Here is a 72,089-nt window from a genome sequence, read left to right on the forward strand (position 1 = left end):
ATCACCAGCCCCGGATGATCCAGAGCCTAGCTATGAGCAGAAATTAGAATTAAAGCCCCTCCCTCCACACCTAAAGTATGCTTACCTTGAGGATAAGCAGAAGTTCCCAATTATCATTGCAAGGGAACTCACCTCTCAACAAGAAGAGCAACTGCTCAGTGTGCTGAGAAAACATAAGAAAGCAATTGGATGGAGCTTGGCAAATATAGTAGGCATCAACCCTCAAGTTTGTGAGCACATAATATTCTTAAAAGAGGGAGCAAAGCCTGTCTGTCAACCTCAAAAAAGATTGAATCCTACCATCTTAGAAGTTGTCAAGAAAGAAGTGACCAGACTACTTGAAGCAGATATCATTTACCCCATCTCAGACAGTGAATGGGTCAGTCCAGTACAAGTGGTGCCCAAGAAGTCTGGAGTCACAACAATAAGAAATGAGTATGGAGAGCTCCTAACAACTAGAGTGCAGAATTCATGGAGAGTTTGCATTGACTATAGGCGTCTCAACCAAGCCACTCGCAAGGATCATTACCCTTTGCCATTCATTGATCAAATGCTTGATTGCCTGTCAGGTAAATCTCATTATTGTTTTTTAGATGGTTATACAGGCTATTTTCAAATTCATATAGCCCCTGAAGATCAGGAAAAGACTACCTTTACATGTCCCTTTGGAACGTATGCTTATAAGAGAATGCCCTTTGGCTTATGCAATGCACCAGCTACTTTCCAAAGGTGCATGATGAGTCTTTTCTCTGATCTCATTGAGAACTGTATGGAGGTTTTATGAATGATTTTAGCGTATATGGTGATTCATTTAGCCTTTGCTTGGATAGTTTATCTAGAGTGTTAGACAGATGTGTTAGTTCAAACCTTGTATTAAATTTTGAAAAATGTCACTTTATGGTAAAACAAGGAATTGTATTAGGACATGTTGTGTCTAATACTGGCATTTCTGTAGATCCAGCAAAGGTGGATGTTATTTCTAGTTTACCTTACCCCTCCTCCGTGAGGGAAGTCTGTTCGTTCCTTGGCCACGCAGGTTTTTACAGGAGATTCATTAAGGACTTCAGTAAGGTAGCATTGCCTTTATCCAGATTGCTGTAGAAAGATATTGAGTTCGAGTTCAGTGAGGACTGTAGGCAAGCGTTTGATAAGTTGAAGATCGCCCAGACTCAAGCCCCAATTGTGAGAGGACCAGACTGGAGCCAGCCATTTGAAATTATGTGTGATGCTTCCATCCATGCAGTAGGAGCGGCACTGGCTCAGTGCGAAGGTAAGGATCCTTTTGTAATTACTTATAAATCTAAGACTTTAGATGCTGCTCAGTCTAATTATACTACTACTGAAAAAGAGCTTCTAGCTATTGTTTTTGCTCTGGATAAATTTCGAGCCTATTTACTTGGTACAAAGGTACTAGTGTACTCAGATCATGCAGCTCTAAAATATTATTTAGCCAAAAAGAGTCCAAACCAAGGCTAATACGTTGGATACTGCTGCTGCAAGAATTTGACTTAGAAATTAAGGATAGGAGTGGTAACCAGAATTTAGTGGCAGACCACTTGAGTCGCCTTGAGCACATTAAGGATAACTCCACTCCTATAAATAATAATTTTTCATTTGATAGCTTACATGCAGTATCTGAAGTAGTTCCTTGGTATGCACCTGTAGCTAATTATCTAGTTAGCCATATTTTTCCTCCAAATTTTACTAAGCATCAAAGAGACAAGCTAAAAAGCGAGTCCAAATATTATATATGGGATGATCCATATTTAAGGAGGTATGGTGTTGACCAGGTAATTAGACTGTGTGTGCCTCAATCAGAATTCCAGTCCATTTTAGAGGCCTGCCACTCATCTGAGAGTGGAGGACATTTTGGCACTCAAAGAACAGCTCAAAAAATTCTAGATTGTGGATTCTGGTGGCGTACTCTTTTTAAAGACGCTGCTGAATTTTGTAAATCTTGTTTCCCTTGCCAAAGGTTTGGTAATATATCCAAGAAGGATGAGATGCCTCAACAGATTATGCTTTTCTGTGAAATTTTTTATGTTTGGGGCATTGACTTCATGGGTCCATTTCCAAATTCTAATGGTTACTTTTATATATTGTTAGCCGTAGATTATGTTTCTAAATGGGTGGAAGCAATTCCTACCCGTACTGATGATGCTAACACTGTTGTTTCCTTTATTAGAAACCATATTATTTGTCGCTTTGGATCACCACGAGCAATCGTGAGCGATCAAGGCACTCACTTTTGTAACAGGAGACTAACAGGATTACTGAAGAAGCATGGGATAATTCACAAAGTAGCAACATCTTACCATCCCCAGACCAATGGGCAAGCAGAAGTCTCTAACAGAGAAATAAAGCGTATTCTGGAAAAGATAGTAAAACCTCATAGGAAGGACTGGAGTGCCAGGCTACAAGAAGCACTCTGGGCATATAGAACAGCGTACAAAACACCCATTAGGATGAGCCCCTTCCGCTTAGTATACGGAAAGGCTTGCCACCTTCCAGTAGAAGTGGAACACAAGGCTTTCTAGGCTGTGAGGGAGTGCAACATGAATTTTGAGGAAGCTGGTGCTGAAAGGAAGCTGTAACTAGCAGAACTGGAGAATCTTCGCCTAGAAGCATATGACAACTCCAGGAGATACAAAGAAAAGATAAAGGCTGTCCATGACAAACACATAAAAAGGAGAGAATTTAGACCAGGGGAGTTAGTTCTTCTTTATAACTCCAGACTGAGGCTTATGCCAGGTAAACTGAGATCAAGATGGGAAGGTCCATACAAAGTAGAAAAGGCAGAGCCATACGGAGTTTTCCACCTGCGTCATCCTTCTAGCTCCAAATTTCTAAAAGTTAATGGACATCGCCTGAAGCTTTATCATGGTGAGAAGATGAAGAATAACAAAGAACTAGAGGTTTTCCTCTTGGAAGACCCACCACCAAAAGCAGAATGAGCCTAACGAGCATCCAACTTAAGGACGTAAAAGCAAAGTGCTAGGTGGGAGACAACCCACCATGGTATGATCATTCAGTTTCAGTCTTAGTTTTATTTTACTCTATTCTATTTTTATTTTTGTTAATGACTCTTCTCATAATCTCTGCATATAACTGTATATAGCCTACATTTGCATTTGTATATTGCATATTAAAAAAAAACGCACGTGACGCATCCGCGTCATAGGTGCATTAAGAAGAAAAGATAATTGAACAGAAAGTCACGCGACAGCGTGGCTGGAGGCGTGCCTTAGGCACAAACATGCCCACGCGACCGCATCGCTGATGTGGCCGCGTCATTTTGGAAAATAGCCTCCCACGCATCCGCGTCACCCACGCGAACGTGTTCCCCTAAAAATTGACGTAAAAGAGGTGTATGGCAGCAAGTTATGATGGAGCTGGACTGGAATGATGCTGGAAGCACTAGCCCTATCACGCGACCGCGTACCCCACGCGGCCGCGTAGTCCTCAAAATATGGCTATTCACGCGATCGCGTCACCCACACGAACGCGTCACCCTAAATTTTGGCAAAATGAGTTTGAAACAGAGAGTCGCGCGAACGCGAGGCTGCTCTCGCGCCACTTGCACAAATCAAGTCACGCGACCGCGTGACCCACGCGTCCACATCACATGCGGCGCACAGATTATCCAGATCAGCCAAATATCATATCTTTTCTTCCCCAAATCCTAATTTTTCTTTTTCCCTTCTTATTTCTTTCTTCTACCTTCCTCCTTCTCTACTCATTCTCACTTTTTACTTTCTCCTCCTTTATTTTTCACATCCATTATCAAGGTTCTTTTCTTTCTTTCTTTACTTTTTATTTTTTCCTTTATTATTTTTGTTTATGTTTTTTTTTCTTTTCACTTTTATTATCTATATTTTCTTTTCTTTCTTTTTATTCCTTTAATTGGTGTTAGATATTTAACTAGGTGATTCTTTTCTTCTATATTTTGCTTGTGAGTTATTATGAATTTTTTTGACAATTAATATTATTCCTTAAAGGGTTGCTTGCATGTTCAAATTACTTCTTTCAATAACATATTCACCATGCATGCATGCTATATGTTTGTGAAAAAACCCGTATAGCATTGTGCATTATTTTAAATTATTCTATTCTACTACTTTAATGTCTGTTTTTCACAAAACTCCTTTTATATTTTATTAATTACGTATAATTGTCAATACAAACAGATTATTAGTTTGAAAGGCTTGGTAATCTAACTTGGACATTGAATGCTTGGTCTATGCTACTCATGCCTTTGCCAGCATGCCAATAAACATTTTGCATTTAATTGCCATCACATGCACTTGCTTTATCACCTTTGATGAACTTTTTACATGCAGTCTAGACTATGTGTTAACGACATCCTTCTTTCCCGTGTATTGATTATCACCCTTAATGTTTGCTCCCTTGCTCGAACCCTTAGCTTTACATATTACTTTCTTTTTCCTTTTTCAGGATGGCCACTAACAAAGGTAAAAAGAAAGCTACTCCTAAACCACCAGCAAGGAGAGGAACAAAAAGAACATTAATGGTAGAGCCATCTTCAACAGTGGTAAAACCCTCAACAAAACGAATCAAGAGGATCATTAAGGTCGATGAAAAAGAAAAAGCCTTTCCAGCAAAGAACACTGCACGGTTCACTAACCGCTACTGTAAGCAAATGTTCCCCATCCTGGCAACAAAGAACTACAACAATGAGCACCTTCTCATCATCCCAACCAAGATTGCTGAAATTGTTAAGCCCCACATTGAGCAAAGATAATGGGGATTCCTACGGAGACAGCCACGGCAGGTTAATCTATCATGGGTTGTTGAATTCTACTCCAATTTTCACATACCAACCATACAGTCTGTTTATGTCCGTCAGAAGTAAGTCCCCATAACTGAAGAGGCCATTCAACAAGCTTTAAATCTTCCCCCTGCTCCAGAAGGATTGGACGCATTTCAAGAAACCTCATTCAAGTGCCAGACATACCAATTTGACTGGGACGCCGTTCTCTGAGTTATTGCACAACCTGGCAGCATATGGATCTACGGATACCATCGTTCCCGAATTAAGGGCATATTGGCTTCAGCACTCACCTTGGAAGCTCGAGTATGGGCACAGATCATGTCCCATTACGTCTTTCCGAGCACTCACGAGTCCTCCTTCACTACAGACATGGCTATTTTACTCTGGTGTATCCTTACAGACCAGCACCTCAATTTACCAAGACACATTCGGCATGCTATGGGACAAGTACAGATTGCGGGCAACTTACCTTTTCCCTCCTTAGTTTCAGGTCTAGTCTCAGCAGCTGGAGTCTCCTATAGAGCTGGGGACACCAAGGCCATGATTCCACGAGATGATCAATACGTCCCTAACGGGAAGTATATCAGACCTCCAGTAGCCACTATCAACCGGAGCACAGAACCAGCAGAAGATATTCCCTCTTCTTCCACATCACAAGTACCTTCAACAAACCAACTGCTCCATCAGATACTCGAGAGGCTAGATCAGCTTGACCAGAAAGGAAAGCAAAGAGAGCACCGTAATAAGCGCAGATTTACATACCTCAAGGAGCTACTTGTTGGTTCCCACCCACCTAGAGAACACTCAGACACCCCGGACTCTACCTCATTTACCAGCAAAGGGAGCCATGACGGTCCCGATGGTGGAGATGCTGCTACCAGCCCCCCTTTGTTCCTGACAGTTGGAACCGAGGATGGTGCAAAGCTTTAAGTGTGGGGAGGTCGGTCAGTACCTGACTTCCGGAGGTAATTTCTTTTTCCTTAAACACCAACAAAATAGGATATTTAGTTAATTTTTCTTTTATTTAGAATAGGATAAATTGCATAGTAATAATTAGTTGCATGCATGTTCTATTTAATTGAAAAATAATAAGTTTCTTTTTAAGACCCTATTTTTGAAAAATTTCACTAATTTAAATAAAAACTTGTGTTAAATTTGTTTGAAGTTGTAATTGGAACATAGTTTAAAAAGCTAAGAACACACAACCCGTGAGATTTTGAGCCTAATTACATGGTTACATTATTTAACCATAAATATTTTATTCTTGTGTGTTTGCTTCTCTATGATTGTAATCTTTATTTTGTTCCATCCTATATGTCCGATGTTTAGTGTGTTATATGCATGCATATGATTGAGGCCATTACTTGTTTAGCTCACTTATGCCAAATAAGCCTACCCTTTAAATCACCCTTGTCAGCCACTTTGAGCCTTTTAAATCCCATTTGTTCTATATTTTACCACATCACTAGCCTTAAGCAGAAAAACAATTAAACACCCCAATTTGAATCTTTGGTTAGCTTAAGATAGAGATTGTGTGTTAATTAAGCATGGGAAAATTGTGGGGACATGGGTTAATAAAGGAATATGTTATGTTCTTACCTTAATAAAATAATAGAAATTTGAGTACCTACTCATGTAAAACAGAAAAATTAAAAATCCATGTGCATTGGTATGTTATTTATATTTTTATTTAAAAAAATCCAAAAATATTCAATAAATATTTAAATAAATAAGGGGACAAAATTACCCCAATTCTAAGTTAAGTAAAGCTCCAATGCATATGCGATAAGAAAATTAAGAGAAAAAGTTAATACATGAGTATGGAATGTGAAAGTGGGAAATTATGGGTAGCTAGGCATGAATTAGAATTAAATAGAGTATGTGTATGTTAGGTGAAAGCTTAGGTTAGTCAAAGATTCATATTCTAGCTCACTTAGCCATATATATACCCTCACCTTTGCCTTGGCCCCATTACAACCTTTAAAAGACTTCATGATGTTTGCATTAATACATTAAATATTGTTGATTGGTTAGGTGAAGAACAAAGTTTAGAAAGCATGATTAGAGAAAAGTAGAGTGATTACCCTATACACTTGAGAGACTAGAGTGCATATACACCATCAGTGAGGGTTCAATGCTTAACTCTATGTTCCCTGCTTTCATGAGCTGTCTTCTTACAATGTTACATGTTCTTACTGTATAATTTGAATTAGCGGAATTTGATTTATGTTTGTCTTGAAGAGCTTATTTATTTTTAACCAAGTAGACAAGAATCATATAGTTGCATTCACATGTATAGGTTGCATTGCATTCCATGAGTCTTACATTTCCCTACTCATTTATTTTATCTCCTTAAGCTAAACATGAGGACATGCTAATGTTTAAGTGTGGGGAGGTTGATAAACCATTATTTTATGATTTATATTGTGTTTAATTGAGTGGTTTTATCAAGTCTTTACCTACTTATTCATATAGATTGCATGAATTTTATAATTCCTTCCTAGTATTATTTATGGTTGAAAACTTGCTTCCCAGAAACCTTTAATTAGTACATTTTAACTCTCTTTTATACCATTCGATGCCATGATCCGTGTGTTAAGTGTTTCAGGCTTCACAGGGCAGGAATGGCTTGGAGAATGAAGAGGAAGCTTGCAAAAATGGAAGGAACACAAGAAACTAAGGAGATGACTAGCGAACACTGACGCGATCGCATGGCTCACGCGAGCGCGCGAAATGAAGAAATCGCAGTGACGTGAACGCGTGCGTGACGCTAACGTGCGACAAGGAAAAACGCTGAATGATGCGAACGCGTGGACGACGCGAACGCGTGACAAGAAAAATCGCTGAATGACGCGAACGCGTGGATGACGCGTACGCGTGATCTGCGCGATCTGCAAACATAACAGAATATGCTGGGGGCGATTTCGGGCCGCGTTGTGACCCAGTTTTCGGCCCAGAAACACAGACTAAAGCTAGGGAACATGCAGAGACTTAATATGGATCCACACACATTCAGATACATCGATATTAGGATTACTTTTAGTTTTAGATCTGAATCTAGATTAGCTTTACATTGATAGTTTATGCTTTCGCTTTGGATTTTGGATACTGAAGAGTCATTACCTCCGTGAAGATATCACTTTAGTTTATTTCCTTATTCCTTTACTCTTTTTAGTTGATCATTGACCCTATTCAAATAAGTATGTTGCATTTTGAATTTATTAATATATAGAGTTACTTTTATTTTTAATTAATTTTAAATCTCTATTTTATTTCATTTAATTTTGTCTTCTTATATTTTTATGAGTATTAATTCCATGTCAATGGAGTAGTTTTACTACTTGACATGGGCGTTGATTAAGAGGAGACACTTGAGTTGGAATACTCAAGTGCTTAGTTAAATTAAACATTGTTGGCTAATTCTATATCTACTAATGCTAGACCTTCCCAAGGAAAAGGGCTAGGATCTGCGGATAAGAATCAATCCAATCACTTGACTTTCCTTTACTCAGTAAGAGTTAACTAAGTGAAAACAACAACCGCTTTACATTACACTTGAGAAGATTCCAACAAGGATAGAACTTCCAATTAATCATTCCCCCAGTCAAGCCCCTTTAATATCAATAATTGTTCTTAGTTTATTTTTATTGCTTTAATTTACAATTATTTTTACTCATTATCAAAACTAAACTTTTCTGGAAAACTTCTAGTTAATAAAATAGCACTCTTTCCTGCAATTCGTTGGGAGACGACCTGGGACTCATACTCCCAGTATTTTTAATTCTAAAATTTGTGACAACCCTTTTCAAATTGGTGAGGCAGACTTTAGCTGGTTAAGGGCTATACTTGCAACGCATCTCTCATATTAAGATTCTCTTAATTAGTCTAACTTCTGCCACGCATCAGGCTTGTTAGCATTCCGTCTTCTAGTTGGTTTCCTGCAATGAATCAAAAGAAGACAGTGATCGGAATGGAATATGCTCAACACCTCCTGTAGGCTTTTGGAAAAAGAAGACACGAATCCTAATTAAAAAGAGCTCTATTAATCTTTTTAGCAATGTCCCTGTTTCAAAAAATCCTTCTATACCAAGTAAACTCTTTGACGGAAGCACCTATATCAACCAAGCCACATCTATCCAAAGTGTCAGCAAAAACATTAGCTCTCATCTCATTAAAAGTCCCTCCTCTGACTTCCCCAATGGTGCATAAATTCCCACACTTTTGTACAGCTATACCAGCAAGTGCACTGGGTCATCCAAGTAATACCTGAGTGAGTCAGGGTCGATCCCACGAGGATTGTCGTTTAAAGCAAGCTATGGTTATCTTCCAGGTCTTAGTCAGGCGAATTAGAAGGTTGTTGGATATGGAGTTGTATTAGGAATATATTGTATATATTAAAATCAGTAATAGGAATAGGGTTATTAGAACTCAGAAGTTGTGTAAACTATGAAAAGAGAATGATTAAGGTTTGGAGTTGCTTAGTCTTTCTGAATTAACTCTAGTATCACTGTCTTCTCTGCTTGTGAGTGATCTCTTCTATGGCAGGCTGTATGTGATGAACGCCATAGGCCATGGTTATTGATCTCCTCTACTATAGATTGAACGCCATTGGCCGTGGTTATCCAATCTGATGAAGGGTGAAGCTCTAGCAGTTCATTCTCTTGGCGATCCTACTCAAAACGCCACAGACAAGGTCGAATATTCCAGATCAGAAGATGCTACTTCTTTGGATTCTAGCCTATACCACGGAGATCCTAATCTTCTCAGAAATTAGCTGAACTGGTGTCTCGAGAAGTCCCCAACAAAGTCGTGGATTAGCCGTCCGAGAGATGTATAAACATAGCTGTTGGTTCGTGCTTTCCAATCACGTATTCACATGAACCCAGTTAGACATCTTAGTATGATGAACAGAGCTGATTATCACTGATCATCCTATTCATCATGTTGAAGAACGAATATACATCTTAGAAATAATCAAACACGGATCAAAGAAGAAACAATAATACTTTTATTAATTCATAGGACTTAGCAGGGCTCCTCCCCTCAACCTAGGAGGTTTAGAAACTCATACTAATGGGGAAAACAAAGTAATACACAAAAATATGCTGAATGGTGGTAAAACGTCTATGAATAACATGAATCTAATCCCTTAAATACTAAACAAATGACTAGTAAAGGTAAAACAGTCTTTTTAGTGCTAAAATCCACTTCTGGGGCACACTTGGTGAGTGTTTGGGCTGAGCTTTGATGAGATCCACGTGCTATGAGGCCTCTAAGATACAATAAATTTCTAAGTTACCAATGAAGCTTAGTTACAATTAGATGAGCGGGACTTGGTAGCTTTTTGCTTCTGAATAGTTTTGGCACCTCACTATCCATTGAAACTTCAGAAATGCTGGTCTCTTTAGGAACTTAGAATCCAGATGATATTATTGACTCTCCTAGTTCCGTTCTTTTTTTTCTTGAACACAACTTTTTAGAGTCTTGGCTGTGACCCTAAGCACCTTGTTTTCCAGTATTACCACCGGATACAATAATGCCACATACACTTTAACTGGGTGAACCTTTTCAGATTGTGACTCAGCTTTGCTAGAGTTCCCAGATAGAGGTGTCCAAAGTTTTTAAGCACATTCTTTTTGCTTTGGATCATGACTTTAAACGCTCAGTCTCAAGCTTTTCACTTGACACCTTCACGCCACAAGCACATGGTTAGGGATAGCTTGATTGAACCGCTTGAGCCAGGAATTTATTCTTTTAGGCCCTCCTATCCATTATTGCTCCAAGCATTGGATCCTTTTACCCTTGCCTTTTGGTTTAAAGGGTTATTGACTTTTTCAATCTGCCCTTCTTTTCTTGCATTTTTGGGCAGTAATGGATTTTTCTGCTTTTTCTTTTTTTTCTTTTTTGCCATTTTCTTTCATTTTCGCATGCATATATTATTTTTTTTCTTTTGCAACATGCTTTTTCTTTTTCTTTTTGCTACTTTTTCTTGCTTCAAGTATCAATTTTCAGATTATCAATAATACTTTTCCTTTTTTCTTATTCTTTCAAGAGCCAACATTCTAAAATTCTAACTTCAAATATGCACTGTTTAATCATACATTCAGAAAACAAAAGCAATACCACCATATCAACATAATTAAACTATTCTTATTTTAAACTTGAAATTCATGCATCTTTCAATTCTTTTCAAATAAAATTTTTCTTTTAAGCAAGGTGAGAGATAGATGGAATATTTTATATCCTTAAGACATAGATGCAAATGATCATGCAACAAGAAAAAGAGAACAGATAATGCAACATAACAGAAAACAGAAAAAATACACAAGAAAAAGAGATAAAGAGAATGAATCCACCTTTAATGGTGGTGACTAGTACTCCTCCTTGAGGATCCAATGTGGTGCTTGATCTCTTCAATGTCACTTCTTTGTCTCTGTTGTTATTCCCTCATGGCTCTTTGCAGGAGTGGTAAAAGTCAAAAAGCAAAGCTTTTGCAATACCAAACTTAGGAGTTTTGCTCGTCCTCGAGCAAATATGATAGGCGGGGAGTCTGTGGGACCCACTGGTCCTGAAAGGTTAGGGAATTCAGATTTCATGCCCTCTACATTGGCGTTTGAACACCCAAGGTCTGCTCCTTGGCTAGCATTCAACGCCAGCAACACTCCATCCGGAGTGTTCTATTTTCACTGCTTGACATTTCTGTCTCTGTTTTGATTGATGCACATGATCATGAGCCTACAAAAAAATAAATTAAAGAAAAATAAAAAATAATTAATTAAGGTTGGGTTGCCTCCCAACAAGTGCTTCTTTAATGTCATTAACTTGACGGACAACTCCTTTCAAGGAGGAAGATAGTCATAGAGGAATAATTCCTTACTCCTTACTAGGAGCTTCCTTCCTGTGCTCTCATGGAATAGCATAATACGCTTAAGAGACAGGATCTTGTTCACTACCTGAGGCAGGGTTGGGCTTGCAGCAATATGCTGGTGTCCCCTTTTGTCACTTCCCTGTTACATGGTAAATACCAAGATGAGATAAGTGAACATTACCATTTTCCATGGTGAAAAGCCTTCAGTAAGGATATTTTTGTTTTTCCAGCCCCTAGGTATCTTTCTTTTGGGGCCTTCCTCCTTTGTGGATAGTGTACATCCAACACCAAACTTACGTTTGATCTTAGGAGGGGTGGAATTGGTTTTATCCAATGGAGGAGACTTGGAAGCTGAATCCTTTATGTAAGTGCCTCCCTTGTCAAGGGGTAATGGAGGGTCAAGAACCTTGAACACCATCCAATCCTTATGCAAGGTATTCCTTGTTTCTTGTGCCTCTTAGTTTCCCAACTTCTCCATTACAAAGAGTGGCATAAGGTTTATACTTGACCCTAGGTCACACAGAGCCTTCTCAAAGGTCATGGTGCCTATGGTGCAAGGAATCAGGAAGCGTCCAGGATTTGGAAGCTTCTGAGGTAGCTTTTGCTGAACCAAAGCATGGAGTTCTTTGGAAAGCAATGGAGGTTCTTCCTCCAAAGGCTTTGTACCAAATAGCTTGGCATTCAACTTCGTGATAGCTCCTAGGTACCGAGCAACTTACTCTTTCCTAGTGTCTTCATCCTCATCAGAGGATGAGTGTTCATCAGAACTCATGCACTGCAAAAGTGCATGCAAAGGAACCTCTATGGTCTCTATATGAGCCTTAGATTCCTTTAGTTCTTGGATAAGGGTTTCTTAAGTGGGAATTGAGCACTCAGAGGGTGTGCCTTGACTGGCATTCAATGCCAACTCTGATGGCTCTTTGGGCGTTGAACGCCCATGCTGTGCACCCTTACTGGCGTTAAATGCCAGTTCCTCTATCCTTTTGGGCGTTGAATGCCCAGCAGGGGTATCCTGGCTGGCGCTCAACACCAGCTTCCCTGTCTGGTTGGGCGTTGAACGCCTAGTGAGGGGTTCTTCAGTGGCATTCAACGCCAGAGTTCCTATCTGTTTGGGTATTCAACGCCCAGCCAGTGCTCCATGGCTAGCGTTCAACGTCAACTCTGCTGCTAGGATGGGCGTTGAATGCCCAGTGAGGGCTTCCTCAATGGCGTTCAGTGCCAGGATTGCTGTCTGGTTGGGCGTTGAACGCCCAGTGAGATCTTTCTCACTAGCGTTCAATACCTTCCCAGTCTCTCCAGATTCGGCCTTTGCCTCAGTGGAAGGTATTATATTTAAACTTAAGCCAAGATAATACAGGGCTTTGTCAAAAATGATTTTTCCAGTAGTCCATAGGATCTGAAAGCTCTCTGGATCTGGCATCTTCTTTAGCAGCTCATGCTGAATTAGGATACTGTACTTCTCAGTAAGTATCTCTATTTTATCTCCCCATTAGGTCCTTCTATTCAAAAAGAATGTCTTTTAAACAGGCCGTATAGGGGTCCTTTTTCTCAATACCCTTGCAACAGAGACATTGACTTGTAGCTCTTTAAGGGCTGCTGGAAAGTGAGCCAACTGCTCATCTGCCGGTTTTTTCTGCATGCCTAGAAAATGTGGCTCTTGAGGTTATTTCACCTCTGAAAGGGTGAGCTCTGTGGTAATCACAGGCTCCTTTTGCATGCCCAGAGAAGAATCAACTTTAGGTTCCTTCTCTTCTGTAGAGGCATGCTCAATGGCAGTCTCAGGAGCCTTCTGGTCCGTAATTGCCTTAAGTCCCTCAGTATCATGCTCCTGAGGTTCAGCCTCTTTGGTACTAATGAGGGCTAGACACTCTTTTGTAGGATTCACTTCTGTGTCTCTGAGAAGAATGTTATGGTGTCTCTGTAATTTCTGAGGAAGGTTCCTTTGAATGATTGCATTGTACTCCTTAGTAAGAGCTACTGTCTCTATGACGATAGGACTTTTGCTAGTAAAGAAATTCATAAAATTGATCACGTTGTAAGTATAGTTTCTAAATCAACAAAGAATGCTTTCATACAAAAGTTTTAGTTGTCACTAAAGCTAACCCAATAAAATTTATAACCGAAGTATTTAAACCTCGGGTCGTCTCTCAAGGAATTGCAGGGAGGTGTAGTTATTATTGGTTATGAATTTTCTGAGAAATTTTAAGAGTTGAATAACAGAAAAGTAAAGGATTGTGAATTAAGGCAACATAAATTAAAAGAGATTTATATAATTAAATAAAAAGCCTTGACCGGGAGAAGATTAATTGGAAGTTCTATCCTTGTTGGATTTTCTCAAGTCTAGTATCAAAAGGTTGTTGTTTTCACTTAGTTAACCCTTACTAAATAAAGGAAAGTCAAGTGATTGAGCTAACTCTTATTCGCAAATCCTAGTCCTCTCCCTTGGGAAGGTCTAGCATTAGTAAATAGAGAATTAGCCAACAACTTCCAATTTAACTAATCACTTAAGCATTCCAACTCAAGTGACTCCTTTTAATCAACCCCCAAGTCAAGTTGGGAGTCTACTCTATCAACATGCATACCATCTTCGTTGTTGGGAGATTGGAATAGAAAAGAGACATGATAATGGAAATAAAATTGAAAGCAATTAAATAAATAATAAAATTGAGAAGAAACAAATTAAATTAGAAGAGAAATTAAATTAAAAGAACATTGAACCTGGAATTGGGAAGAAGCAATCCTAAAATTAAGAGAAATCCTAAATCCTAAATCCTAAAACCTAGAGAGAGGAGAGAACCATATCATTTTTGACAATAAGATTTTCTGATGGTAAAGAATTTCATAAAAGTAATCACGTTGTAGGTATAGTTTCTAAACCAACAGAGAATCCTTTCGTACAAAAGTTTGCTTGTCACAAGTAACAAAACCCCTAAAAAGTAATAAGCGAAGTATTTAAACCTCGCGTCGTCTCTCAAGGAATTGCAGGGAGGTATGATTTATTATTGGTTATGAGAAAAAGTGTATTTTTGGGGGTTTTTGAATTAAAGAACAAGTAAATTAAATGACAAGAAAAATAAATTAATAATTAAGAAAACTCTTGGCAAGGTATGGGAACTGAAAATCCCATCCTAGTTATCCTTATCAGGTGTGATGAGAATTGTTTATTGCTCCCACTTAGTTAACCCTTACTAAATAAAAGAAAGTCAAGTGGACTAATCAACTTGATTCCTCAAGTCCTAGTCAACTCCTATGGAAAGACTAGCTTTAGAGGGATCCAAATCAATCAGCAAATTCCAATTTTCAATCAACAGCTGAGTTTGATAACTCAAGTGTCACCAATTACTCAACCAAAGCCAAAAGGGGAAAAATCCAAATTATTTATATTATAAATAAAAGAAAACAATCATAAATCTGAATTACCTCAAATTGCATTAAATACAGAAATCAATTCTAACATGAAGTTCATAAATAAAATTGGGAAAATAAACAAACTAAAGCAATAGAATAAATAAAAGTAGAAGAGACAATAAATTAAAGGAACATTAAACCTGGAGTTGAGAAGAAGCAATCCTAAAATTAAGAGAAATCCTAAATCCTAAGAGAGAGGAGAGAGCCCCTCTTTCTAGAAAACTACATCTAAAACCTAAAATTGTGAATTATGGAGTTGTCTCCATGAATGGATGGATTCCTCCACTTTATAGCCTCTAATCTGTGTTTTCTGGGCCAAAAACTGGGTCAAAAACAGCCCAGAAATCGCCCCCAGTGATTTCTGATACGTCCAGCACGCGGTACTATCACGCGTATGCGTCGTCCACGCGTACGCGTGGATTGATTTTTCTCCAGGTCACGCGTGCGCGTGATCCACGCGTGCGCGTCGCCTATCTTCGGGGCAGTGATAAAGCATTATTTTATGATTTATATTGTGTTTAATTGTGTGGTTTTATCAAATCTTTACCCACTTATTCATATTATTAGCATGTATTTACAATTCCTTCCCAAAATCACTCCAGGTTGAAAACTTGCTTCCTAGAGACCTTTAATTATGTATTTTAATTCTCCTTTATCCCATTCGATGCCGTGATCCGTGTGTTAAGTGTTTCAGGCTTCATAGGGCATGAATGTCTTGGAAATTGGAGAGGAGGCTTGCAAAAATGAAAGGAACACAAGAAATTAAGGAGATGACCAGCGAGCAATGACGCGAGCGCATGGCCCACGTGAACGCGCGAAATGGAGAATTCGCAGTGACGCGAACGCGTGCCTGACGCAAACGCATGGATTGGAGCCTGCACGAGTGATGCGAATGCGTGACAAGGAAAATCACTGACTGACGCGAATGCGTGGACGACGCGTACGCGTAACCTGCGCGATCTGCAAAAATAACAAAATACGCTGGGGGCAATTTCGGGCCACTTTTTGACCCAGTTTTTGGCCCAGAAACACAGACTAAACCTAGGAAACATGCAGAAACTCAACACGCATCCATAGACATTCAGATTCATCACATTAGGATTACTTCAGTTTTAGATCTGAATCTAGATTAGTGTTACATTGATAGTTTATGTTTTTGCTTGGATTTTTGGATGCTGAAAGTCATTACCTCCGTTGAAGACATTACTATAGTTTGTTTCCTTATTCCCTTACTTTTAATTAGTTACTCATTGACTCTGTTCAGATAATTATGTTGCGTTTTGAATCTATTAAGATATGAAGTTATTTTTATTCAATTAATTTTAATTCTCTATTTTATTTTATTTAATTATGCCTTCTCATATTTTTATGATTATTAATTTCATGTCAATGGAGTAGAATCTCTACTTGACATGGGGGTTGATTAAGAGGCGATACTTGAGTAAGAATGCTCAAGTGCTTGGTTAAACTGGACGTTGTTAGCTAACTTCATACTCACTAACACTAGACCTCCCCAAGGGAGAGGACTAGGATTTGAGGGTAAGAGTTAGTTCAATCACCATACTTTCCCTTATTTAGTAAGGGGTAATCGAGTGAGAACAACAACCTTTTTACACCACACTTGAGAAGATCCCAACAAGGATAGAAGTTCCACTTAATTATTCCCCCAGTCAAGGCCTTTTATTTAGAATACCAATAATCATTCTCAGTTTAATTTTATTGTTTTAATTTTTAAGCATTTTAATTACTCATTATCAAAACTCAATTTTTCTGAAAACCCCTGGTTAATAAAATAGAACTCTTTCCTGCAACTCGTTAGGAGACGACCTGGGACTCATACTCCTAGTATTTTATTTCTAAAATTTGTGACAACCCCTTTTTTAAATTGGTGAGGTAGATCTTAGCCGGTTAAGAGCTATACGTGCAATGCTGTCTCTTAATTGAATTCTCTAAATTGGTTAACTTCTGCCACGCATCAATTTTTGGCGCCGTTGCCGGGGAGTTGCAATAGTGTGCTAAATTATTAATTAGTGTATATATTTTATTTTTATTTGCATATTTTATTATTTTTTTTATTTCTGTTACCATGAGTTACATGTCTTTCTCATTGAATGACGTGTTTATTGCCTGATCCGAGTTTAGTCCCATTTGATCCTGAAATTGAAGGAACTCTTTCGCATATTAGACGAACTCGACGTCGACTAGCCTCTGAGGGCGGTGAAGTGATTATTATCAATTCACCAGTTTCATCTGAGGGCAAATGTAAACCGCCATCTGAGAGTGAGGCAAGCTCATTTACTACTGATCTAGTTGATTTACGTGCAGGAAATATGGCAGCACCTAGGATGATTACTCTCCAGGAGGCAGGAGCCCCAGATTTTACACTGCAGCCGTATCAAGTGCATCACCCGACTACAGCTGCAGATTTTGAACTAAAAACCGCACTGATCAACTTGATGCCCAAGTTTCATGGCTTACCTGCTCAAGAGCCTATCAAGCACCTTAGGGATTTCCAGACAGCCTGTTCTACTGTTAGGCGTCATGGTGCAGATGAAACTTCTATTCTGTTAACCGCTTTTCCATTTTCTCTTGAGGGAAAGACGAGGGAGTGGTACTACTCCCAACCTAAAGCAACTGTTACCAACTGGGATACACTCAGGAGAGAATTTTGGGAAAAATACTTCCCAGCTGAAGTCACAGATAGACTGAGAAAAGAGATCTCCTGCATTGTTCAAGGTGAATCAGAGACTCTCTATGAATATTGGGAGCGCTTCAACAATCTCCTGGACGCATGTCCCCATCACATGATTGGTAAACTAGTATTGATCAGCTACTTCACTCAAGGCATGAACCCCCAGGATAAGACTACACTGGAAGGTGCCAGTAATGGTTCTCTGAAAAAGTATAAAACCGCAGATGAAGCATGGCAACTGATCAGCGACTTAGCTGAGTCCACTAGGAATCACAGACAGAGGCGCAACCCCAAAGCTGTTGCAGAGGTTTCCTCTAGCAAAGAAACTACTGCTCTGACACAGAGTATATGTGAAATGACCAACCTACTTAAACAGATGCAGTTGAACCAACAACAAGCACATCAAGCTCAGCCTTCACCACAACAAAGCCAACAGTTAGTTCCACAAAGAGTATGCGGGATCTGTGCTGATTATAGTCATTATACTGATGAATGCCCACAGCTCCAGGAAGACAACACTGTTGAAGAAAAGAGAATTAGACAGAGAATCACGCGAAAGCGTGATTGGAGGCGTGCCTTAGGCACAAATATGCCAACGCGTCCGCGTCAACGACGCGGCCGCGTCATTTGGAAAATAAGCCTCCCACGAGTTCGCGTCACCCACGCGAATGCGTGACCCTAAAAATCGACGTAAAGGGGGTGTATGGCAGCAAGTTGCGATGGAGTGGGGCTAGAGTGATGTTAGAAGCACCAGCCCTGTCACGTGACCGCGTGCCCCACGCGGCCGCCTCGTCCTCTAAACATGGCTATTCACACGACCACGTCAACCACGCGATCGCGTCACCCTAAGTTTTGGCAAAATGAGTTTAACACAGAGAGTTGCGCGAACGCGTCACTGCCCTCGCGCCAATCGCACAATTCAGGTCACGCGATCGCGTCACCCTAAGTTTTGGCAAAATGAGTTTAACACAGAGAGTTGCGCGAACGCGTCGCTGCCCTCGCTCCAATCGCACAATTCAGGTCACGCGACCGCGTGACCCACGCGTCCGCGTCACATGCGTCGCACAGAATATCTAGATCAGCCAAAATATCTTATCTTTTCTTCCCCAAATCCTAATTTTTCTTATCCCTTCTTACTTCTTTCTTCTCCCTTCTTCCTTCTTACTCTTTCTCATTTTTTTTACTCTCCCCCTTTTTTCTGTCTTTTTCACCACCATTATCAAGGTTTTTATTTTCTTCTTCCTTCTTTACTTTTTCATTATTATTCTTAATTTTTTTATGTTTTATACTTCTTTTTTCTTTTTACTTTCTTTATCTATATTTTCTTTTTCTTTTTCCTTCTTTCTTTTTTTTTTATTCCTTTTAATTGGTGTTGAAAATCTATTTAGGTCTTTATTTTCTATATTTTGCTTGTGGATTATCATGGACTTGTTTGACAATTATATATTACTTTTCAAAAAGGGTCGCTTGCATGACTAAATTTACTACTTCCAATAACGTATTCAACATGCATGCCAAGTGTTTGCGAAAACGCCTGTATGGCATTACACATTATTTTTACTCATTCTACACTACTACTTTAATGCCTGTTTTTCACAAAACCCCTTTTATATTTTATTAATTTCATATAATTGTCAATACAAATAGATTTCCAGTTTGAAAGACTTGGTAATCTAACTTGGACATTGAATGCTTGATCTGTGCTACTCATGCCTTTGCCGGCATGCCAATAAACATCCCGCATTCAATTGCCATCACATGCACTCATTATATTACATTTGATGAACTTTTCACATGTAGTTTAGACCATGTGTTAACGACATCCTTCTTCACCGTGCATTGATTATCAACCATTTTGTTCACTCCCTTGCTCGAACCCTTCGCTTTACATCTCACTTTCTCTTTCCTTTTTCAGGATGGCCACCAAGAAAGGTAAAGAGAAAGCTACTCCCAAACCACCAGCAAGGAGAGTGGTATGCGAAATTGTTACTCTGAGGTTGTAAAATTTGTTGTTCGTTCTCTCCCTGGCAATGGCGCCAATAACTGGTGCACCATACCATGGTCCAAACATAACTTCACAACTTCGCACAACTAACCAGCAAGTGCACTGGGTCATCCAAGTAATAAAATCTTACGTGAGTAAGGGTCGATCCCACGGAGATTGTTGGTATAAAGCAAGCTATGGTCATCTTGTTAATCTCAGTTAGGCGGATATCAAATGGTTATGGAGTTTTCGAATAATAATAATAAATAAACAGAAAATAAAGATAGAAATACTTATGTAATTCATTGGTGAGAATTTCAGATAAGCGTATAGAAATGCTTTCATTCCTCTGAATCTCTGCTTTCCCGCTGTCTTTATCCAATCAGTCTTACTCCTTTCCATGGCAAGCTTTCTGTAAGGGCATCACCGTTGTCAATGGCTACATCCCATCCTCTCTGTGAAAATGGTCCAAATGCTCTGTCACGGCATGGCTAATCATCTGGAGGTTCTCGATCATACTGGAATAGGATTTACTATCCTTTTGCGTCTGTCACTACGCCCAGCACTCGCGAGTTTGAAGTTCGACACAGCCATCCCTTACCAGATCCTACTCGGAATACCACAGACAAGGTTTAGACTTTTCGGATCTCAGGAATGGCCATCCATGGGTTCTAACTTATACCATGAAGATACTAATAACTCAGACTCGGTCCCCTGTATTAAATATCTAAGAGATACTCATTCTAGCTTGGTTGCATGTAGAACGGAAGTGTTTGTCAGGCACGCGTTCATAAGTGAGAATGATGATGAGCGTCACATAATCATCACATTCATCATGTTCTTGGGTGCGAATGGATATCTTAGAAGCAGAATAAGTTGAATTGAATAGAAAATAGTAGTACTTTGCATTAAATCATGAGAAACAGCAGAGCTCCACACCTTAATCTATGGAGTGCAGAAACTCTACCGTTTGAAAATACATAAGTGATAATGGTCTAGGCATGGCCAAATGGCCAGCCCCCATGAAAGTCTACGATAGCATAAAACTGATCAAAAGGTCCTTTATACAATAGTAACAAGTCCTATTTATACTAAACTAGTTACTAGGGTTTACAGAAGTAAGTAATTCATGCATAAATCCACTTCCGGGGCCCACTTGGTGTGTGCTTGGGCTGAGCTTGAAGTTTACACGTGGAGAGGTCATTCTTGGAGTTGAATGCCAGTTTGTAACGTGTTTCTGGCGTTCAACTCTGGTTTGTGACGTGTTTCTGGCGTTTCACTCCAGACTGCAGCGTAGAACTGGCGTTCAACGCCCTTTTGCGTCATCTAAAATCGGCCAAAGTATGGACTATTATATATTGCTGGAAAGCCCTAGATATCTAATTTCCAACAGAATTAGAAGCGCTCTATTTTGAGTTCTGTAGCTCTAGAAAATCCACTTTGAGTGCAGGGAGGTCAGAATCCAACAACATCAGCAGTCCTTCTTCTACCTCTGAATCTGATTTTTGCTCAAGTCCCTCAATTTCAGCCAGAAAATACCTGAAATCATAGAAAAACACACAAAATCATAGTAAAGTCCAGAAATGTGAATTTAACATAAAAACTAATGAAAACATCCCTAAAAGTAACTAGATCCTAATAAAAACATACTAAAAATAATGCCAAAAAGCGTATAAATTATCCGCTCATCACAACACCAAACTTAAATTGTTGCTTGTCCCCAAGCAACTGAAAATCAAATAGGATAAAAAGAAGAGAATATACTATAAATTCCAAAATATCAATGAAACATAGCTCCAATCAGATGAGCGGGACTTGTAACTTTTTGCCTCTTGAATAGTTTTGGCATCTCACTTTATCCATTGAGGTTCAGAATGATTGGCATCTATAGGAACTCAGAGTTCAGATAGTGTTATTGATTCTCCTAGTTCAGTATGTTGATTCTTGAACACAGCTACTTTATGAGTCTTGGCCGTGGCCCTAAGCACTTTGTTTTTCAGTATTACCACCGGATACATAAATGCCACAGACACATAACTGGGTGAACCTTTTCAGATTGTGACTTAGCTTTGCTAAAGTCCCCAATTAGAGGTGTCCAGGGTTCTTAAGCACACTCTTCTTTTGCTTTGGACCTTGACTTTAACCGCTCAGTCTCAAGTTTTCACTTGACACCTTCATGCCACAAGCACATGGTTAGGGACAGCTTGGTTTAGCCGCTTAGGCCAGGATTTTATTCCTTTAGGCCCTCCTATCCACTGATGCTCAAAGCCTTGGGATCCTTTTTATTTACCCTTGCCTTTTGGTTTTAAGGGTTATTGGCTTTTTTCTCTTGCCTTTTGGTTTTAAGAGCTTTTGGCTTTTTCTGCTTGCTTTTTCTCTTTTTTTTTTCGCCATTTTTTTTTCTTCTGCAAGCTTTTATATTCACTGCTTTTTCTTGCTTCAAGAATCATTTTTATGATTTTTCAGATTATCAAATAACATGTCTCCTGTTCATCATTCTTTCAAGAGCCAACATATTTAACATTCTAAAACATCAACTTCAGAAGACATATGCACTGTTCAAGCATTCATTCAGAAAACAAAAAGTATTGTCTCCACATCAAAATAATTAAACTAAGTTCAAGGATAAATTCAAAACTCATGTACTTCTTGTTCTTTTGAATTAAAACATTTTTCATTTAAGAGAGGTGATGGATTCATATTCACTACTTTAAGGCATAGACACTTAGACACTAATGATCATGTAATGAAGACACAAACATAGATAAACATTTAATATAAGAAAATGAAAAACAGAAAGTTTAAGAACAAGGAATGAGTCCACCTTAGTGATGGTGACGTTTTCTCCTTGAGGAACCAATGATGTCCTTGAGCTCTTCTATGTCTCTTCCTTGTCTTTGTTGCTCCTCCCTCATAGCTCTTTGATCTTCTCTAATTTCATGGAGGATGATGGAGTGCTCTTGATGTTCCACCCTTAGTTGTCCCATGTTGGAATTTAGTTCTCCTAGGGAGGTGTTGATTTGCTCCCAAAAATTTTGTGGAGGAAAGTGCATCCCTTGAGGTATCTCAGGGATTTCTTGATGATGAGCTTCCTCACGTGTTTCTTGAGCTCCATGAGTGGGCTCTCTTGTTTGCTCCATCCTTTTCTTAGTGATGGGCTTCTCTTCCTCAATGGGAATGTCTCCTTCTATGAAAGCTCCAGCTGAGTAACATAGATGGCAAATAAGATGAGGGAAAGCTAGCCTTGCCAAGGGGGAGGGCTTTTCGGCTATTTTGTAGAGTTCAAGGGAGATGACTTCATGAACTTCTACTTCCTCTCCAATCATGATGCTATGAATCATGATGGCTCGATCCACAATAACTTCAGATCGGTTGCTAGTGGGAATGATGGAGCGTTGGATGAACTCCAACCATCCTCTAGCCACAGGCTTGAGGTCCAGTCTTCTAAGTTGAACCGGTTTGCCTTTTGAGTCAATCTTCCATTAAGCTCCTTCCACACATATGTCCATGAGGACTTGGTCCAACCTTTGATCAAAGTTGACCCTTCTAGTGTAGGGGCGTGCATCTCCTTGCATCATAGGCAAGTTAAACGCCAACCTCACATTTTTCAGACTAAAATCTAAGTATTTCCCCCGAACCATGGTGAGATAATTCTTTGGGTTCGGGTTCTTACTTTGATCATGGTTCCTGGTGATCCATGCATTAGCATAGAACTCTTGAACCATTAGAATTCCGACTTGTTGGATGGGTTTTGTTAGAACTTCCCAACCTCTTCTTTGGATTTCATGTCGGATTTCTGGATACTCATTTCTCTTGAGTTTGAAAGGGACCTCGGGGATCACCTTCTTCTTGGCCACAACATCATAGAAGTGGTCTTGATGGGCTTTGGAGATGAATCTTTCCATCTCCCATGACTCGGAGGTGGAAGCTTTTGTCTTCCCTTTCCCTTTTCTAGAGGATTCTCCGGTCTTAGGTGCCATCAATGGTAATGAAAAAACAAAAAGCTTTATGCTTTTACCACACCAAACTTAGAATATTGCTCGCCCTGGAGCAAGAAAAGAAAGAATAGATGAAGAAGAAGAAGAAATGGAGGAGAGGGAGAGAGAGATGTGTTTTGGCCAAGAAGAGGAGGAGGGGGTTGTGTTGTGTGAAATTAAAGAAGAATGGAGGGGTTTATATAGTGAAGGGAGAGGGGTTAGGTTCGGCCATTTAGGGTGGGTTTGGGTGGGAAAGTGATTTTGGATTTTGAAGGTAGGTGGGGTGTATGAAATAGGTTTATGGGGAAGAGTGGGTGGATGTGAGTGGTGAATAGGTAATAGGGAAGAGAGCTTGAGGTGATTGGTGAAGGGTTTTGGGAAAGGGTGTTTATTGGGAAGAGAGGATGAACATTGAGAAGAGGGAAGAGTATGAGTGGAGGTAGGTGGGGATCCTGTGGGGTCCACAGATCCTGAGGTGTCAAGGAATTGCATCCCTGCACCAATTAGGCATGTAAAATGCCTTTGTATGCAATTCTGGCGTTTAAACGCCGAATTGATGCTTGTTCTAGGCGTTCAGCTCCCAGATGCAGCATGTTTCTGGCGTTGAACGCCAGTTCTATGCTTGATTCTGGCGTTCAGTGCCAGCTTTCCTCAGTGTGCATTCCTGGTGTCTGAACGCCAAGATGCTGCTTGTTTTGGGCGTTCAACGCCAGATCTATGCTCTGTTCTGGCGTTGAACGCCAGCCAGATGCTCCTTACTGGCGTTTAAACGCCAGTAAGTCCTTCCTCCAGGGTGTGATTTTTCTTCTGCTGTTTTTTATTCTGTTTTTGATTTTTCTATTTATTTTGCGACTCCACATGATCATGAGCCTAATAAAACATGAAAGAACAACAAAAATAAAAATAAAATTAGATAAATAAAAATTAGGTTGCCTCCCAACAAGCGCTTCTTTAATGTCAACAGCTTGACAGTGGGCTCTCATGGAGCCTCATAGATGTTCAGAGTATTGTTGAGACTCCCCAACACCAAACTTAGAGTTTGGATATGGGAGTTTAACACCAAACTTAGAGTTTGGTTGTGGCCTCCCAACACCAAACTTAGAGTTTGGCTGTGGGGGCTCTGGTTGACTCTGTTTTGAGAGAAGCTTACTGTGCCTCTTTTCCATATTTACAGAAGGATGTCCTTGAGTTTTAAACTCAAGGGAGTCCTCATTCAATTGAAGGACTAGTTCATCTCTGTTAACATCAATCACAACTCTTGCTGTGGCTAGGAAGGGTCTTCCAAGGATGATGGATTCATCCTTATCCTCCCCAGTATCTAGGATTATGAAATCAGCAGGGATGTAAAGGCCTTCAACCTTTACTAATATGTCCTCTACTTGTCCATAAGCCTGTTTTCTGGAATTGTCTGCCATCTCTAATGAGATTTTAGCAGCTTGTACCTCAAAGATTCCCAATTTCTCCATTACAGAGAGTGGCATGAGTTTATTCCTGACCCAAGGTCACATAGAGCCTTCTAAAAGGTCATGGTGTCTATGGTACAAGGTATTAGGAACTTTCCAAGATCCTATTTCTTCTGAGGCAATCTCAGTTGATCCAATGCATTTAGTTCATTGGTGAACAGGGGAGGTTCATCTCCCCAAGTCTTACTACCAAATAAATTGGCATTCAGCTTCATGATTGCACCAAGGAACTTGGCAACTTGCTCTTCAGTAACATCCTCATTCTCTTCAGAAGAAGAATACTCATCAGAGCTCATGAAGGGCGTAAGGAGGTTCAATGGAATCTCTATGGTCTCTAGATGAGTCTCAAATTCCTTTGGTTCCTCAGAGGGAAACTCCTTATTGATCACTGGACATCCCAGGAGGTCTTCCTCCTTGGGATTCACATCCTCCCCTTCCTCCTTGGATTCGGCCATGATGGTTATATCAATGGCCTTGCACTCTCCTTTTGGATTTTCTTCTGTATTGCTTGGGAGAGCACTAGGAGGGGTTTCAGTGATCTTCTTACTCAGCTGGCCCACTTGTGCCTCCAAATTTCTAATGGAGGACCTTGTTTCATTCATGAAACTCAGAGTGGCCTTAGATAGATCAGAGACTAAGTTTTCTAAATTAGAGGTATTTTGCTCAAAGTTCTCTGTCTGTTGCTGAGTGGATGATGAAAAAGGCTTGCTATTGCTAAACCTGTTTCTTCCACCATTATTAAAGCCTTGTTGAGGCTTTTGTTGATCCTTCCATGAGAGATTTGGGTGATTTCTCCATGAGAGATTATAGGTGTTTCCATATGGTTCACCCATGTAATTCACCTCTGCTATTGCAGGGTTCTCAGGATCATAAGCTTCTTCTTCAGAAGATGCCTCTTGAGTACTGTTGGATGCAGCTTGCATTCCATTCAGACTCTGAGAAATCATATTGACTTGCTGAGTCAATATTTTATTCTGGGCCAATATGGCATTCAGAGTATCAATTTCAAGAACTCCCTTCTTCTGAGGCGTCCTATTACTCACAGGATTCCTCTCAGAAGTGTACATGAACTGGTTATTAGCAACCATGTCAATGAGTTCTTGAGCTTCTGCAGGCATTTTTTTTAGGTGAATGGATCCACCTGCAGAAGTATCCAATGACATCTTAGCTAATTCAGACAGACCATCATAGAATATATCCAGGATGGTCCATTCTGAAAGCATGTCAGAAGGACACTTTTTGGTCAGTTGCTTGTATCTCTCCCAAGCTTCATAGAGGGATTCACCTTCTTTCTGTCTAAAGGTTTGAACGTCCACTCTAAGCTTACTCAGCTTTTGAGGAGGAAAAAACTTGGCTAAGAAAGCTTTGACCAGCTTATCCCAAGAGTTCAGGCTATCCTTAGGTTGAGAGTCCAACCATATTCTAGCTCTGTCTCTTACAGCAAAAGGGAAAAGCATGAGCCTATAGACTTCAGGATCTACTCCATTAGTCTTAACAATATCACATATCTGCAAGAATTCAGTTAAGAACTGAAAAGGATCTTCAGATGGAAGTCCATGAAACTTGCAGTTTTGTTGCATCAGAGAAACTAATTGAAGTTTCAGCTCAAAGTTGTTTGCTCCAATGGTAGGGATGGAGATGCTTTTTCCATGTAAATTGGAATTAGGTGCATTAAAGTCACCAAGCATCCTCCTTGCATTATTATTATTTTCGGCTGCCATCTCCTCTTCTTGTTCAAAAATTCTTGTAAGGTTGTCTCTGGATTGTTGTATTTTAACTTCTCTTAGTTTCCTTTTCAGAGTCCTTTCAGGTTCAGGATCTGCTTCAACAAGAATGTTCTTGTCCTTGCTCCTGCTCATATGACAAAGAAGGGAATAACAAAGAAAATATGGAATCCTCTATGTCACAGTATAGAGATTCCTTTGGGTGAGTAGAAGAAAAGAAGAATAAGAATGTAGAAGAGAAGAATTCGAACTCAGAGGAGAAGAAGGGGTTCGAATTTTTTTGGTGAAGAGAAGTGTTTGTAGATGAATAAATAAATAGAAGGAGATGAGGGAGAGGAAATTTTGAAAATTGATTTTGAAAAATAGTTAATGATTTTCGAAAATTAAAGGAAAATTGAAATTAAAATTAAAATTTAAACAATTAATTAATTAAAAAGAATTTTTGAAAAAGAGGGAGGTATTTTCGAAAATTAGAGAGGGGTAGTTAGTTAGGTAGTTTTGAAAGAGATAAGAAACAAACAAAAAGTTAATTAGTTAGTTGAAACAAATTCGAAAATCAATTTTGAAAAGATAGAAGATAAGAAGTTAGAAAAGATATTTTAAAATCAAATTTTTGAAAAAGATATGTTTTAAAAAGATATGAAAAAAAGATAAGGTAAAAAGATATTTTTGAAAAGATATGATTGAAATTAGTTTTGAAAAAGATTTGATTTTTAAATTCACAATTAATGACTTGATTCACAAGAAATCACAAGATATGATTCTAGAACTTAAAGTTTGAATCTTTCTTAACAAGTAAGTAACAAACTTGAAATTTTTGAATCAAAACATTAATTGTTGATGATATTTTCAAAAATATGATATAAAATTAAGAAAAATATTTTTGAAAAATATTTTTAGAATTTTCGAAAAATAAGAAAAATGAAAAAGATTTGATTTTTGAAAATGATTTTGAAAAAGATAAGATTTTTAAATTGAAAATTTGATTTGACTCATAAGAAACAACTGAATTTTAAAAATTTTTGAAAAAATCAATCCAGATTTTCGAAATTTATGAGAGAGAAAAAAAAGAAAAGATATATTTTTTTTATTTTTGAATTTTTAATGAAGAAAGAGAAAAACATAAAAATGACTCAATGCATGAGAATTTTTAGATCAAAACAATGAATGCATGCAAGAACACTATGAATGTCAAGATGAACACCAAGAACACTTTGAAGATCAAGATGAACATCAAGACTTATTTTTGAAAATTTTTCAGGAAAAGAAAATATGCAAGACACCAAACTTAGAAATTTTTCATGTCTAGACACTATGAATGCAAGAATGCATATGAAAAACAAGAAAAGACACAAAATACGAAAATATGAAGATCAAACAAGAAGACTGGCCAAGAACAACTTGAAGATCATGAAGAACACTATGAATGCATGAATTTTCGAAAATGCATAAATTTTTTAGAAAAAAAATGCAATTGACACCAAACTTAAAAATTGACTCAAGACTCAAACAAGAAACACAAAATATTTTTTATTTTTATCATTTTATAAATTTTTTTTATTTTTTTCGAAAATTAATGTGAAAAAGAAAAATAAAGATTCCAAAATTTTTTAATATGAATTCCAGGAATCTTGCACTCTTAGTCTAAAGCTCCAATCTGAGGGTTAGACATGGCTTAATAGCCAGCCAAGCTTTAGAAGATACAAATCAGGCATACAACAGCTGAAACTTCATCCAACTTCATATACTTATAAGTGGAAGCCTCAGTCTAAAAGAATTAGACATGGCTTTACAGCCAGCCAGGCTTCTACATGCTTCATGAAACACTAGAATTCATTCTTAAAAAATTTGAATAATTTTCGAAAACAAAAGGAAAAAAAAATTTTTTTGAAAGATTTTTGATGAAATATTTTTGAAAATAAAACAAAAAGAAAATTCCCTAATCTGAGCAACAAGATGAACCGTCAGTTGTCCAAACTCGAACAATCCCCGGCAACGGCGCCAAAAACTTGGTATGCGAAATTGTTACTCTGAGGTTGTAAAATTTGTTGTTCGTTCTCTCCCTGGCAATGGCGCCAATAACTGGTGCACCATACCATGGTCCAAACATAACTTCACAACTTCGCACAACTAACCAGCAAGTGCACTGGGTCGTCCAAGTAATAAAACCTTACGTCAGTAAGGGTCGATCCCACGGAGATTGTTGGTATGAAGCAAGCTATGGTCATCTTGTTAATCTCAGTCAGGCGGATATCAAATGGTTATGGAGTTTTCGAATAATAATAATAAATAAACAGAAAATAAAGATAGAAATACTTATGTAATTCATTGGTGAGAATTTCAGATAAGCGTATAGAGATGCTTTCATTCCTCTGAATCTCTACTTTCCCGCTGTCTTTCAATCAGTCTTACTCCTTTCCATGGCAAGCTTTCTGTAAGGGCATCACCGTTGTCAATGGCTACATCCCATCCTCTCTGTGAAAATGGTCCAAATGCTCTGTCATGGCATGGCTAATCATCTGGAGGTTCTCGACCATACTGGAATAGGATTTACTATCCTTTTGCGTCTGTCACTACGCCCAGCACTCGCGAGTTTGAAGTTCGTCACAGCCATCCCTTCCCAGATCCTACTCGGAATACCACAGACAAGGTTTAGACTTTCCGGATCTCAGGAATGGCCATCCATGAGTTCTAACTTATACCACGAAGATACTAATAACTCGGACTTGGTCCCCTGTATTAGATATCTAAGAGATACTCATTCTAGCTTGGTTGCATGTAGAACGGAAGTATTTGTCAGGCACGCGTTCATAAGTGAGAATGATGATGAGCGTCACATAATCATCACATTCATCATGTTCTTGGGTGCGAATGGATATCTTAGAAGCGGAATAAGTTGAATTGAATAGAAAATAGTAGTACTTTGCATTAAATCATGAGGAACAGCAGAGCTCCACACCTTAATCTATGGAGTGCAGAAACTCTACCGTTTGAAAATACATAAGTGATAATGGTCCAGGCATGGCCAAATGGCCAGCCCCCATGAAAGTCTACGATAGCATAAAACTGATCAAAAGGTCCTTTATACAATAGTAAAAAGTCCTATTTATACTAAACTAGTTACTAGGGTTTACAGAAGTAAGTAATTGATGCATAAATCCACTTCTGGGGCCCACTTGGTGTGTGCTTGGGCTGAGCTTGAAGTTTACACGTGGAGAGGTCATTCTTGGAGTTGAACGCCAGTTTGTATCGTGTTTCTGGCGTTCAACTCTAGTTTGTGACGTGTTTCTGGCGTTTAACTCCAGACTGCAGCGTAGAACTGGCGTTCAATGCCCTTTTGCGTCATCTAAACTCGGCCAAAGTATGGACCATTATATATTGCTGGAAAGCCCTGGATGCATACTTTCCAACGCAATTAGAAGCGCGCCATTTTGAGTTCTGTAGCTCCAGAAAATCCACTTTGAGTGTAGGGAGGTCAGAATCCAACAGCATCAGCAGTCCTTCTTCTACCTCTGAATCTGATTTTTGCTCAAGTCCCTCAATTTCATCCAGAAAATACCTGAAATCACCGAAAAACACACAAACTCATAGTAAAGTCCAGAAATGTGAATTTAACATAAAAACTAATGAAAACATCCCTAAAAGTAACTAGATCATACTAAAAACATACTAAAAACAATGCCAAAAAGCGTATAAATTATCCGCTCATCAGAGAGGTACAAAAAGAGCATTAGTGGCAGAGCCATCTTCAACAGTAGTAAAGCTCTCAACAAAAAGAATCAAGAGGATCATCAAGGTTGACAAAAAAGAAAAAGCCTTCCCAGCAAAGGACACTGCGCGGTTTCCTAACCGCTACTGTGAGCAGATGTTCCCCATCCTGGCAGAGAGGAATTACAACAATGAATACCTTCTCATCATCCCGACTCGTATTGCTGAATTTGTTGAGCCGCAAATTGAACGATGACAATGGGGATTCCTACGGAGACAACTACGGTAGGTTAATCTCTCATGGGTAGTAGAATTCTACTCCAACTTTCACATGCCGACCATGCAGTCTATCTATGTCCGTCAGAAGTAACTCCCCATAACTGAAGAGGCCATTCAACAAGCTTTAGATCTTCCCCCTGATCCATAAGGATTGGATGCATTCCAAGAAGCCTCACTCAAGTGCCAGACATACCATTTTAACTGGGACGCCGTTCTCAGAGTTATCGCACAACCTGGCAGCAGATGGATCTACGGGTACCATCGATCCCGACCAAAAGGGAAATCGGCTTCAGCACTTACCTTGGAGGCTCGTGTATGGGCACATATTATGTCTCATTACTTCTTTTTAAGCACTCACGAGTCTTTCTTCACTGCAGACATGGCTGTTTTACTTTGGTGTATTCTTACAGACCAGCACCTAAACTTACCAAGACACATCCAGAATGTAATGGGACACGAACAAATTGCGGGCAACCTACCTTTTCCTGCCTTGATTTCAGATCTCGTCTCGGCAGCTAGAGTCTCTTACAGAGTTGGGGACACCAAAACCTTCCTTCCACGGGATGATCAGTACGTCCCTAATGGAAAATATATCAGACCACCAGCAGCCACTACAAGCCAGCCTATAGAACCGGCTGAAGACATTCCTCCTTCAACACCAGAAGCACCTACAACAAACCAACTGCTCCATCAGATACTTGAAAGGTTGGATCGGCAGGAACACAAAGCAAAGCTAAGAGAGCGCCGTAACAAGCGCCGATTCACATACCTCAAGGAGCTACTTATGGGAAACTACAAAGACCCAGACACCTCGGAGTCCACTTTATTTACCATCACAGGGAGCCATGACGATCCCGATGGTGGTGATGCTACTACCAGCCCCCTTTGTTCCTGACAAATGGCACCGAGGACGGTGCAAAGCCTTAAGTGTGGGGAGGTCGGTCAGTACCTGACTTTTGGAGGTAATTTCTTTTCCTTAAACACCAGTAAAATAGGATATTTAGTTAATTTTTCTAATGTAGGATAGGATAAATTTCATAGTAATAATTAGTTGCATGCATGTTCTACTTGATTGAAAATAATAAGTTTCTCCTAAGACCCTACTTTTTGAAAAATTTCACTAATTTAAATCAAAACCTTTGTGTAACCTTGCTTGAAGTTGTATTTGGAACATAGTTTAAAAAGCTAAGAACACACAACCTGTGAGATTTGAGCTTAATTACATGGTTACATTATTTAACCATAAATATTTTATTCTTATGTGTTTACTTCTCTATGATTGTAATCTTATTTTGTTTCATCCTATATATCCAATATTTAATATGTTATATGCATGCATATGATTGAGGCCATTACTTGTTTAGCTCACTCATCCCAAATAAGCCTACCCTTTAAATTACTTTTGTCAGCCACTTTGAGCCTTTTTATCCCATTTGTTCTATATTTTACCACATTACTAGCCTTAAGCAGAAAAACAATTAAATATCCCAATTGAATCTTTGGTTAGCTTAAGATAGAAATTGTGTGTTGATTAAGTATGGGAAAATTGTGGGAACAAGGGTTAATAAGGGAATATGTCACGATAAATTAATGGGAATTTGGGTACCTACTCCTGTGAGACTAGAAAAATTAAAAAAATCCATGTGCATTGATAAATTATGTTTATTTTTTTTAATTTAAAAAAAATCAATAAATAAGTAAATAAATAAGGGGACAAAATTACCCCAATGTTAAGTTAATGAAAAATCAATGCATATGTGATAAAATTTAAAGAAAAGTTGATATATGAGTATGTGATGCAAAAGTGAAAATTTTGGGTAGCTAGGCATGATTCTAAAGTTATATAGAGTATATGTATGTTAGGTGAAAGCTTAGGTTAATTAAAGATTCAATTTATAAAGCTCACTTAGCCATATATATATATATATATATATACCCTCACCCTTACCTTAGCCCCATTACAACTTTGAAAAAGACCTCATGATGTCTATATTGGTGTATTAAATATTGTTGATTGGTTAGGTGAAGAACAAATTTTAGAAAGCATGACTAGAGAAGAGTAGAATGATTACCCTATACACTTGAGAGAATAGAGTGCACATACACCATCAGTGAGGGTTCAGTGCTTAATTCTATGTTCCCTGCTTTCATGAGCTGTCTTCTTACAATGTTACCTGTATTTACTATATGAATTGAGTTAGTGAAATCTAATTTATATTTGTCTTGAAGAGCTTATTTACTTTTAACCAAGTAGACAAGAAACATATAGTTGTACATGAGTTTTACATGTCCTACTCATTTACTTTATCTCCTTCAACTAAGCATGAGAACATGCTAATGTTGAAGTGTGGGGAGGTTGATAAACTATTATTTTATGATTTATATTATGTTTAATTGTGTGGTTTTATCAAATCTTTACCCACTTATTCATATGATTAGCATGTATTTATAATTCCTTCCCAAAATCACTCCAGGATGAAAACTTGCTTCCTAGAGACCTTTAATTATGTATTTTAATTCTCCTTTATCCCATTCGATGCCGTAATCCGTGTGTTAAGTGTTTCAGGCTTCATAGGGCATGAATGACTTGGAAATTGGAGAGGAGGCTTGCAAAAATGGAAGGAACACAAGAAATTAAGGAGATGACCAGTGAGCAATGATGCGAGCGCATGGCCCACGCGAACGCGCAAAATGGAGAATTCGCAGAGACACGGATGCGTGCCTGACGCAAACGCGTGGATTGGAGTCTGCACGAGTGACGCAAACGCGTGACAAGAAAAATCGCTAACTGACGTGAACGCATGGACGACGCGTACACGTGACCTGCGCGATCTGCAAAAATAATAGAATATGCTGGGGGCAATTTTGGGCCGCTTTTTGATCCAGTTTTTGGCCCAGAAACACAGACTAAACCTAGGGAACATGCAGAAACTCAACACGCATGCACAGACATTCAGATTCATCACATTAGGATTACTTTAGTTTTAGATCTGAATCTAGATTAGTGTTACATTGATAGTTTATGTTTTTGCTTGGATTTTTGGATGCTGAAAGTCATTACCTTCGTTGAAGACATTACTTTAGTTTGTTTCCTTATTTCCTTACTTTTAATTAGTTACTCATTGAATCTGTTCAGATAATTATGTTGCGTTTTGAATCTATTAATATATGAAGTTATTTTTATTCAATTAATTTTAATTCTCTATTTTATTTTATTTAATTATGCCTTCTCATATTTTTATGATTATTAATTTCATGTCAATGGAGTAGAATCTCTACTTGACATGGGGGTTGATTAAGAGGCGATACTTGAGTAGGAATGCTCAAGTGCTTGGTTAAACTGGACGTTGTTAGCTAACTTCATACTCACTAACACTAGACCTCCCCAAGGGAGAGGATTAGGATCTGAGGGTAAGAGTTAGTTCAATCACCATACTTTCCCTTATTTAGTAAGGGGTAATCGAGTGAGAACAATAACCTTTTTACACCACACTTGAGAAGATCCCAACAAGGATAGAAGTTTCATTTAATTATTCCCCCAGTCAAGGCCTTTTATTTAGAATACCAATAATCATTCTCAGTTTAATTTTATTATTTTAATTTTTAAGCATTTTAATTACTCATTATCAAAACTCAATTTTTCTGAAAACTCCTGGTTAATAAAATAGCACTCTTTCCTGCAACTCATTGGGAGACGACCTGGGACTCATACTCCCAGTATTTTATTTCTAAAATTTGTGACAACCCCTTTTTTAAATTGGTGAGGGAGATCTTAGCCGGTTAAGAGCTATACGTGCAATGCTGTCTCTTAATTGAATTCTCTAAATTGATTAACTTCTGCCACGCATCAGACAGCTATGGTAAATTATATATTGTTGCGAAGCTCCGGATGTTAGCTTCCCAACACAATTGGAACCGCCTCATTTGGACCTCTGTAGCTCAAGTTATGACCGTTTGGGTGTGAAGAGGTCAGGTTGGACAGCTTTAGCAGTTCCTTCAGTTTCTTGTATTCCTTCCAGTTTTGCATGCTTCCTTTCCATCCTCCAAGCCATTCCTGCCCTGTAATCTATGAAATCACTTAACGCACATATCACGGCATCGAATGGTAATAAGAGAGGATTAATATTAGCAAATATAAGGCCAAAAAAGCATGTTTTCAATCATAGCACAAAATCAGGAAGGAAAACGTAAAACATGCGAATTGTATGAATAAGTGTGAGAATAATGGATAAAATCCAGAAGCACAGGATAAACCCTAAAAATGGGGTTTATCAACCTCCCCACACTTAAACATTAGCATGTCCTCATGCTAAGCTCAAGAGAAACTATAAGAGTGAAGAGGAATGGTAGAAAGTATGAAATGCAACCTATGTATATGAATGCAACTATATGCAAAAATATTTTTGCCTACTTGGTTAAAAGTAAATAAGCTCTTCAAGAAGAAATATGAACTAGATCTCACTAATTCAAATCATAAAATAAGGTACAAGTAAACTTGCAAAAGAAAATAGCTCGTGAAAGCCAGGAACAAAGAATCGAGCATCGAACTCTCACTGGAAGTGTATACACTCTAATCACTCATGTGTTTAAGGTTCGATTCTCTCAATTCTCTACTAACCTTGCTTTCTAAGACTTGCTCTTTTTCTACCAATCGACAAAAATTTGATGCATAAATACACATATCAAGAGGTCTTTTAAGGGTTGTAATGGGGTTAGGGTCAAGGTAGGATTGTATTTGGTCAAGTGGACTAAAATCTTAATCCTTAATTAGCCTAAACTTTCCACCTAACTTAGACAATCCATGTAATCATAATACAATATCTAACTATCTATTAACCATGTTTTCCACATATTCATACATCCTAATTTCGAGTACAGTACATATGCATTGCTATCACCATTTACTTTGGGGCATTTTGTCCCCTTTTATTATTTGCTCTTTTTCTTTTCTTTTCTCCTTTATTTATTTTTTTTTTGTTTATATATGCCTATTTTTTTTCTTTTGTTTTTTGAAATGCATATGATTAAATTATTGAATGCATGAACATGTCCGAAACATTTCTTTCACATTTTCATAAAGATATATAACACCCAATTCTTAAACCAAATGTTTCCAAACCCAACTTCTCCACACTTAAATCATGAACACTCTCACTAGTCTAAGCTAACCAAGGATTCAAATTAAAGACATTATTATTTTTTGCTTAGAGTTAATGATGTACTAAATAAAGAACAAATGGGGTAAAATAGGCTCAAATTGGTTTGCAAGGGATAATGAAGGGTTAAGGCCATATGGGTATGTAAGCTCAATCAAACAAGGCCTCAATCATATAAGTGAATGCATACATCAAACAATGGAAATATAAAATTAAGCAAGACAAAGATCACAATTTTAGAGAGAAAAACACACACCAAAAATAAAATATTGGTTGATAAAATGTAACCAATTCAAATAAGCTCAAGAATCTCACAGGTTTTGTGTGTTCGAGCTCTAAACCATGTTCCAGTATAAAATTTCTTCAAGCAAGTTTAATAAAAAGTTTTAATTTAAACTAGTGAAATACTCTAAAAAGTTTCTTGAAAAGGAAAATATTACTTCAACCAAGTAGTGGTAAAATATGCACAAAATCAAACAATCATGCAATCAAACAAGCAAATGTAACAATGAACTAACAAAGAAAATAAAACATTGGTGTTGAGAAGAAAATAACTAACCCACGGAAGTCGGTATCGACCTCCCCACACTTAAAGATTGCACCGTCCTCGGTGCATGCTAAGATGTGCAAGTGGACGGGCTGCTACAACTGATGCTTTTCTCCAAAGATTGTGCAAATGGACTTGTCTGTCACCCCACGTAAAAGTTTTCTGTTTCCCTTCCTCGGTGGCCATCCTGAAAGAAAAGGAAAAAGAAGAAAAGTAGCCCAAAAATAAAGATAGGAAACAAATAAAATATAATTGGGTTAATGCCAAATAATAAGGGTCTCAGTTACATGGTAGCTACAACATGCAAGTGAGAAAACAGTAAAGAAAATGGCGTATCAATAGTGCAAACATTGCAACAAAGGGGAAGAGTGTGGGTAATGAAAGATAGTGTAAGTTCATGTCAATGCAAAAGGAACACATGTATCATAAAAATTGGTATTTGACAAATAAATAATATCACCCAATCAATGTAAAACAAGTCACGAAGCACCAGAATAATACCAGAAAAGATACGACAGTTGAATAAGACATTTAACACCAACGGAGAAATAATAAACTTAGAAAAGAAAATAAAAATATGCACAAAATTAAAATGTAATGAATGAAAGTATGTAAATGCAATAGGAAAAATAGAATGGAAGAGAATAAGGACGAGAAGTAATGAAGAAGAAGAAAGTAAGAAATAATTAGGATTGAAAAGAATTAGGATTTGAGGGGTGGATGATTTGAAATCAAGCGCTGAGGCGTTTTAGTTGTGCGTTGTGTGCGACGCGTACGCGTGCATCACGCGTACGCGTGGATCGCATTAACTTCAGGCGATGCGTACGTGTCTGGGACACGTTTGCGTGCCTCTGGGTGTGCGAATCGCGCGAGACCAACCCCGTGCACGCACAACTCTCTGTTCATCTCGCACAATGGCCAAAATTGCTTGCGACGCGTGCGCGTCAGGTACTTGCACGCGTGGATGACCATATGGTGAAAGTGACGCGTACGCGTTAGGGATGCGTACATACGCGTGGGTGAATTTGTGCTTTTAACACGATACCATCGCCAGGCCATCGCAACTCTCTGCCAAACACATATTTACGCCGAATTTAAGGGTGACGCGCACGCGTCAGGGACGCTTGCGCGTCATCCACCAAAATTTTTTTTTATATATTATATAGAATGCAGAATTCAAAATGTAGACTATATGTAATACTAATGAGAAGAGTCACTAAAATAAAACTAAGGAGAGAAAAGAAAGAACGATCATACCATGGTGGGTTGTCTCCCACCTAGCACTTTTAGTTAAAGTCCTTAAGTTGGACATTTGGTTAGCTCCTTGTCATGGAGGCTTGTGCTTGAACTCATCCTGAAACTGCCACCAATGCTTGGACTTCTAATAATCTTCATCATTTTCAAGTGAATTTGCCAATCCTTGAGGGAGTTCTTCACAAGCTTTGAGCTCCCATAGTTGATCCCCGTGTATGCCCGGATCCCAAATCTTGTTTCTGCACCCGTCTTCAAGTGGAACATGATGATTCCATCCGGGTGGTAAGCAATCCGAATTCTCACTAAGGCATCCAAACAGCTTCCTAGACCCATTCATTCGAGCTCTACACCAACCCATGCACTTCAACTTGGAGTATACAACCATATTGAACCTTGTATGACAACTCCAACCACTAACCATCTTCCTCTTATGCTTAATGCCACAAAGAGCTCTAAGCTGACCATCTGTTTCAAGTAGCCCATATTCAAGTGGGAAAGCAAAGGTTAAGGATAAGTATTTTACCCACTTGAATGTTGTATTGGATGGTAATGATGGCTTTGGGAAAGAGGTCTCCAACAGCTTTGGTAAGGTGATTTCAAGCTCCATTCCCTTGTGCTCTCCCTTGACAACTTCCACCTCTTTGCAGGCCTCTTCAATTTCAACCTCTTCCTCTTGGTAGCCTTCTTCCAATTCATTCTCTTCTTTATTGCTTACCAAGGGTATGGGAGGTTGTACATCTTCTTCTTTAATCTCCATCTCTTGATCAACCTCCTCAATGTCTTCAACCATGATATGCCTTGGAGGTTGTACACCCTCCTTGACTTCAGCATCAGACATCTTGGAAGGAGGTTCTATGACTGGACTTTCCCATGGAGGTTCCGCATCTCCTAAATCTTCAACCACTTCCTCTTCTTCAGTGATTTTGGCTTTCTCCACTTGCTCTAGTACAAAATCCAGCTCCTCCTTGTTAACCTCCACCTCTTGACAACTTCCTTCAAGGGTCTCTCCTACCTCCCCCTTTAGGGCCTCCTCTAGCTTCTTATGAAGTATGAATTCGCGAAGATGATTCCTTCTTTCTTATTCTATGTCAATAGCATAACAGGAATCATCTTGCTCTTGGATTGATGGATGTGGGTGCTCTACCATGGAGGGTGGTGATGTGCGAAAACTTGAGGGTTGAATATTGGAGGTAGAGGGTTGGTTCATGCGGGATATAAGATTTTGGAGTGTAGAGGTGAGACCAATGATATTAGAGATGAGTGTGTTGTTATCCAATGAAGGTTGGGATGGATAGGAGGGTTCATTTGTTCGGAGAAAGGGCTCATGATACGGAGGTGGTTCTTCTTGATAAGGATATGGAGATGGTGAATATTGAGGTGGTGGTTCTGGGTGTGGTTTATATGGTGGTTGGTGTGGTGGATAAGGATTAGGGTCATATGGAGGTGAATGGTGTATAGGGGCTTGTAAGTATGGTGGTTCAAAGGTATGTTGGGGAGGTGGTTCATAAGCATATGGTGGGGCTTGTTGGTAACTACAAGGGGGTCCACCATATTCATCATCCTGGTACGCTCCCTGGAATGGCTCTTGACCATAGTAATTTGGTGGAGGTGGTTTGTCACGAAAGGGTCCACCATAACTATTGTCTTGGTATGCATCACAGAATGGTTGTTGGTGATAGCGCATTGGAGGGGGTTGTTGCCAGGAGGGTTGATCAAATCCTTGTGGTTCCTCCTATCTTTGATTCTTCCAACCTTGATGCTTGTTCTCATTGTAGCTTCCATTCCTTACAACAACATTGGAACCAAACTTGAAACCAGACGGGTGAGAATTCATAGTAGCTAAAGAAAATTAATGAAAATAAACTCCTAAAACTGGAAACACTAACAGAGAAATAAAAAAGCAAACATTTACAATAACCAATAATAAGGCCCACGTTTGCAATTCCCCGGCAACGGCGCCATTTTTGACGATAGGATTTTCTGATGGTAAAGAATTTCATAAAAGTAATCACGTTGTAGGTATAGCTTCTAAACCAATAGAGAATCCTTTCGTACAAAAGTTTGGTTGTCATAAGTAACAAAACTCCTAAAAAGTAATAACCGAAGTATTTAAACCTCGGGTCGTCTCTCAAGGAATTGCAGGGAGGTATGATTTATTATTGGTTATGAGAAAAAAGTGTATTTTTGGGGGTTTTTGAATTAAAGAACAAGTAAATTAAATGACAAGAAAAATAAATTAATAATTAAGAAAACTCTTGGCAAGGTATGAGAACTGGAAATTCCATCCTAGTTATCCTTATCAGGTGTGATGAGAATTGTTTATTGCTCCCACTTAGTTAACCCTTACTAAATAAAGGAAAGTCAAGTGGACTAATCAACTTGATTCCTCAAGTCCTAGTTAACTCCTATGGAAAGACTAGCTTTAGAGGGATCCAAATCAATCAGCAAATTCCAATTTTCAATCAACAGCTGAGTTTGATAACTCAAGTGTCACCAATTACTCAACCAAAGCCAAAAGGGGAAAAATCTAAACTATTTATATCATAAATAAAAGAAAACAATCATAAATCTGAATTACCTCAAATTTCATTAAATAAAGAAATCAATTCTAAAATGAAGTTCATAAACCAAACTGGGAAAATAAACAAACTAAAGCAATAGAATAAATAAAAGTAGAAGAGACAATAAATTAAAGGAACATTAAACCTGGAGTTGAGAAGAAGCAATCCTAAATTCTAAATCCTAAGAGAGAGGAGAGAGCCCCTCTCTCTAGAAAACTACATCTAAAACCTAAAATTGTGAATTATGGAGTTGTCTCCATGAATGGATGGATTCCCCCACTTTATAGCCTCTAATATGTATTTTCTGGGTCAAAAACTGGGTCAAAAACAGCTCAGAAATCGCCTCCAGTTATTTCTGATACGTCCAGCATGGGGCACTGTCACGTGTACGCGTCGTCCACGCGTACGCGTGCATTGATTTTTCTGCAGGTCACGCGTGCGCGTGATCCACGCGTGCGCATCGCCTATCTTTGGGGCAGCTATGACAAATTATATATCGTTGTGAAGCCCCAGATGTTAGCTTTCCAACAAAACTAAAACTTCCTCATTTGGACCTCTGTAGCTCAAGTTATGATCGTTTGAGTGTGAAAAGGTCAGGCTGGACAGCTTTAGCAATTCCTTCAGTTTCTTGTATTCCTTCCAGTTTTGCATGCTTCCTTTCCATCCAGTTTTGCATGCTTCCTTTCCATCCTCCAAGCCATTCCTACCCTGTAATCCCTAAAATCACTTAACGCACATATCACGGCATCGAATGGTAATAAGAGAGGATTAATATTAGCAAATATAAGGCCAAAGAAGCATGTTTTTAATCATAGCATAAAATCAGGAAGGAAAACGTAAAACATGCGAATTGTATGAATAAGTGTGAGAATAATGGATAAAATCCACTAGATTAAGCATAGGATAAACCCTAAAAATGGGGTTTATCACTGTACTTCCCTCAAATCATTCTTATGACTCAAAATGTCCTTCATGAACTTAGCATAAGAAGGTATTTGTTCAAGAGCCTCTGCAAAAGGGATCTTGATCTCTAATGTTCTGAGATAATCCGCAAAGCAAAAAAATGTTTATGTTTTTCCTCTTGACAGAGTCTCTGAGGAAATGGCATCTTAGCCTTATACTCATCAATCTTGGTTGATAAAGGCTGAGTGCCGTGTGTGTTGGAAGGGGGGTTACTAGCTTGCTTAGGAGGGTTGTTATCAGTGAGTGACTGTCCTCCGTTGCATGGCCGTTTAATGCCCAAGCTGCTGCCCCCTTCCTGGTGTTTGACGCCAGGGGCATCATCCCCTTGTGGGCGTTCAACGACAAGGGTGCTACCTCCTTGGGCGTTTGAATGCCCAGTCTCAACCCTTTCCTAGCGTTCAACACCAAGAGTGATACCTCCCTGAGCGTTTGAACGCCCAGAGTTATCTTGTGCAGAGACCTGGGTTCCCTTCTTATTGTACTGAAGTTAGGTGTTTAAGGATTTTCCACTCCTCAGTTGAATAGACTGGCATTCTTCTGTTATCTGCTTAGATAACTTCTGCCTTGTTTGACTCAGCTGTGCTTCTACATTTCAGTTTGAAGCCTGAGTTTCTCGCAGAGCCTCTTGCAGTTCTAGCAGTTGCTGAGCAAGGGCGTGCAGTTGTTGAGTCAATGGGCCATCCTGTTCTGGAAGGTTAGGTTCAGTATATACTGCCTTGGCCTCTCCTTTTATAGGAGTCTCAACAGATGAGCACAGATGCTAATTGATGGCAACTGTCTCAATAAGCTCTTGTGCTTCTTGAATGGTCTTTCTCATGTGTAAAGAACCACTTGCAGAGTGGTCCAAAGACATTCTAGCTATGCCTGAAAGCCCATAGTAGAAGATGTCTAATTGTACCCACTTTGAAAATATTTCAGTGGGACATTTTCTTAGCATCCTCCTATACCTCTCCCAGACATCATAAAGAGATTCATTATCTCCTTGTTTGAAGTCTTGGATGTCCAGCCTCAGCTAGGTCATCTTTCTTGGAGGGAAGTATTGATTTAAAAACTTGTCCACTAACTGTTTCCATGTTTTCAAGCTAGCTTAAGGCTGGTTATCCAACCACCTTTTTACTTGATCCTTTACAGCAAAAGGAAAAAGCAATAATCTGTAGACACCTTTTTCCTTTGCTTCTCTCTTGATATTCTTGCATCTCGGCCATGACCTTGTCAAACGCCCGATGCAGAATTCCGGTCAGCTCCTGGGACTCAGATGCAAATTCTCATATATTGTGCGACCGAAACACCAATTCGTCGAATCTCTTACTTCTTGGCTCCAATAGATGCTCATCTTGACTACTTTTGATGTGTGTGTGCCTCCTTTTAATGTTCTTGCACCAGCGTTCCAGTATGTATTTCGGTGCCACGTTATCCACTTGCTCGAAGCTTAGGACGCTCAGGGAATGGCAGCACAATATGCCCCTTGACTCGAACAGCAAGCACTGGCACTTTACCTCTCGTCATACTACATCGTAGGTGATAAAAAACTTGTCGAATGTGGAGTTGGAAACTTTCTCTATGACTTTGTATGTTGTGAAACCTAGGGTGGAATGCATTATTCTTGTGATGTAGTTCACTTTACCTCTGAATTGGGCTTGAACTTCCCTGAACTTCTCGTGGGTATACACGTGTTGAAACTGCGCCTCTATTGCTGATTTTGTTGCACACAATATCGCGGTGTAAAAATCTCCAACATCGAATTCTCTCTCTCTTTGCTCTCTTCTTGCTAGGCAATTGTTGTATTGCTTCACGAATTGTCTCAGGGAGCTGTTGCGTGTGATGAACTTGTTGAAAAATGCATGCATGCTCTCGCTCCTTTGTGTGCTTCTCTTCCCGACCCAGAAGTGGTGATCAAGGTAAACTGGAATCCATATATGCCGATCCTTGTACATCTCTGCAGAATAAACTAAACCAATACGGTGCGGTGAACCGAAACCAGTGCATTATTTGAAAAAAAAAAGGTATGGGTATGAAAATAATTCGAATTGAAACCTCAGTTACCTGAGAGCCACTTGTTGCCTCCGAGACCGTACTTTGTCAAGAAATCATTCTAGTTTCTGTCAAATGTGTCTTTCGTGTACAAGTCCAAACAACATGGCTCATCTCTTATTCAATTTCTTTATGTCACTTATAGCCGTTTAATTTTTTTGGGATCTTCTTCATGATGTGCCAGATGCACCACCGGTGAATTGTTGCTGGCATGCATAGGTCAATTGCCCTTTGAATCGATGCGCATTGGTCGGTAAGAATTTCTTTTGGTGCCTGATGAGCGGATAATTTATACGCTTTTTGGCATTGTTTTTAGTATGTTTTTAGTAGAATCTAGTTACTTTTAGGGATGTTTTCATTAGTTTTTATGTTAAATTCACATTTCTAGACTTTACTATGAGTTTGTGTGTTTTTTTGTGATTTCAGGTATTTTCTGGCTGAAATTGAGGGACTTGAGCAAAAATCAGATTCAGAGGTTGAAGAAGGACTGCTGATACTGTTGGATTCTGACCTCCCTGCACTCAAAATAGATTTTCTGGAGCTACAGAACTCAAACCGGCGCGCTTCCAATTGCGTTGGAAAGTAGACATCCAGGGCTTTCCAGAAATATATAATAGTCTATACTTTGCCCAAGTTTAGATGACGCAAACTGGCGTTCAACGCCAGCTCTCTGCCCAATTCTGGCGTCCAGCGCCAGAAACAAGTTGCAAAGTGGAGTTCAACGCCCAAACTGGCACAAAAGCTGGCGTTCAACTCCAAGAATGACCTCTCTATGTGTAGACTTCAAGCTCTGCCCAAGCACATACCAAGTGGGCCCCGGAAGTGGATTTATGCATCAATTACTTACTTCTGTAAACCATAGTAGCTAGTTTATTATAAATAGGACCTTTTACTATTGTATTAGACATCTTTGGAATCATCTTTGGATTATCTTTTGATCTATTGATCACGTTTGGGGGCTGGCCATTCGGCCATGCCTGGACCTTCATTACTTATGTATTTTCAACGGTAGAGTTTCTGCACTCCATAGATTAAGGTGTGGAGCTCTGCTGTTCCTCAAAGATTAATGCAAAGTACTACTGTTTTCTATTCAATTAATCTTATTTCGCTTCTAAGATATTCATTCGCACTTCAACCTGAATGTGATGAACGTGACAATCATCATCATTCCCTATGAACGCGTGCCTGACAACCACTTCCGTTCTACATTAGATTGAATGAGTATCTCTTAGATCTCTTAATCAGAATCTTCGTGGTATAAGCTAGATTGATGGCGGCATTCATGAGAGTCCGGAAAGTGTAAACCTTGTCCGTGGTATTCCGAGTAGGACTCTGGGATTGAATGACTGTGACGAACTCCAAACTCGCGAGTGCTGGGTGTAGTGACAGACACAAAAGGATAGTAAATTCTATTCCAGTATGATCGAGAACCTCCAAGATGATTAGCCATGCAGTGACAGCGCATCGGACTATTTTCACAGAGAGGAATAGGATGCAACCAACGACAAGGGTGATGCCTCCAGACGATTAGCCGTGCTGTGACAGAGCATTTGGACCATTTTCCCGAGAGGATTGAAAGTAGCCATTGGCACCGGTGACATCCTTACATAAAGCCAGCCATAGAAAGGAGTAAGACGGATTGGATGAAGACAGCAGGAAAGCAGAGGTTCAGAGGAATGAATGCATCTCCATACGCTTATCTGAAATTCTCACCAATGATTTACATAAGTATTTCTATCCTTATTTTAGTATTAATTTCGAAAACTCCATAACTATTTTATATCCGCCTGACTGAGATTTACAAGGTGACCATAGCTTGCTTCATACCAACAATCTCCGTGGGATCGACCCTTACTCACGTAAGGTTTATTACTTGGACGACCCAGTGCACTTGCTGGTTAGTTATGCGAAGTTGTGAAGATATGTTTAGACCATGGTTCTGTGCATCCGTTTTTGGTGCCATCACCAGGGAATAAATTTCGAACAATAATTCACAACCTGAGTAACAATTTCGCATACCAAGTTTTTGGCGCCGTTGCCGGGGATTGTTCGAGTTTGGACAACTGACGGTTCATCATGTTGCTCAGATTGGGTAACTTTCTTTTCATTTTCTTTTCAAAAATTTTTCAAAAATTTTTCAAAAAAATCTTTCGAAAATTTCTCCTTTGTTTTCGAAAAAAAAAACTTTTTAAAATAAAAATGTTTTCAAAAATATATTTTTCTTCAGAATTTTTAAGAATGAATTCTAGAGTTTCATGAAGCATGTTGAAGCAAGCTGGCTATAAAACCATGTCTAAATTCTTTTGGACAGAGGTTTTGGCTTAAAATTGAATGAATTACACTCATATTTTTACTAAAGCTTGGCTGGCTATTAAGCCATGCCTGACCTTTTGATTGGAGCTTTAGACTAAAGAGCATAAGATTCCTGGAATTCATATTAAAAATTTTAGAATCCTTATTTTTGTTTTTCAAATAATTTTCGAAAAAAATACAAAAAAAATTAGAAAATCATAAAAATCAAAAATATTTTTTGTGTTTCTTGTTTGAGTCTTGAGTCATGTTATAAGTTTGGTGTCAATTGCATGTTCATCTTGCATTTTTCGAAAAAATTCATGCATTCATAGTGTTCTTCATGATCTTCAAGTTGTTCTTGGTAAGTCTTCTTGTTTGATCTTTGCATTTGCATGTTTTGTGTCTTTTCTTGTTTTTCATATGCATTCCTGAATTCTTTAAGTCTAAGCATTAAAGAATTCTAAGTTTGGTGTCTTGCATGTTTTCTTTGCATTAAAAATTTTTCAAAAATGTGTTCTTGATGTTCATCATGATCTTCATAGTGTTCTTGGTGTTCATCTTGACATTCATAGCATTCTTGCATGCATTCATTGTTTTGATCCATAACTTTCATGCATTGCATCATTTTTCTTGTTTTTCTCTCTCATCATAAAAATTCAAAAATCAAAAAAATATCTTTCCCTTTTTCTCTCTTAAAATTTCGAAAATTAGATTTGACTTTTTTAAAAAATTTTAAAATCTAGTTGTTTTTATGAGTCAAATCAAATTTTCAATTTAAAAAAATCTTATCTTTTTCAAAATCTTTTTCAAAAATCAAATCTTTTTTCAATTTTTTTTAGTTATTTTCGAAAATTTCAAAAATAATTTTCAAAAATCTTTTTCTTAATTTTACATCATATTTTTGAAAATAACATCATCAATTAATGTTTTGATTCAAAAATTTCAAGTTTGTTACTTGTTAAGAAATATTCAAACTTTAAGTTCTAGAATCATATCTTGTGATTTCTTGTGAATCAAGTCATTAATTGAGATTTTAAAAATCAAATCTTTTTCAAAAACTAATTTCTATCATATCTTTTCAAAAATATCTTCTTATCTTACCTTTTTCAAAAAAGTGATTGCAAAATATCTTTTCTAACTTCCTAATTTCTTCTCTTTTCAAAATTTGTTTCAACTAACTAACTAACTTTTTGTTTGTTTCTTACCTTTTTCAAAACTACCTAACTAACTCTCTCTCTCTAATTTTTGAAAAAAAAAAATCTTCCCTCTTTTTCAAAATTTCTTTTTAATTAGACTAATTATTTTATTTTTTATTTGAATTTTCAAAAAACTACTAACCTTTTTCAAAAACTATTTTCGAAAATCACTAACTCTTTTTCAAAAATTATTTTCGAAAATTCTCTCCTCCTCTCATCCCCTTCTATTTATTTATTCATCTACTAAAACTTCACTTCATCTCACATCTCTGCTCCTATCATCACCTTTGTGTTTGGATTCTTCATTCTTCTTCACCCCTATTCCTTTTCTTCTTCTACTAACAATAAGGAACCTCTTTACTGTGACATAGAGGATTCCTCTTATTTTCTTTTTCTCTTCTCTTTCTTATGAGCAGGGACAAAAAAAAGGCATTCTTGTTGAAGCTGATCCAGAACCTGAAAGGACTCTAAAGAGAAAACTAAGAGAAGCTAAATTACAACAATCCAGAGACAACCTTATTGAAAATTTCGAACAAGTAAAGGAGAAGGCAGCCGAACCCAACAACAATAATGCAAGGAGAATGCTTGGTGACTTTACTGCACCTAATTCCAATTTACATGGAAGAAGCATCTCCATTCCTACCATTGGAGAAAATAATTTTGAGCTGAAACCTCAGCTAGTTTCTCTGATGCAGCAGAACTGCAAGTTTCATGGACTTCCATCTAAAGATCCTTTTCAGTTCTTAACTGAATTCTTGCAGATCTGTGATACTGTTAAGACTAATGGAGTAGATCCTGAAGTCTACAGGCTCATGCTTTTCCCTTTTGCTGTAAGAGACAGAGCTAGAATATGGTTGGACTTTCAACCCAAAGACAGCCTGAACTCTTGGGATAAGCTGGTTACGGCTTTCTTAGCCAAGTTCTTTCCTCCTCAAAAGCCGAGCAAGCTTAGAGATGATGTTCAAACCTTCAGACAGAAAGAAGGTGAATCCCTCTATGAAGCGTGGGAAAGATACAAGCAGCTGACCAAAAAGTGTCCTTCTGACATGCTTTCAGAATGGACCATCCTGGATATATTCTATGATGGTTTATCTGAGCTATCAAAGATGTCATTGGATACTTCTGCAAGTGGATCCATTCACCTAAAGAAAACGCCTGCAGAAGCTCAAGAACTCATTGACATGGTTGCTAATAACCAGTTTATGTACACTTCTAAGAGGAATCCTGTGAGTAATAAGACACCTATGAAGAAGGAAGTTCTTGAAATTGATACTCTGAATGCCATATTGGCTCAGAATAAAATATTGACTCAGCAAATCAATATGATTTCTCAGAGTCTAAATGGAATGCAAGCTGCATCCAACAGTACTCAAGAGGCATCTTCTGAGGAAGAAGCTTATGATCCTGAGAACCCTGCAATAGCAGAGTTAAAATACATGGGTGAACCATATGGAAACACCTACAATCCATCATGGAGAAATCACCCAAATCTCTCATGGAAGGATCAAAAGCCTCAACAAGGCTTTAATAATGGTGGAAGAAACAGGTTTAGCAATAGCAAGCCTTTTCCATCATCCACTCAGCAACAGACACAGAATTCTGAGCAGAATCCATCTAGCTTAGCAAATTTAGTCTCTGATCTATCTAAGGCCACTGTGAGTTTCATGAATGAAACAAGGTCTTCCATTAGAAATTTGGAAGCACAAGTGGGCCAACTGAGTAAAAGGATCACTGAAATCCCTCCTAGTACTCTCCCAAGCAATACAGAAGAGAATCCAAAAGGAGAGTGCAAGGCCATTGAATTAATTACCATGGTCGAACCCACAAGAGAGGAGAAGGACGTGAATCCCAAGGAGGAAGACCTCCTGGGACGTCCAGTGATCAATAAGGAGCTTCCCTCTGAGGAACCTAAGGAATCTGAGACTCATCTAGAGACCATAGAGATTCCATTGAACCTCCTTATGCCATTCATGAGCTCTGATGAATATTCCTCTTCTGAAGAGAATGAGGATGTTACTGAAAAGCAAGCTGCTAAGTTCCTTGGTGCAATCATGAAGCTAAATGCCAAATTATTTGGTATTGAAACTTGGGAAGATGAACCTCCCTTGTTCACCAATGAACTAAGTGATCTGGATCAACTGACATTGCCTCAGAAGAGACAGGATCCTGGAAAGTTCATAATACCTTGTACCATAGGCACCATGATCTTTAAGGCTCTGTGTGACCTTGGTTCAGGAATAAACCTCATGCCCCTCTCTGTAATAGAGAAACTGAGAATCTATGGGATGCAAGCTGCTAAAATCTCATTAGAGATGGCAGACAATTCAAGAAAACAGGCTTATGGACAAGTAGAGGACGTGTTAGTGAAGGTTGAAGGCCTTTACATCCCTACTGATTTCATAGTCTTGGATACTGGAAAGGAAGAGGATGAATCCATCATCCTAGGAAGACCTTTCCTAGCCACAGCAAGAGCTGTGATTGATGTGGACAGAGGAGAATTGATCCTTCAAATAAATGAGGACAACCTTGTGTTTACAACTCAAGGATCTCTCTCTGCATCCATGGAGAGGAAGCAGAAAAAGCTTCTCTCAAAGCAGAGTCAACCAAAGCCCCCACAGTTAAACTCTAAGTTTGGTGTTGGAAGGCCACAACCAAACTCTAAGTTTGGTGTCAAACCCCTATATCCAAACTCTAAGTTTGGTATTGGGAGGTCTCAACAAAGCTCTGCACTTCTATGAGGCTCCATGAGAGCCCACTGTCAAGCTATTGACATTAAAGAAGCGCTTGTTGGGAGGCAACCCAATGTTTATTTATCTAATTTTATTTTTGTTTTTCATGTTTTCTTAGGTTCATGATCATGTGGAGTCACAAAATAAACGAAAAATTTAGAAACAGAATCAAAAACAGCGGAAGAAAAATCACACCCTGGAGGAAGCACCTGTCTGGCGTTCAACACCAGAACAGAGCATGGTTCTGGCGCTAAACGCCCAAAATGGGCAATATCTGGGTGCTGAACGCCCAAAATGGGTAGCATCTGGGCGCTGAACGCCAGAATTGCACCCTGGAGAAGAGCTGGCGCTGAACGCCCAGAACAAGCATGGTTCTGGCGTTCAACGCCAGAAATGGGCAACAAATGGGCGTTGAACGCCCAAAATGGGCAGCAACCTGGCGCTGAACGCCCAGAGTTGTGTGCAAGGGCATTTTACATGCCTAATTTGGTGCAAGGTTGTAAATCCTTGAACACCTCAGGATCTGTGGACCCCACAGGATCATCTCAGGATCTGTGCAGGATCATCTCAGGATCTGTGGACCTCACAGGATCCCCACCTACCTCCACTCACTCTCTTCTCTCTTCTCAATCATCCTCTATTCCCAATAAACACTCTTCCCCAAAACCCTTCACCTATCACCTCCATCTCTCTTCCCTATTAACCCTTCACCACTCACATCCACCCACTCTTCCCCATAAACCTACCCAATAAACTCCACCTACCTTCAAAATTCAAATCAATTTCCCACCCAAACCCACCCATATGGCCGAACCTTAACTCCCCCTCCCTTCCCTATATAAAGCCTTCCATTCTTCCTCATTTTCACACAACACAACCCTCTCTTCTCTTCTTGGCCGAAACACACCTCCCCCCTCTTCTCCATCTTTTCTTCTTCTTCTTCATCTAATTCTTTATTTTCTTGCTCGAGGGCGAGCAATATTCTAAGTTTGGTGTGGTAAAAGCATAAGCTTTTTGTTTTTCCATTACCATTGATGGCACCTAAGACCGGAGAATCCTCTAGAAAAGGGAAAGGGAAAACAAAAACTTCCACCTCCGAGTCATGGGAGATGGAAAAATTCATCTCCAAAGCTCATCAAGACCACTTCTATGATGTTGTGGCCAAGAAGAAGGTAATCCCCGAGGTCCCTTTCAAACTCAAAAGAAATGAGTATCCGGAGATCCGACATGAAATTCAAAGAAGAGGTTGGGAAGTTCTAACAAATCCCATCCAACAAGTCGGCATCCTAATGGTTCAAGAGTTCTATGCCAATGCATGGATCACCAAGAACCATGATCAAAGTAAGAACCCGGATCCAAAGAACTATGTTACAATGGTTCGGGGGAAATACTTGGATTTTAGTCCGGAAAATGTGAGGTTGGCGTTTAACTTGCCTATGATGCAAGGAGATGAACGCCCCTACACTAGAAGGGTCAACTTTAATCAAAGGTTGGACTAAGTCCTCATGGACATATGTGTGGAAGGAGCTCAATGGAAGATTGACTCCAAAGGCAAGCCGGTTCAACTAAGAAGATTGGACCTCAAGCCTGTGGCTAGAGGATGGTTGGAGTTCATCCAACGCTCCATTATCCCCACTAGCAACCGATCTGAAGTTACTGTGGATCGGGCCATCATGATCCATAGCATCATGATTGGAGAAGAAGTAGAGGTTCATGAAGTCATCTCCCTTGAACTCTACAAAATAGCCGAAAAGCCCTCTCCGGGGGCAAGGCTAGCTTTTCCTCATCTTATCTGCCATCTATGTTACTCAGCTGGAGCTTCCATAGAAGGAGACATTCCCATTGAGGAAGAAAAGCCCATCACTAAGAAAAAGATGGAGCAAGCAAGAGAGCCCATTCATGGAGCTCAAGAGGCACAGGAAGCTCATCACCATGAGATCCTGGAGATGCCTCAAATGCATTTTCCTCCACAAAACTATTGGGAGCAATTCAACACCTCCCTAGAAGAATTAAGTTCCAACATGGGACAATTAAGGGTGGAACATCAAGAGCACTCCATCATCCTTCATGAAATTAGAGAAGATCAAAAAGCAATGAGGGAGGAGCAACAAAGACAAGGAAGAGACATAGAAGAGCTCAAGGACATCATTGGTTCCTCAAGAAGGAAACGCCACCATCACTAAGGTAGACTCATTCCTTGTTCTTACTTTCTCTGTTTTTTGTTTTCTCTATGTTAAGTGCTTATCTATGTTTGTGTCTTCATTACATGATCATTAGTAGTTAGTAACTTTGTCTTAAAGTTATGAATATCCTATGAATCCATCACCTCTCTTAAATGAAAAATGTTTTAATTCAAAAGAACAAGAAGTACATGAGTTTTGAATTTATCCTTGAACTTAGTTTAATTATATTGATGTGGTGACAATGCTTCTTGTTTTCTGAATGTATGCTTGAACAATACATATGTCTTTTGAAGTTGTTGTTTAAGAATGTTAAATATGTTGGCTCTTGAAAGAATGATGACTAGGAAACATGTTATTTGATAATCTGAAAAATCATAAAAATGATTCTTGAAGCAAGAAAAAGCAGCAAAGAACAAAGCTTGCAGAAAAAAAAAAGGGGCGAAAAAAATAGAAAGAAAGAGAAAAAGCCAAAAGCTCTTAAAACCAAGAGGCAAGCGCAAAAAGCCAATAACCCTTAAAACCAAAAGGCAAGGGCAAAGAAAAAGGATCCCAAGGCTTTGAGCATCAGTGGATAGGAGGGCCTAAAGGAATAAAATCCTGGCCTAAGCGGCTAAACCAAGCTGTCCCTAACCATGTGCTTGTGGCGTGTAGGTGTCAAGTGAAAACTTGAGACTGAGCGGTTAAAGTCAAGGTCCAAAGCAAAAAAAAAGAGTGTGCTTAAGAACCCTGGACACCTCTAATTGGGGACTTTAGCAAAGCTGAGTCACAATCTGAAAAGGTTCACCCAATTATGTGTCTGTGGCATTTATGTATCCGGTGGTAATACTGGAAAACAAAGTGCTTAGGGCCACAGCCAAGACTCATAAAGAAGCTGTGTTCAAGAATCATCATACTGAACTAGGAGAGTCAATAACACTATCTAAACTCTGAGTTCCTATAGATGCCAATCATTCTGAACCTCCATGGATAAAGTGAGATGCCAAAACTATTCAAGAGGCAAAAAGCTACAAGTCCCGCTCATCTGATTGGAGCTATGTTTCATTGATAGTTTGGAATTTATAGTATATTCTCTTCTTTTTATCCTATTTTATTTTCAGTTGCTTGGGGACAAGCAACAATTTAAGTTTGGTGTTGTGATGAGCGGATAATTTATACACTTTTTGGCATTATTTTTAGTATGTTTTTAGTAGAATCTAGTTACTTTTAGGGATGTTTTCATTAGTTTTTATGTTAAATTCACATTTCTGGACTTTACTATGAGTTTGTGTGTTTTTCTGTGATTTCAGGTATTTTCTGGCTGAAATTGAGGGACTTGAGCAAAAATCAGATTCAGAGGTTGAAGAAGGACTGCTGATGCTGTTGGATTCTGACCTCCCTGCACTCAAAATAGATTTTCTGGAGCTACAAAACTCAAAATAGTGCGCTTCCAATTGTGTTGGAAAGTAGACATCCAGGGCTTTCCAGCAATATATAATAGTCTATACTTTGCCCAAGTTTAGATGACGCAAACTGACGTTCAACGCCAGATCTCTGCCCAATTCTGGCGTCCAGCGCCAGAAACAAGTTGCAAAGTGGAGTTCAACACCCAAACTGGCACAAAAGCTGGCGTTCAACTCCAAGAATGACCTCTCCACGTGTAGACTTCAAGCTCAGCCCAAGCACACACCAAGTGGGCCCCGGAAGTGGATTTATGCATCAATTACTTACTTCTGTAAACCCTAGTAGCTAGTTTATTATAAATGGGACCTTTTACTATTGTATTAGACATCTTTGGAATCATCTTTGGATTATCTTTTGATCTATTGATCACGTTTGGGGGCTGGCCATTCGGCCATGCCTGGACCTTCATTACTTATGTATTTTCAACGGTAGAGTTTCTGCACTCCATAGATTAAGGTGTGGAGCTCTGCTGTTCCTCAAAGATTAATGCAAAGTACTACTGTTTTCTATTCAATTCATCTTATTTCGCTTCTAAGATATTCATTCGCACTTCAACCTGAATGTGATGAACGTGACAATCATCATCATTCCCTATGAACGCGTGCCTGACAACCACTTCCGTTCTACATTAGATTGAATGAGTATCTCTTAGATCTCTTAATCAGAATCTTCGTGGTATAAGCTAGATTGATGGCGGCATTCATGAGAGTCTGGAAAGTCTAAACCTTGTCCGTGGTATTCCGAGTAGGACTCTGGGATTGAATGACTGTGACGAACTCCAAACTCGCGAGTGCTGGGCGTAGTGACAGACGCAAAAGGATAGTAAATTCTATTCCAGTATGATCGAGAACCTCCAAGATGATTAGCCATGCAGTGATAGCGCATCGGACCATTTTCACATAGAGGAATAGGATGCAACCAACGACAAGGGTGATGCCTCCAGACGATTAGCCGTGCTGTGACAGAGCATTTGGACCATTTTTCCGAGAGGATTGAAAGTAGCCATTGGCACCGGTGACATCCTTACATAAAGCCAGCCATAGAAAGGAGTAAGACGGATTGGATGAAGACAGCAGGAAAGCAGAGGTTCAGAGGAATGAATGCATCTCCATACGCTTATCTGAAATTCTCACCAATGATTTACATAAGTATTTCTATCCTTATTTTAGTATTAATTTCGAAAACTCCATAACTATTTTATATCCGCCTGACTGAGATTTACAAGGTGACCATAGCTTGCTTCATACCAACAATCTCCGTGGGATCGACCCTTACTCACGTAAGGTTTATTACTTGGACGACCCAGTGCACTTGCTAGTTAGTTATGCGAAGTTGTGAAGATATGTTTAGACCATGGTTCTGTGCATCCGTTTTTGGTGCCATCGCCAGGGAATAAATTTCGAACAGTAATTCACAACCTGAGTAACAATTTCGCATACCAGTGCCTTCCCTCCCATGCAACGGAGCCAACACTCAAATAGCCATTTGAATGATTGGATGTCCTCATTTTTCATTTTCACGAATCCGAGAAGTGTCGACTGACCGTGGTGATTCACGCCCACAAAAGAACCTAAAACCAGATTTTACCTGCATAAATAAATGTACCCAGACTGTGATGAACCGAACTTTGTAAATTCACTTAACCTAAAATTCTATGTGACTGAACCAAATATCTGTTTGTGTTGTAGGTGGTAACAAATAAAACCACGTCTCCGAAATACTCACATGCAGCCCTGCTTCTTGCGTCGACCCAGAATGCATGTTCGATGTAGTGATCGCCTTCAAGGTTGAGCTCAAAGAAGAAATTTTTGTTCTTCTCTTTCATTCTTAGTAGGTACTTTCCAAATTCTTTGGCATCATCTTATTCGGAAACATTCCGTACTACCCTTGTGATGTAATTCCTGATGTCTTTTTCTATAAAATTTAGTTCACGGTGGCTGCCAGCTGCTGCCACAAATGATTGGTAAGTTTTGCTCGGTCTGATTCCGGCTTCCTTGTTGGTTTCAATGGTGCAACGCACAAACATGCTTAGCTCCATGTGTTGTTTGAGCATCTCTGTTCGGTCTAGACAGCAGGGATGTGAATGATTCAAAACAACTTTGGAAATTGTCCAAAGACCGATGGTGCACGAAATTGTGATTACACTTTTCACAATTCCACACAACTAACCAGCAAGTGCACTGGGTCGTCCAAGTAATACCTTACGTGAGTAAGGGTCGATCCCAAAGAGATTGTCGGCTTGAAGCAAGCTATGGTTATTTTGTAAATCTTAGTCAAGAGATTAATGATAAGAGTGATTATATTTATGAAAAATAAATAACATAAAATAAATAGTACTTGTGATTCAGTAATGAGAAACAGGCTGAGGTTCCGGAGATGCTCTGTCATCTGAATCTCTGCTTTCCTACTGTCTTCTTCTCCAAACACGCATGGCTTCCTTCCATAGTAGGCTGTATGATCCTCTCAGATGAAAAATACCAAGCGCTGTCATCGCACGGCTAATCATCTGTCGGTTCTCACTAGTGTCGGAATAGGACCATTATCCTTTTGCACACTGTCACTGCGCCCAACATTCGCGAGTTTGAAGCTCGTCACAGTCATCCCCTTCCAGATCCTACTCGGAATAGCACATACAAGGTTTAGACTTTTCGGATCCCAATAATGCTGCCAATGATTCTAACCTATACCACGAATGTTCTAACCTCTGGACTCGGTCCATAGATTAGAAACCCAAGAGATACGCACTCAAGCTGTCGCCCAATGACTATGTTGAGCTCAGATAGAACGGAGTGGTTGTCAGGCACATGTTCATAGGATTGAGGATAGTGATGAGTGTCACAAATCATCATATTCTCCATGTTGCAATACGAGTGAGTATCTTAGAATAGAATCAAGCGTAATTGAATAGAAAACAGTAGTAATTGCATTAATCCATTGAAACACAGCAGAGCTCCTCACCCCCACCTATGGGGTTTAGAGACTCATGCCGTCAAAGGTACAATATGAAATGTAAAAATGTCATAAGTTGTAAACTGAATCTCTAAAAGTAGTTTTTATACTAAACTAATAAATGCCAGCTTTGGTGCCAGTTTGGGCGTTTAACTCCAATTCTGGTGCCAGTTTGGGTGTTTTACGCTAGAAATTTTAGGCTTACTTTGAGTGTCAGTTTGGGCCATCAAATCTCAGAAAAAATATGGACTATTATATATTGCTGGAAATCCCATGATGTCTACTTTCCAACGCAATTGAGAGCGTGCCATTTGGGCTTCTGTAGCTCTATAAAATCCACTTCGAGTGCAGGGAGGTCAGAATCCAACAGCATCTGCAGTCCTTTTTCAACCTCTGAATCAGATTTTTGCTCAGATCCCTCAATTTCAGCCAGAAAATACCTAAAATCATAGAAAAACACACAAACTCATAGTAAAGTCCAGAAATGTGATTTTTGAATAAAAACTAATAAAAATATAATAAAAAGTAACTAAAACATACTAAAAACTATGTAAAAACAATGCCAAAAAGGGTATAAATTATCAGCTCATCACAACACCAAAATTAAATTGTTGCTTGTCCCCCAGCAACTAAAAACAAAATAGGATAAAAAGAAGAGAATATACAATAAACTCCAACAATGAAGATTAGTCTTAATTAGATGAGCGGGACTAGTGGCTTTTTGCTTCTGAACAGTTTTGGCATCTCATTTTATCCTGTGAAGTTCAGAATGATTGGCATCCATAGGAACTCAGAATTCAGATAGTGTTATTGATTCTCCTAGTTCAGTATGTTGATTCTTGAACACAGCTACTTTATGAGTCTTGGTCGTGACCCTAAGCATTTTGTTTTCCAGTATTACCACTAGATACATAAATGCCACAGACACATAACTGGGTGAACCTTTTCAGATTATGACTCAGCTTTGCTAGAGTCCCCAGTTAGAGGTGCCCAAAGCTCTTAAGCACACTCTTTTTGCTTTGAACTACGACTTTAACCGCTCAGTCTCAAGCTTTTTGCTTGACACTTTCACGCCACAAGCACATGGTTAGGGACAGCTTGATTTAGCCGCTTAGGCCAGGATTTTATTCCTTTGGGCCCTCCTATCTGTTAATGCTCAAATCCTTGGATCCTTTTTACCCTTGCCTTTTAGTTTAAAGGGTTACTGGCTTTTTCTCCTTGCTTTTAATTTTTCTCTCTCTCTCTTTTTTTACTGCTTTTTCTTGCTTCAAGAATCAATTTTATGATTTTTCAGATTATCAATAACATGTCTCCTTTTTCATTATTCTTTCAAGAGCCAACAATTTTAACATTCATAAACTCCACTATAAAAAATATGCACTATTCAAGCATTCATTCAAAAAACAAAAAGTATTGCTACCACATCAAAATAATTAAACTAATTTCAAGATGAATTTCGAAATCCATGTACTTCTTGTTGTTTTGCAATTAAAAACATTTTTCATTTAAGAAAGGTGAAGGATTCATAGGACATTCATAGCTTTAAGACATAGACTCTAAACTTTATTGATCATGAAATAAAAATAAGACATGAAATAAGCATGAAAGCAGACAATTAATAATAAAAGAAAGGAAATTAAAAAAAGATAAATGACTCTAATACTAATGCTCATGTAACTCTTAAAATAGATCTCTAATAACAAAAGTTATCATAGAATTAGGACTTAACAACCTGCATTGGAAGAGGCAAATGCTCCTTCAATTTGTGGGACGCCTGGCTCTTTAAGGGACAGCTTCTGGCGCTTTAGCTCCTGTATTTCACACCCTTGTTTCTCTTGTTCTATGAGCAGTTTGCAAAGCGTGCTGTTTTGATTCTGCTGCTCCTCTTTGAGTTGATTCACAGCTTCTTGCAGCTTGGTGACAGATGCTTCTAAGCGAGCCCAAGAGTCAAATTGAGGAATTTCTGGAAGGAGTTCATGCGCCCCCCTCTTGGTGGGGTTATCTTGAATTTGAGGTCCATCCATCACTTTTTTTGGTGATTGGGCGTTCAACTGGGATAAATTCATCCACACCCATCTGTACCCCCGCATCTTTGCATAGCAGACTAATCAAGCTTGGGTAGGCCAATTTCGCCTCAGTGGATTCCTTGTTTGCAATTGTGTAAATTTCACAAGGAATTAATTGATGAACCTCCACTTCTTTTCCCAGCATAATACAGTGGATCATCACTGCTCTTTTGACAGTGACTTCAGAGTGGTTACTGGTGGGAAGTATGGATCACCCAATGAAATCTAGCCAGCCCCTAGCAACTGGCTTAAGGTCTCCTCTCTTTAGTTGGTTTGGGATACCTTTTGAATTGGTTATCCACTTGGTTCCAGGGAGGCATATGTCATCTAGAACTTGATCCAACTTTTTATCTTTAGCCATTCTCCTATTAAAGGATTCTGGATCATCCTGCAGTTGAGAAAGTTTGAGGACTTCTCTCACTTTGTCAAGATAGAAGTAGATAATTCTCCCTCTAACCATGGTTTGAAAAGTGTGGAAGGTAGTTCCCTCCATTCTTTGCTTATCTGTCAGCCACAGATTTGCATAGAATTCCTGGACCATGTTTCTTCCCACATTCATCTCAGGATTAGCTAGGATTTCCCAGCCTTTGTTTCAAATCTACTCTTGGATCTCCAGATATTCGTCTTCTTTCATATCGAACTTGACTTCCGGGATCACTAATCTTCTGCACACTATTTTGAAGTAATGATCTGCATGTTCTTTGGTGCAGAACCTCTCATGCATCCATTGTGGTTTTGGATTGTTTTTTTTTTCTTGCCTCTTGGAGTGGTTTTTTTTTCCTTTAGGGGCCATGATCTTGGTTAATGATCACGGAAAATCACACCAAACTTAGAGGTTTGCTTGTCCTCAAGCAAAAGCAAAGAAAGAAGATGAGTAGATGGAGAGAATGATTCGAATGATGGAGGAGGGGTGATGGCCGAATGTATAAATAGAGGGGAGGGAGGGTATGGTTTCGAAATTTTAGAAAAAGATATGATTGATACAAGATAAACATGACGTGCAAAAGAGAAGATAGTTTTCAAAATTTAAAAGATATGAAGAAGATATAAGGAAGCTAAATCCAAAATTTTTTGTTTATGCATCTAAAAAATAAAAGATAATATGAATGAATTGAAAAGATTTGAAAAGAAATTGGAAAGATAAATGATTTTTTGAAAAAGATTTGAAAAGAATTTGAAGAAGAATCAATAAGAATTTATAAGTTTATAAATTTTTGTGAATGGAAATTAAAAGATGAATGTTTGTAATGTTTGGATGTAGAAAATTTTGATTTAAAACATGAAAATTCGAAAAAATTTGAATTGAAACGAAATTACCTTTCCCCTAGCTGTTCTTACATTAAACGCCCAGAATGATATCCATTCTGGCGTTTAACGCCCATCTGGTGGCCATTTTGGGCGTTTAACGCCCAGCCAGGTACCCTGGCTGGCATTAAACGCCAGAAATCCTTCTTCACTGGGTATTTTTCTGAACACCCAGAATGGCCCAGATTACCTCTTTACTGGCGTTTTGACGCCAATGAGCTCCTTTCCTTTGTGATTTCTCTGTTTTATGTGTTGAACCTCCATTTTCCTGACCTATTCACTGAAAATATATTAATTAACAAGGAAAACAAAATTAAAAAGACTTATCTAACTATTAAAAATATCTAATTATTGATAATGGCTGGGTTGCCTCCCAGCAAGTGCTTCTTTACTGTCTTTAGCTGGACTTTACTAAGCTTTTAACTTAGTCTCAGCTTTGAGCATTCTTGATCAACATTGCCTTCAAGATAATGTTTGATTCTCTGTCCATTAACAATGAACTTTTTGTCAGAATCAATATCTTGAAGTTCTACATAGCCATATGGTGACACACTTGTAATCACATATGGGCCCCTTGATGAGCGGATAATTTATACGCTTTTTGGCATTATTTTTAGTATGTTTTTAGTATAATTTAGTTAGTTTTCACTATGTTATTATTATTTTTTGAATGAAAATCACATTTCTGGACTTTACTAGGAGTTTGTGTGTTTTTCTGTGATTTCAGGTAATTTCTGGCTGGAATTGAGGGACCTGAGCAAAATCTGATTCAGAGGCTTAAAAAGGACTGCAGATGCTGTTGGATTCTGACCTCCCTGCACTCAAAATGGATTTTCTGGAGCTATAGAACCCCAAATGGTGCGCTCTAAATTGCGTTGAAAAGTAGACATCCAGGGCTTTCCCGCAATATATAATAGTCCATACTTTGCCTGAGTTTAGATGACGCAAACTGGCGTTTAACGCCAGCTTCCTGCCCTATTCTAGAGTTAAACGCTAGAAACAGGCTACAACCTGGCGTTTAACTCCAAAAAGAGTCTCTACACATGAAAGCTCAATGCTCAGTCCAAGCACACACCAAGTGGGCCCGGAAGTGGATTTTTGCATCATTTACTTATCTTCTGTAACCCTAGTAACTAGTTTAGTATAAATAGAACTTTTTACTATTGTATGCAGAGTCTTTTGACCGATCTCTGATTAGTCTTATGCAATCTTAGACCTTTATGGGGGCTGGCCATTCGGCCATGCCTGGACCTTCATCACTTATGTATTTTCAACGGTAGAGTTTCTACATACCATAGATTAAGGTGTGGAGCTCTGCTGTTCCTCATGAATTAATGCAAAGTACTATTATTTTTCTATTCAATTCAAGCTTATTCCTATTCTAAGATATTCATTCGCACCCAAGAACATGATGAATGTGATGATTATGTGACGCTCATCACCATTCTCACCTATGAACGCGTGCCTAACAACTACTTCCGTTCTACATGAAGATGAGATAGAATGAGTATCTCTTAGGTATCTAATACAGGGGACCGAGTCCGAGATATTAGAATCTTCGTGGTATAAGTTAGAACCCATGGACGGCCATTCCTGAGATCCGAAAAGTCTAAACCTTGTCTGTGGTATTCCAAGTAGGATTTGGGAATGGATGGTTGTGACGAGCTTCAAACTCGCGAGTGCTGGGCATAGTGACAGACCCAAAAGGATAGTAAATCCTATTCCAGTACGATCGAGAACCGACAGATGATTAGCCATGCAGTGACAGTGCATTGGACCATTTTCACAGAGAGGACGGGATGTAGCCATTGACAACGGTGATGCCCAATATACAGCTTGCCATGAAAAGGAGTATGAAGGATTGGATGAAGACAGCAGGAAAGCAGAGGTTCAGGAGGAACAAAAGCATCTTTATACGCTTATCTGAAATTCTCACCAATGAATTACATAAGTATCTCTATCTTTGTTTTACGTTTTATTTATCTTTTAATTATCAAATCTCTATAACCATTTGAATCCGCCTGACTGAGATTTACAAGGTGACCATAGCTTGCTTCAGGCCGACAATCTCCGTGGGATCGACCTTTACTCACGTAAGGTTTATTACTTGGACGACCCAGTGCACTTGCTGGTTAGTTGTGCAAAGTTGTGACAAAGTGTGATTCACGTTTGAGAGCACCAAGTCTTTGGCACCGTTGTTGATGATCACAATTTCGTGCACTAAGTTTTTGACGCCGTTGCCGGGGATCGTTCGAGTTTGGACAACTGACGGTTCATCTTGTTGCTCAGATTAGGTAATTTTATTTTAATTTTAAGTTTTTGTTTTTATTCTTTTTATTTTCGAAAAATCAAAGAAAAAAATATATTTTTCAAAAAAATTTATTCTATGTTCTTCATAATTTTTAAGAATGAATTCTAGAGTTTCATGAAGCATGTTGAAACCTGGCTGGCTGTAAAGCCATGTCTAATTCATTTGGACTGGGGCTTCCACTTATCAGCATAGAATGAAGTTGGATGAAGTATCAGCTGTTGTATGTCTGATTTGTATCTGCTAAAGCTTGGCTGGCCATTGGCCATGTCTAGTGTTTTGGACCGGAGCTTTCACTGAAAGCTTGGCTGGCTAGTAAGCCATGTCTAATTCCTGGACTGGAGCTTTAGACTAACTTTGCAAGATTCCTGGAATTCCTATTAAAATTTTTGAAATCCTTATTTTACTTTTTCCAAATAATTTTCGAAAAATCCAAAAAAAATTATAAAATCATAAAACCAAAAAATAATTTTGTGTTTCTTGTTTGAGTCTTGAGTCAAATTTTAAGTTTGGTGTCAATTGCATGTTTCTAAAATTTCTTGCATTTTTCGAAAATTCATGCATTGCATTCTTCATGATCTTCAAGTTGTTCTTGATGAATCCTCTTGTTTGATCTTCACATGCATTCTAAGTTTGGTGTCTTGCATGTTTTCTTTTCTTGAAAATTTTTCAAAGATAAGTTCTTGTTGTTCATCATGATCTTCAAAGTGTTCTTGGTGTTCATCTTGACATTCATAGTGTTCTTGCATGCATCAGTTGTTTTGATCCAAAACTTTTATGCATTGGGTATTTTTATTGTTTTTCTCTCTCATCATTAAAAAGTCAAAAATAAAAAAAATATATCTATCCCTTATTCTCTCATAAATTTTCGAAAATTTGAGTTGACTTTTTCAAATTTTTTTAAAATTTAGTTGTTTCTTATGAGTCAAGTCAAATTTTCAATTTAAAAACCTTAATTTTTTCAAATCTTTTTTCAAAAAAATCAAATCTTTTTCATTTTTTTCTCATAATTTTCGAAAATTTCAAATTGATTTTCAAAAATCTTTTTCTTATTTTGTTTCATAATTTCAAAATCTATGCTAACAATTAATGTGATTGATTCAAAAATTTTAAGTTTGTTACTTGCCTAGTAAGAAAGGTTCAATCTTTAAACTCTAGAATCATATCTTTTTAGTTTCTTGTTAGTCAAGTAATCAACTTTAATTTTCAAAATCAAATCTTTTTAAATTTCTTTTTTCAAATCTTTTTCAAAATAAGTTTCAATCACATCTTTTTCAAAATCAATTTCAAAATCTTTTCTAACTTCTTATCTTTTCAAAATTGATTTTCAAATCTCTTTCAATTAATCTTACCTTTTCGTTTGATTCTCATCTTTTTCAAAACTACCTAACTAATTCTCTCTCTCTTAATTTTCGAAAATTACCTTCCTTTTTTTCAAAATTCCTTTTTAATTAACCAATTGAATTAAATTTTAATTTAATTTTAATTCTCTTTTTTTTTTTAATTTTTGAATTATAACTTTAATTTTTAAATTAAAAACAAAAATATTTTTCTTTTCTTTTCAATGATTTTCGAAAATTCTTCTCCCTCATCTCCTTTTAATTATTTATTTATTTACTAACACTCCTCTTCATCAAAGAATTCAAACCCACTCTTCTCCCTTGTGTTTGGATTCTTATCTTTTCCTTCTTCAATTCTTATCTTCTTATACTCACATAGAGGAATCTCTATACTGTAACATAGAGGATTCCATATTTTCTTTTTTGTTTTCTTCTTTTTCATATGAGCAGGAACAAGGATAAGAACATTCTTGTTGAAGCTAATCCTAAACCTGAAAGGACTCTGAAGAGGAAGCTAAGGGAAGCTAAAGCACAACTCTCTGGAGAAAATCTGACAGAAATTTTTGAAAAAGAAGGAGACATGGCCGAAAATAATAACAATGCAAGGAAGATGCTTGGTGACTTTACTGCACCAAATTTCAATTTACATGAAAGAAGCATCTCAATCCCTGCCATTGGAGCAAACAATTTTGAGCTAAAGCCTCAATTAGTTTCTCTGATGCAACAGAATTGCAAGTTTCATGGACTTCCATCAGAAAATCCTTTTCAGTTCTTAACTGAATTCTTACAAATCTGTGATACTGTTAAGACCAATGGGGTTGATCCCAAGGTCTACAGACTTATGCTTTTCCCGTTTACTGTAAGAGACAGAGCTAGAGTATGGTTGGACTCTCAACCTAAAGATAGCCTGAACTCTTGGGATAAGCTGTTTACGGCTTTCTTAGCCAAGTTATTTCCTCCTCAAAAGCTTAGCAAGCTTAGAGTGGATGTTCAAACCTTCAAACAGAAAGAAGGTGAATCCCTCTATGAAGCTTGGGAGAGATACAAAGAACTGACCAAAAAGTGTCCTTCTGACATGCTTTTAGAATGGACCATCCTGGATATATTCTATGATGGTCTGTCTGAATTATCTAAGATGTCACTGGACCATTCTGCAGGTGGATCCATTCACCTAAAGAAAACGCCTGCAGAAGCTCAGGAACTCATTGACATGGTTGCTAATAACCAGTTCATGTACACTTCTGAAAGGAATCCTGTGAGTAATGGGACGCCTCAGAGGAAGGGAGTTCTTGAAATTGATACTCAGAATGCCATATTGGCTCAGAACAAAATATTGACTCAGCAAGTCAATATGATTTCTCAGAGTCTGAATGGAATGCAAGCTGTATCCAACAGTACTCAAGAGGCATCTTCTGAAGAAGAAGCTTATGATCCTGAGAACCCTGCAATAGTAGAGGTGAATTACATAGGGGAACCCTATGGAAATACCTATAATCCCTCATGGAGAAATCATCCAAATTTCTCATGGAAGGATCAACAAAAGCCTCAACAAGGCTTTAACAATGGTGGAAGAAACAGGTTTAGCAATAGCAAGCCTTTTCCATCATCCACTCAGCAACAAACAGAGAATTCTGAGCAGAATCTATATAGCTTAGCAAATATAGTCTCTGATCTATCTAAGGCCACTTTAAGTTTCATGAATGAAACAAGGTCCTCCATTAGAAATTTGGAGGCACAAATGGGCCAGCTGAGTAAAAGAGTCACTGAAACCCCTCCTAGTACTTTCCCAAGCAATACAGAAGAGAATCCAAAAAGAGAGTGCAAGGCCATTACCTTGCTTGGTGTGGCCGAACCCAAAGAGGAGGAGGAGGACGTGAATCCCAGTGAGGAAGACCTCTTGAGACGTTCAGTGACCAATAGGGAGTATCCCTTTGAGGAACCAAAGGAATCTGAAGGTCATCTAGAGACCATAGATATTCCATTAAACCTTCTTCTGCCCTTCATAAGCTCTGATGAGTATTCTTCTTCTGAAGAGAATGAAGGAGTTACTGAAGAGCAAGTTGCTAAGTACCTTGGTGCAATCATGAAGCTGGATTTCAAATTATTTGGTAATGAGACTTGGGAAGATGAACCTCCCTTGCTCACCAATGAACTGAATGCATTGGATAGGCAGAAATTACCTCAAAAGAAACAGATCCTAATAAATTCCTAATACCATGTACCATAGGCACCATGACCTTTGAGAAGGCTCTGTGTGACCTGGGGTCAGGAATAAACTTAATGCCACTCTCTGTAATGGAGAAACTTGGGATCTTTAAGGTGCAAACTGCTAGAATCTCATTAGAGATGGCAGACAACTCAAGAAAACAGGCTTATGGACTAGTAGAGGACGTGCTAGTAACGGTTGAAGGCCTTTACATCCCTGCTGATTTCATAATCCTAGATACTGGGAAGGATGAGGATGAATCCATCATCCTTGGAAGACCCTTCCTAGCCACAACAAGAGCTGTGATTGATGTGGACAGAGGAGAGTTGATCCTTCAACTGAATGAGGACTACCTTGTATTTAAAACTCAAGGTTCTCCTTCTGTAACCATGGAGAGGAAGCATGAAAAGCTTCTCTCACTGTAGAGTCAACCAAAGCCCCCACAGTCAAACTCTAAGTTTGGTGTTGGGAGGTTCCAACAATGCTCTGAACATCTGTGAGGCTCCATGAGAGCTCACTGTCAAGCTATTGACATTAAAGAAGCACTTGTTGGGCGGCAACCCAATGTTATTTAATTATATCTATTTTATTTTTATTATTATTTCGTGTTTTATTAGGTTGATGATCATGTGGAGTCACAAACTACTGAAAAATCAAAAATAGAATGAAAAACAGCATTAAAAATAGCACACCCTGGAGGAGGAGCATCCTGGCGTTTAAACGCCAGAAACAAGCATCTGTCTGGCATTTAACGCCAGAAATAAGCACCAAGCTGGCGTTTAACTCCAGAAACAAGCATCTACCTGGCGTTAAACGCTAGAAACAAGCTACATTTGGGCGTTTAACGCCAAAAACAGGCAGTAATCTGGCGTTAAACGCCAGGATTACACAGCAAGGGCGTTTTACACGCCTAATTAGAGCAGGGATGTTAAGTCCTTGACCCCACAGGATCCCCACCACTTCTTCTCTCCTCTTCACACCTTTTTATAACTCTCTTCCCTAAATACCCTTCACCAATCAACTCAATCACTCTTCCCTATCACCTCTTCACCACTCACATCTATCCTCTCTTTCCCAAAAACCCCACTTACCTTCAAAATTCAAACTATTTTCCCTCCCAAACCCAACCCTAATAGCCGAACCCTAACCCTCCCCACACTCCTATATAAACCCCTCATTCCTTCTTCATTTTCACACAACACAACCCTCTCTTCTTCCCCTTGGCCGAATGCACCCATCTCTCCCTCTCCTCCATTTCTCTTCTTCTTCTCCTTCTTTCTTTTTAATTTTTCTCGGGGACGAGCAAACATTTTAAGTTTGGTGTGGTAAAAGCTCTACTTTTTATTTTTCCATAACCATTAATGGCACCTAAGGCCAGAGAAACCTCTAGAAAGAGGAAAGGGAAGGCAATTGCTTCCACCTCTGAGTCATGGGAGATGGAGAGATTCATCTCAAAGGTCCATCAAAACCACTACTATGAAGTCGTGGCCAAGAAGAAAGTGATCCCTGAGGTCCCTTTCAAGCTCAAAAAGAGTATCCAGAGATCCGACATGAGATCCGAAGAAGAGGTTGGGAAGTTCTCACCAACCCCATTCAACAAGTCGGGATCTTAATGGTTCAAGAGTTCTATGCAAACACACGGATCACTAGGAACCATGAACAAAGTGTGAACCCGAATCTAAAGCATTGGCTTACCATGGTTCGGAGGAAATACTTAGATTTCAGTCCGGAAAATGTAAGGCTGGCGTTCAACTTGCCAATGATGGAAGAAAACGCACGCCCCTACACTAGAAGGGTCAACTTTGATCAAAGGTTGGACCAAGTCCTCATGGACATATGTGTGGAAGGAGCTCAATGGAAAGTTGACTCAAGAGGCAAGCCGGTTCAATTGAGAAGACTGGACCTTAAGCCTGTAGCTAGAGGATGGTTGGAGTTTATTCAACGTTCAATCATTCCTACTAGCAACCGGTCTGAAGTTACTATAGACCGGGCCATCATGATCCATAGTATCATGGAGGAAGTGGAAGTTCATGAGATTATACCTCAAGAACTCTACAAGGTGGCTGACAAGTCCTCCATTTTAGCAAGGTTAGCCTTTCCTCACCTCATTTGTCACCTCTGCAATTCGGCTGGAATTGACATAGAGGGAGACATCCTTATTGAAGAGGACAAGCCCATCACTAAGAAAAGGATGGAGCAAACAAGAGATCATGGACCTCAACAAGAGCATGAGAAAATTCCTCACCATGAAATCCCTGAGATGCCTCAAGGGATGCACTTCCCTCCACAAAACTATTGGGAGCAAATCAACACTTCCTTAGGAGAATTAACTTCCAACATGGGACAACTAAGGATGGAGCACCAAGAGCACTCCATCATCCTCCATGAGATTAGAGAAGATCAAAGAGCTATGAGGGAGGAGCAACAAAAGCAAGGAAGAGACATAGAGGAGCTCAAGAGCACTATTGGTTCTTCAAGAAGAGGAAAGCATCACCCTCACTAAGGTAGACCCATTCCTTAATCTCCTTGTTCTTATTTTCTGTTTTTCGTTTACTATGCTTTATGTTTATGTTTGTGTCTTATTACATGATCATTAGTATTTAAGTGTCTATGCCTTAAAGTTATGAATGTCCTATGAATCCATTACCTCTCTTAAATGAAAAATGTTTTAATTACAAAAGAACAAGAAGTACATGGTTTCGAATTCATCCTTGAAACTAGTTTAATTATTTTGATATGGTGACAATATTTTTTGTTTTCTGAATGAATGCTTGTACAGTGCATATGTCTTTTGATATTGTGATTTATGAATGTTAAATATGTTGGCTCTTGAAAGAATGATGAAAAGGAGAAATGTTATTTGATAATTTGAAAAATCATAAAATTGATTCTTGAAGCAAGAAAAAGCAGTGAATATAGAAAAGCTTGCGAAAGAAAAAAAAGAGAAAAGAAAAATGGTGAAAAAAAAAGAAAGAAAAAGAAAAAGCAAGCAGAAAAAGCCAAAAGCTCTTAAAACCAAAAGGCAAGAGCAAAATGCCAATAGCCCTTAAAACCAAAAGGCAAGGGTAATAAAAAGGATCCAAGGCTTTGAGCATCAGTGGATAGGAGGGCCTAAAGGAATAAAATCCTGGCCTAAGCGGCTAAACCAAGCTGTCCCTAACCATGTGCTTGTGGCGTGAAGGTGTCAAGTGAAAACTTGAGACTGAGCGGTTAAAGTCGAGGTCCAAAGCAAAAGAAGAGTGTGCTTAAGAATCCTGGACACCTCTAATTGGGGACTTTAGCAAAGCTGAGTCACAATCTGAAAAGGTTCACCCAGTTATGTGTCTGTGGCATTTATGTATCCGGTGGTAATACTGGAAAACAAAGTGCTTAGGGCCACGGCCAAGACTCATAAAGTAGTTGTGTTCAAGAATCAACATACTGAACTAGGAGAATCAATAACACTATCTGAATTCTAAGTTTCTATAGATGCCAATCATTCTGAACTTCAATGGATAAAGTGAAATGCCAAAACTATTCAAGAGGCAAAAAGCTACTAGTCCCGCTCATCTGATTGGAGCTAAGTTTCATTGATATTTTAGGATTTATAGTATATTCTATTCTTTTTATCCTATTTGATTTTCAGTTGCTTGGGGACAAGCAACAATTTAAGTTTGGTGTTGTGATGAGCGGATAATTTATACGCTTTTTGGCATTATTTTTACATAGTTTTTAGTATGATTTAGTTAGTTTTTAGTATATTTTTATTAGTTTTTAAATAAAAATCACATTTCTGGACTTTACTATGAGTTTGTGTGTTTTTCTGTGATTTCAGGTAATTTCTGGCTGAAATTGAGGGACTTGAGCAAAAATCAGATACAGAGGTTGAAGAAGGACTGCAGATGTTGTTGGATTCTGACCTCCCTGCACTCAAAGTAGATTTTCTGGAGCTAAAGAACTCTAAATGGCGCTCTCTTAATTGCGTTGGAAAGTAGACATCCAGAGCTTTCCAGCAATATATAATAGTCCATACTTTGTCCAATTTTAGACGACGCAAACTGGCATTCAACGCCAGCTCTCTGCCCTATTCTGGATTTAAACGCCAGAAACAGGTTGCAAAGCAGAGTTAAACGCCAGAAACAGGTTACAAACTGGTGTTTAACTCCAAGGAAGATTTCTGCACATGAAAGCTTTAATGCTCAACCTAAGCACACACCAAGTGGGCCCGGAAGTGATTTTATGCATCAATTACTTATTTTTGTAACCCTAATAACTAGTTTAGTATAAGTAGAACTTTTTACTATTGTATTGGGGGTCCTTTTTCCCTATTTTCAAATTCATATGCCATTTTGGGAGGCTGGCCATTTGGCCATGCCTGGACCTTGTTCTTATGTATTTTCAACGGTAGAGTTTCTACACACCATAGATTAAGGTGTGGAGCTCTGCTGTTCCTCATGAATTAATGCAAAGTACTATTGTTTTTCTATTCTATTCAAGCTTATTCCTATTCTAAGATATTCATTCGCACCCAAGAACATGATGAATGTGATGATTATGTGACGCTCATCACCATTCTCACCTATGAACGCCTTCCTGACAACCACTTCCATTCTACATGAAGATGAGATAGAATGAGTATCTCTTAGGTATCTAATACAGGGGACCGAGTCCGAGATATTAGAATTTTTGTGGTATAAGTTAGAACCCATGGACGGCCATTCCTGAGATCCGAAAAGTCTAAACCTTGTCTATGGTATTCCAAGTAGGATCTGGGAAAGGATGGTTGTGATGAGCTTCAAACTCGCGAGTGCTGGGCGTAGTGACAGATGCAAAAGGATAGTAAATCCTATTCCAGTATGATCGAAAACCGACAGATGATTAGCCATGCAGTAACAGCGCATTGGACCATTTTCACAGAGAGGACGGGATGTAGCCATTGACAACAGTGATGCCCAACATACAACTTGCCATGGAAAGGAGTATGAAGGATTGGATGAAGACGGCAGGAAAGCAGAGGTTCAGGAGGAACAAAAGCATCTCTATCGCTTATCTGAAATTCTCACCAATGAATTACATAAGTATCTCTATCTTTATTTTACATTTTATTTATCTTTTAATTATCAAATCTCTATAACCATTTGAATCCGCCTGACTGAGATTTACAAGGTGACCATAGCTTGCTTTAGGCCGACAATCTCCGTGGGATCGACCCTTACTCACGTAAGGTTTATTACTTGGACGACCCAATGCACTTGCTAGTTAGTTGTGCGGAGTTGTGAAACAGAATTAAGATTATGAACGTGCGTATTAAGTTTTCGGCACCATTACCAAGGAATGAACAATCACGATTTCGTGCACCACCCCTCCACCGGGATTTCAATTTCCCGGGGAACAATCTGAGCCTAGAGTTAAACAGCAGGACCTTCTGTCCTGTCTCAAAGACTCTAGATGATAGCCTTTTGTCATGCCATATTTTTGCTTTCTCCTTATAAATTTTGGCATTTTCAAAAGCATTGAGTCTGAATTCTTCCTGCTCATTCAACTGGAGTAGTCTCCTCTCTCCAGCTACCTTAGTATCAAGGTTTAGGAACCTGGTTGCCCAGTAGGCCTTGTGTTCCAGTTCCACTGGTAGATGACAGGCTTTTTCATACACAAGCTGGTATGGAGAGGTCCCTATAGGAGTCTTGAATGCTGTTCTGTATGCCCACAGAGCATCATCCAGACCTCTTACCCAATCCTTTCTGCGGGCATTCACAGTCCACTCCAGGATTCGTTTTAGTTCTCTATTTGAGACTTCAGCCTGCCCATTTGTCTGTGGATGATATGGAGTTGCCACTTTATGGTTAATTCCATATCAGACCATAGCAGAGTCAAGCTGTTTATTGCAGAAATGAGTGCCTCCATCGCTGATCAGTATCCTAGGGACACTGAACCTGCTGAAGATATGCTTCTGGAGGAACTTCATCACTGTCTTAGTATCATTAGTGGGTGTTGCAAACTTGCAATTGCCTCTACCCATTTAGATACATAGTCTACTGCCACCAGAATGTAAGTGTTTGAATATGATGGTGGGAAAGGCCCCATGAAATCAATACCCCATACATCAAACAACTTAATCTCTAAGATCCCTTGTTGAGGCATGGCATAACCGTGAGGCAGATTACCAGCTCTCTGGCAACTGTCACAGTTACGTACAAACTCTCAGGAGTCTCTATAGAGAGTAGGCCAGTAGAAGCCATACTGGAGAACCTTGGTGGCTGTTCGTTCACCTTCGAAATGTCCTCCATACTGTGATCCATGGTAATGCCATAGGATTTTCTGTGCCTCTTCTCTAGGCACACATCTACGAATCATTCCATCTGCATACCTCTTAAAGAGATATGGTTCATCCCACAAGTAGTATTTTGCATCAGAAATCAATTTTTTCGTTTGCACCTTGTTGTACTCCTTGGTTATGAATCTCACAGCTTTATAGTTTGCAATGTCTGCAAACCATGGTACTTCCTGAATGGCAAAGAGTTGCTCATCCGGGAAGGTTTCAGAGATCTCAGTAGGAGGGAGGAACGCTCCTGCTACTGGTTCTATCTGGGACAGGTGATCTGCTACTTGGTTCTCTGTCCCTTTTCTGTCTCTTATTTCAATATCAAACTCTTGCAGAAGGAACACCCATCTTATGAGTCTGAGTTTTG

At 38.8% G+C, this 72,089-nt stretch overlaps 4 non-coding genes across 4 annotated transcripts; 1 reads left to right on the plus strand and 3 right to left on the minus strand.

Moving 5' to 3' along the window:
* Positions 1–17,770: 17,770 nt before the first annotated feature.
* Positions 17,771–17,878, minus strand: LOC148581031 (small nucleolar RNA R71). The gene has a single exon (XR_015896464.1). It is a non-coding gene; the product is annotated as a small nucleolar RNA R71 (small nucleolar RNA).
* Positions 17,879–26,401: 8,523 nt separating this feature from the next.
* On the plus strand, positions 26,402–26,509 carry LOC148581032 (small nucleolar RNA R71). The gene has a single exon (XR_015895622.1). It is a non-coding gene; the product is annotated as a small nucleolar RNA R71 (small nucleolar RNA).
* Positions 26,510–47,839: 21,330 nt separating this feature from the next.
* LOC148581033 (small nucleolar RNA R71) lies at positions 47,840–47,947 on the minus strand. The gene has a single exon (XR_015899674.1). It is a non-coding gene; the product is annotated as a small nucleolar RNA R71 (small nucleolar RNA).
* A 16,241-nt stretch (positions 47,948–64,188) lies between these two features.
* On the minus strand, positions 64,189–64,296 carry LOC148581034 (small nucleolar RNA R71). Its single transcript, XR_015899476.1, has one exon. It is a non-coding gene; the product is annotated as a small nucleolar RNA R71 (small nucleolar RNA).
* Positions 64,297–72,089: the final 7,793 nt, after the last annotated feature.

This window comes from Arachis ipaensis, chromosome B10 (assembly GCF_059453495.1).
Source record: "Arachis ipaensis isolate K30076 ecotype BB chromosome B10, ASM5945349v1, whole genome shotgun sequence".
Classification (NCBI taxonomy): domain Eukaryota; kingdom Viridiplantae; phylum Streptophyta; class Magnoliopsida; order Fabales; family Fabaceae; genus Arachis; species Arachis ipaensis.